This window comes from Agelaius phoeniceus, chromosome 1, assembly GCF_051311805.1.
Source record: "Agelaius phoeniceus isolate bAgePho1 chromosome 1, bAgePho1.hap1, whole genome shotgun sequence".
Taxonomy (NCBI): domain Eukaryota; kingdom Metazoa; phylum Chordata; class Aves; order Passeriformes; family Icteridae; genus Agelaius; species Agelaius phoeniceus.
The window spans coordinates 124,051,156-124,123,244 of record NC_135265.1 but is presented as its reverse complement, the minus strand read 5'-3'; the positions used below and the strand labels follow the sequence as shown (position 1 = coordinate 124,123,244).

The following is a 72,089-nucleotide window of genomic DNA, read 5'->3' as shown; positions in this document are numbered from 1 at the left end:
TTTAAGATAAGGAAAAATAGCTTTTTCTTCCTTTTCTCATAAATTTCCAAATTGTCCTACAGAATACTAGAATAATCAGAATAATAACTTTTTCTAATTTCCAACTTTTTTAATGAAAAACAAATTGTTTGCAGGGAATAATTTTTCTTTGCCATCTCAAACTCCATAGTGTGGAGTGGAGGGAGTAAATTACTGTCTTATCTTTAAAAGTTACTCTTTTTGGCATTAAAATTATGTTGTACTCATTAAGAGTTCTGACTTATATTTCTCTCATATTTAGCAACAAAATCTTACAGAATATTCAAATAGTTCTCTATCTTATCAGATTTCCAATTTACAAGCCTGTTTTTAATGTCAGCTTAAAATCCTGGTGAGAAACAGTTCTTGAGAAATGAGCATACTGTCTACATGAATTCAGACAATCTATTTGCCACACAATACACAACGTATTTTGCTACATGTGAGACTGTGAAGAAGAAAGCTCAAGCTCATCAGGAGAACTGGAGAAACAGCTACTGATCTTCAATCTCATAACTATTGGCAGGATTTAAGTGACATTAATGTGAGTCAGGGGAGGTTTAAGTTCAATATCAGGAAATTGTTTTTCATCCAGAGGGTTTTTCAGCACTGGAACCGTCTCCCTGGGGAAGTGGTCACTGCACCCAGCCAGACAACGCTCAATAAACATTTGGACAATGCTCTCAGAAACATGATGTGATTCTTGGGGTGCCCTGCATAGGGCCAGGAGTTGGTCTTGATTGTTCTGATGGGTCTCTTCCAACTCAGTTTATTCTATGATTCTCTGATTCTATGCTAAGTGTTGGATCAGTATTTATTTGCCTGCACGTATCAATTCTAAATGTTTCTCCCTGGCAGAACCATAGCCCATGTGAAATTGCAATGTCTAAATTAATGAATACCAGGGTATGATTTTTGTGGATAATGTGCATCAAAGTGCATGCCCAATGAACAGTAGGGACAAGACTGTAACAGGTTATGTCTCCTTCACCCCATGTGTTTTTCCAGTAATATCCTGCAGGCACTGAACACTTCAGAACTCCAGAAGTCACACTCTCAGTGGCGAAGCATAAAGGATTGTTTTCTTCATACTCCAAACCACCATTCTGATGGCTTGAAATCCAGTCCCCATGATTTCTGACATACTACGGGCATACACATAAATATGTACAATTCCCACAATGAATAAAAGGTTAGTTTGATTGTAGAACTACAAGCACTTAACAAGAAGTTTAAGACCTGCAGTCTAATACTTGATGTGGACCTATCCAGATCATGCCATTGAGCTCTTAGCCAGAGACTGATAGTTGATAAAGGAAGACCAACAGATGCCATCTATCTGGACTTCTGCAAGGCCTTCAATGGTCCCATATTACATCCTTGTCTTCAAATTTGAGAGTCATGGATTTAGTGGATGAGGAATTAGCTGAATGGACATAGACAAAGACCAGTGGTCAAAGGCCCCATGTCTAGGTGGAGGCCTAGACATGATGAGTAGAGTCCCTCAGGACTCTGTTTGGAGACCTGTGCTCATCAATATCTTCATCAACGACACACACAGAGGGATCAAGAACACCCTCAGCAAGTTTGCAGATGACACAAGGCTCAGGAGTACAGGTGGCACAAGAGAAGGACAAGATGCCATGCAGAGGAATCTAGACAAACATGAGAAGTGGCCCTCATGAGCCTTATGAAGTTCAACAAGTCCAAGTTCAAGGTGCTGCACCTGGTTCAGAACAATCTCAGATATGAATAGAGGCTGGGAGAAGAATTCATTGAGGGTGCCCTGTCCAGAAAGACTTGGGGGCTCTTGTGGATGAAGAACTGGAAATGAGCTACCATGAGTTCACAGCTCAGAAGGCCAAAAACACACCCTGGGCTGCATCAAAAGAAGCCTGTCCAGAAGGTCAAGAGAGGTGATCCTGCCTCTCTACTCTGCCCTTGTGAAAATCTACCTGGAGCACTGCACACAGCTGTGGGGTTCTCAGCACAAGCAAGACATGGACCTGTTAGAGGGGGTCCAGAGCAGTGCCACAAAGATGATGAGAGGGCTGGAGCATATCTTCTATGATGATAGATTGAGAGAACTGGGCTTGTTCAGCACAGAAAAGAAAGCTTTGGGGAGACCCTCGTTGTGGTCTTACAGTACTTATAGAGGACTGATAAAAATTGAGGGAGAGGGGCTTTTTATACATGCAGATAGTGACAGGACAAAGGACAATGGATTTAAACTGAAAGAGGGCAAGTTTAAGTTAGATGTTAGTGAGAAAGTCTTTACTCAGAGAGTGGTGAAACACTAGAACAGGCTGTGCAGGCAGGGTGCAGAATCCCCATCCCTTGAAATGCTCAAGGCCAGGCCGGGTGGAGCTCTGAACTACCTGGTCTAGTGAAAGGTGTCCCTGATCATTGCAGGGAGATTAAAACTAGAGGATCTTTAGGACTCCTTCCAACCTAAAGCATTCTATGCTTCTATGATTCTCTGCTTCTCTGTAACTAATATTTGTCCCTCATATTTTGGTGCATAGACATAATGATGTCTCTTTCATCTCTTCTGCTACAAAGCGCAACGTCTAGTAGGATGGGAGGAAGAACAGCTACCTGTTGTAATGCCTTCAGTCCCTACTATTTATCTAACACAGTACATCTGTTGGAGCCATCAGGTAAATGTTCTTTTCTCTATCATATAAAGGAATGTACCTTTGACAGAGATAGCCATTATTTCCTCAAAAATTATAATTTTTTTCTGTCTTGGTATATATTTGAATTTTAAAAAATACCAATATCTACCCATAATCTTAAAATCATAATAAAGTCCAGAAAAAGCAAAATTATTAGAAGTTTTTTTGTTAATATATCTGTTTACACATCTCACTAAAAAAAAAAGTAATTTCCTTTATGCGATTTACAAAGTTCATTAAAAAAATGAAAATTTTTATATTTTGACAGCAGTTGCCTCTTACTGGTGACTTTTTAAAGGTGCTTCTGTCAGTGCAGCACTTTCTTTGGATCTAAATGTTTAGGAGTCTTACTTATCCAGACCATTTTAAAGTATTTTTTCCTCTTTGCAATCTCTCCTCTATTAAGCATGTGTTGTTATGAGCAAATATCTGACCACCATCAACGGAATTATTTTCAAAATTTTTGGAAGTCAGTCTCTGCCCTAGGAAAGCAAAATCAGTCAAGTTCTATCTTCAGGTCTTCTTTCAAGACCTTTTAAATTTATTGTGAATCTTTTCTACATCTAATCTAGCCGTGCAGGAGGACATTAAACTTTACATAACTGTTGTTTTCAGGCTCTTGGCAAACTATGCTATGCATCCCTGTCTTGGTTTCACCAAATTCATGTTTGTCAGATTTACCTTGGAATCATCAGAGCCAAATACTTAATTAAATTAATGAAAAACAGAAACTGAAGGACATTGTATAAGCCTGTCTGTTCCCTGAATATTCCTTCTGTGCTGTCCCAAGAGTTTTACTCATAAATACTGAGAAGCAGTAAATAACATTTACATTCTCTATTTTTTTTGAAAAAATAATTGCATTAGAGACTGGAATTTATATGCAGCTCAGGAATAATACTTTGTGCATTAGTTGAGGCAAAATGAAACCTATTCTATAGATACCTTTCCTTTTCCTTTTTTTTTTTTTTTTATTTGATTGATGCCAGAATAGTAACCATCAATGCATTGTTCAACAAAGATTTTTGAATTCAGCTGAAGTTACTTTTTGGAAAGATATATTCAAAGAAGATAAGCATTAACCAGAGAGTAATGAGAGTAATGTGAGGTTAATTCTTCTAGATTATCATAATTTTGAAGCTCGTTGGGAGTATGGATGTGGATGGAACATTTGAGGAGACATGAACAAGACAAAAAATCCTTCAGGGAAGAGAGAGGCTTTAATTCCTGTAAGAATTTATGTCTCTATTTTTAGAAAAAATTATTTGAATGTGAGTAAAAATGGATTCAGATTGGTTTTATATAGATTCAATAGTAGTAACTGCACAAAACTGATGGCACACATCTGGATTTTCTCTGTAGAACAAAAAGCAGCCCAGAGTGTAACACAATTCGAAGGCTCAAAAGAATCTGAAAACTGGAGAGTTTAAGGTCATGGACAGTTCATTATAGCTGCAGTCATTGCTCTCTTTTCTGCGCTTTTTTTTGCCTTCTAACTTCTAATCCTTTTGCTGATCTTCCTTCCTCTTACTGTGTACTTTCCAGAAGTACTCATTACTGCTGTTTAATGTGTTAACAAATATTAATAGGTATCTCAATGGTAAACTACAAGGCAGGATATAGCACAGTCAAGTAAGATTTATGAACCTCATTTTAAGAAAAATATAATAGATAAGTGTAATAAAATTAATGAGTAGTGGTTGATTTTTCTGCCAGTGTGTAGCTGAGTAATCATGCCACTCATGGGATCAAAAAGGTATCTTGATTGTGAAATAATGCCTTCAGCCTTTGACTTTCTATTGCAATATATAATAATGTGTCCTTAGAGCACAGTACACAGTTTTCTCGGATCATGTAGTACCCATTTTGTGCTAATCAGGTCACAGTAAGGATCCTTTTGGTCTGCAGAGATTATGATGACTTGGGGAGTATCTGCATCAGGTATAGTGGGGGAGAAAGGAAGTTAGATTTTCCTTTGGCAGACACAATGTGATGGACAGAGAAGGGAATTGCCAAATGTGTGTATTTGTACAACAGTTAGATGGTGTGGAACTTCACTTAAAATATTGTCTGTCACAAAATATAGAAGAAAACAGGAAAGGTTAGGACTGTGCACACTGATGGTAACCTGGCATGCATCAAATGAGTTTTCAGGTTAAAGAGGGTAAGAGTGGAGAATGGTACAAGATGGAAAAGTTTAGAGATGTCTTTTAATACCAGCCTTGATTGCATAGGGATTATATATTGTGTCTCATCATTGCATATTTTTCCCAAAGGACATCTTTTATGTTGACAGTTTAGTTTCATAAGCATTCATACTTATGGTCGCCAGTCATCTGGGAACATCTGGACCAAAGAGTGATAGCAAATGACTAAGGACATTTTTCTCAAATATGAAATAGTGTCTGGCTCCCCAGAACTCAGTGCCATTCTGCTTCAAAGTGCTGTGGTTAAATACTGAGAAATGTTTCTTCCTTCCTGGAATGCTACTATATGTACAAAAAATGCCACTGCTTGCTGTGGGCAGGGATATTATCATTTAGCTGAGTCTCCATGATGATTCCTACCCAACCTGTTTTCTCTCATAAGTAACACAATTAGCCTTTCGTGATCAGAAGGGTCCGGAGGCTCTCTGAAGGCAAGTAAAAAGGCTTCTAAATGTCTTAAAAAATTATGTCTTTTGCACACAGTTTTTTAGCAGGAGTGTAATTTTTCACTTGTCACAGCTTTCAGAAAATCTTAGTGATCTCAGAGCACATAGAAACTAGGTGGATATGACAGGAATATCTGTTCTCAGAAAAGTAAGTACTAATCTGGCTATTTCCAAAAGAAAGTAAATAGGACACCAGGGTTACTATGCACATTGGGAGGAGTCATAAAACTTCAGTCCCCATAGCTCTAGGATGATCTCTTTTTCTTCATGCTTATGAACTTATAAAAACAGTGCTTCACTTTCTTCCAGCAAATGTAGAAAACCCCATACTTTATAAAACCTGGTCACTGTTGCTCATTTCTGTTTTCCATGTTTGTTTGGTTTTTGTTTTTGTGGGTTTTTTTAGTTTTTTTGTATCTTTGCTCATTGCAGGTAATTTGAAGTTTCTTTTATACAATGGTGATGTCTAATATGAAAAGGCCTCTTTACTTCCATAGTGTGGAAAGGTGCAGGTCCTTTTTTAAGTATGCTTTTTTCCTCCATAAAAATTATGTATCGGGAAAAAGATAGCATATTTCAATCTTTTCATAGACTCATAGAATTGATCATCTTGGAAAAGACCTTTAATATTGTTGAGTTCAAGCATTAATCCAGAACTGCCCAGTTCACTGTTAAACCGTGTCCCCAAGCGCCACATCTACACATCTTTTTAATACCTCCACACATGGTGATTGCACCACTTCTCTGGGCAGGTTGTTCCAGTCTTTGACCACCCTTTTGGTGAAGAAACTTTTCCTTATATCCAATCTAACCCCCACCTGGTGCAACTTGAGGCCATTTTCTCTTGAAAAAAGATAAAAAAAGATAGTCCTTTTTTGTTACTTGGGAGAAGAGGCTGATCCCCAGCTGGCTACAACCTTTTTTTCTGGTACTTGTAGAGAGAGCAATAATGTCCCCGTTAGCCTCTTTTTCTCCAGGCTAAACAACCATAGCTCCCTCAGCTGCTCCATGTAGGACTTATGCTCTAGACCCTTCCCCAGCTTTGCTGCCCTTCTCTGGACACCCTCTGGTGCCTCTATATCTCTCTTGTACTGAAAGGCCCAGAACTGAACACTGGATCTGAGATGTGGCCTCACCAGTGCTGAGTACAGGGGGACAATCCCTGCCCTGGTCCTGCTGGGCACACTAATGCTGATACAGGCCAGGATGCCATTGGCCTTCTTGGCTGCCTGGGCACCCTGTTGGCATCCTGCTCAGCTACTGTTGACCAGCACCCTCTGGGTGAAAGCTCTGGGCAGATTTCCAGCCTCTTTGTTCCACACTTGTAGCGCTACAGGGGATTGTTATGACCCAAGTGCAAGATCCGTCCTTTGTCTTATTGAACCTCATACAACTGGCCTCAGCCCACCAATTCAGCCTGCCCAAAAGCCTCTGCAGAGCCTTCTTGCAGCCAGAAGATCAACACACCTAACTTGCTGTCACCTGCAAACTGACTGGGGGTGGGGGAGGGCTCAATCCCCTCATCAATTTCAATTATAAGTCAATTGTTTTGAATACCCAAAGCTGTTACTGTAGTTGCACTTTTTGCAATGTTCTACCTCTCCCTCACTCTCCTCCCTGCCAGTATTCTTAAAACCATTTTCTTCCTGTACCTTTTCCTCCCTCTTTGTTGTAGAAATGGAAACTCTATCTGTTTCACTGGAATTTTCCTGGACTTTACAGTATTTGCCTACCAATGGATTTCCTCAGAAACAGAGGATGTCACCCTTTTCAGTGCCATTAAGTTCCTCAGAGAAGTTCAAATCTTGGGCCAATCTGAGAAATTGAGGCACACTTTTTTTTTTTTTTCAGTTGTGAGAATAATCCTTAGAAAATCTGAAGTTGCACCCCTCATTACAAATATAAGTACATTAAACATAAACTCTAACATTTAAAACAGCAAGATTGCACTTACATTGTATAATCGCTACACAAAGGGCCAATAATCACTTTGTTCAAAAGAGATAATGCAGCATAATATAAGTAGTAGTTTAAGCAATTATCTGGTAGAACAGTTAATCATCACCCTCAGTTCACAGCCTTTTGTTTCTCAGGAATACACATGTCAGATTGTAATTAAATGCATTCACAGTATTCAGTGCTGTGCAGGCTGCCTGGGTGAACAGTGGAACCAAGCTGGAAAACACAATACAGACAAGTTTAGACACAGATTTTACGGCTATGTCTGCCTGGCATGGGGTCCTTGCTTACAAATTTTTTATGTAAGGGTGAAACCACATGACAGCAGATTATTTATTAAAGAACACATTTTCTGGTAAAAATGATAGCTACAGAGAGTTTATTTTCACCATCTTTCTTATACTTTCAAAACATTTTGTTACAGCATGGATTATCTGTCTGGAGTGAATATTCTTACTCTGAAATTAAAAGTGGACTGCTTTTGAAAACAGGGAGATTAATTAAAATCTGTCCTTGAAAAAGAGTTGCAGCTTCAAGGGACATGCGCCCACACTCAGAAAAGAAAAAAGCACAACAACCCAAAACCAACAAGAAACAACAACAATAATTTCCTAAAGGCAGACATGTTTTCCAAATACAGTTGCAGTTTTACAGTAGTCTGTGGCTGGTTGAGAGAAGGGCAGATAGAAACAATTTGCATTGTTCACAGTGATCTGTGAGAGACAAGAAGGGGAGGAGGGGGGAGGCAGTTTGCAGTTTTCTTGTTCTGCAGTGTGGTTATTCCAAGGCTTTCCTGAGACACAATTCCAACCTCTAATGAAGACAGCTGAGACATCTGTAACACAGCACAGTCCTCACCATTGGATGATTGTTATTATGATTTCAAGAGATGGCAACAACTGATTCCCACAGACAGACAGAAGTGTTCCAGCCTTGCTGTGAGACAGCTGTGCTGTAGCTGTGTGCTCTGGCACAGACCTTTGCGATTTTCCAGCCTGCAGATTCAAAGCTGTCTTATAGAGAGATGAGTACCAAACTTGAGCTTTTGCCTAGCCCACATTTCAGTTCCAAACTGTGTTAAATCTGATAGCTGTAAATTACCTGTATGTACAATAGATCACTTGGTAGCAGTAAAGACAACAACCTAATTGTTCTTCTTGTGGATAACCAAAATAAAACTCTACTTGCACAGCTTTAGTTGAGAGTTGTGTATATTTTAATGTCATGTATAAATTGATTTTACCAGCCTTGGACTGATACTATTGATGTTCTATTTCCTGCCAAATTTCAGACAATGTTGGTTATAGCTTTGAAATCCAGCTAATAATTTAGTTATATCTAATTTAGTAGTATTTTGTAACAAAATGAAATCATAAATGTAAAAGTACAGGTGAAAAAAACCCAACCCCTTAAACTCCTCTCTATATTCAGTCAAAATATCTAAACATCTGATTTTTTATTTTTTTTTTTCAGTCTGTTCAGGCATATTCAATGTATATGTATATCTGTGGGAGTTTCCTCTGTTTCATAAAGCTCTTCCTCCAATCTCCTCTCTTCCCCATCCTCAACAAAAATATGCCATGAATGGCCATAGAGGTAGATGCTCAGGAGCATAGACTTTACATAGTCTATGGCAGTCTCATGATCAGGTAGACAAGCCAACAAACCAAAAAAGCTCTTACAGGTACACAGCAAGGTATTAATGTAGGTACCAAACTCAACCACTTTGTCTGTATTGCAGATATCATAGTGCAGTCAGACTGTACAGGCATTTGATGGCATTTATAAAAAGCTGTGAAAGTCATGATAACCTCACCATTCCCTGGCATAAAGTAGTGCTTAAGGAAAACATTACTTAACAGTATTTTTGTTTGATTTTTTTTAACTTGAGAACAAGATAGTCTGTGAATTAAATGACTTTTAATCTGGAATTAATTATTTCAGCAAATAGCAGAATTTAATTTTAGAAATTTGGAAAAAGTAAAATAAAATGCAAATTAATAACTGATGATGAAACAAGGATGACAAGCTACTTGGCAGACAATTGTGATGAAACTGCAAAGGAGCAAAGCCTGCAAATATGCCTTGTTATATATTATATTATGTTATACACACTGAACTTCTGTAGTCTATTTAAATATTAACCCTTCATATGTTTGCAAGTTTCCCAGGGGTCCAATCATCCTGAAGACTCATAGGTTTTGCTGGTCCATTAAACAACTTATGTTTAACATCTTAGACATTGGCTCAGCTTGTCTCACTTCTCATTTCTGACTTCTGCTTACCTTGGAATGAAGGAAGAGAGTATGAGGAGGAAGGAATGCAGTGGGTGGCTCAATGTGCTGTGATGGAATATTGATGGAACAGGATGCATGAAGATGGATTCCTAAAACAGATATGGTAATTAAAATTAAACCAGTTGGAAAACTTAAATTTTTTTCCTTTAAAAAATTGGCTTTACTTAGAAAGAAAATTGTCAAAGGTTTACTGGGTTGTTGCTTTTGCAGCCTGAGGGGCAAATGCAGCATTTTCCAATGTATCAGTCACTGCTTTGATATAGGGAGGTTGCCATATTTATATGTCCACTTCCCATAAAAGGGAAGTTCATTCAGGCCTCCTAACAGCTAATCCCATGGCCACTAAAAATAGAATCGTCCCACTAAATTTGAAGTTATACCAAAACCTCATAACTGTAATTTTCTTGCATTTTGAATCCAAAACACAACATTGTACCAGCTACTAAGAAGAGAATTAACTCTATCCCTCAATCAAAACCAGGAAAATCCTCAATATAAAACCTCACATAGCCTGAAATTTTATGTGGTTTGTATACATTTTCAAAAGAAACATTTGCAATATATATTTTCCAGGAAAGAAAATGCCCAAAGCAAGAGAGTATGGGGGCTACCTTCTTCTCAGAAATAAAATCAACCCTGTACCTCAGAGCTCAAGGGATTAATTATACAGGAATATAAACTTTCCTGTACACGGATATTGAACAACTTCCTTCCTGAAAATAGATCAGATTCTGGAAAGTGCTGAATGACTTTATCTCTTCAAAGGACTGCATACTGTGGACTGAACATTTTATTCAAAAACAGCAGTAGTCCAGTATGAGCGAAATGTCCTTAGACCTAAAACATAAGAATTGGCAAATGTATGCCAGAAGTTGTTAATTTTTTTTTTTACTTTGTCATAATTCTTCCTTCAATATTTTATTCTTAATATTCAACTTATTTAAATAAATAAAGAAATGTGGCCATGTATACACCTATAACAGTCAAACTTTTGAAGTCCAATTCCTTGAGAAGATTGCTTCACTGCCTCTATTTAAAAAAGGTTGAATATAAAAAGTGGTCCTGCCAGCTGATATCTTAAAAGATTTTTCAGTGCATCTATCAACATTATCTCTTATATTGCCAATGACAAAGAGGGCTGCACGTACCCTCATAAATTCACAGATCTTGTATAACCCAGGCCTCATCAAGTTGCTCACACACATAGGCATACTCATTAAGCAAAACCAGGTTTTTGGAACTACTACACATAGCCATGTAATAGAAATATAATAACCCAACACAAATTTTTACTTCTTTCTTGATCTAACATATGCCTTATTAAATATCTGTTGCTTTTATAAATTACTCATGTATAAGTTTCTCCCTTCTCCCCTAACATATGCATTAGTAGGGCTCACATGTACATGACAGACTGTTGAACTGAATGATATACATTCTATTTATGAAACTTCAAGATCAAAAGTTGGCCTTAATGAGGCAAACAAGCTATGCTTGCTTTTCTATTCTTATTAGAGTTAACACTTGTATAAATTGTTTTCTTCAATCATTTTAGAGAAGTTGTTTAAAGTATCATGCTAATAATGTAGCCCTAGGTGATTGGGACATTTGAACACTTTAAAATGTTGGTTAAATTAGTAAGGGGGAAAAAGAATTTTTAAGAATATGAGCTCACATTCATTACACTAAAGATTATTAAAAGATTGGGAACTCACTAAGGTAAAAATCATTATCTTTGTACAGCAAATTTCATTCATAATAAACAATCTCTCAATCATTAATTCTCTCCACTGTATTTGATTTTCTGCATTGTTCAAACTGAATATACTCTGTAATAAAGCCCTCTGGAAAAAGAAAGTAAAAAGGATTTTAATTTTTTTTTCTATTCATTTCACCATGTATTCAATAGATAACTGGATAGTTTCAGCAGGAAATAAAAGCAAAAATACTGAGCAAGCAATGTCTTAGGAAAAGCTTTTCTACTAAGAAACAGCAGAAGACACAGATGACAGTGATGAGGGGAGGGTGTTATTGCTATTCTCACTGTTTTGATGTCATTACCATGTTATTTCCATTGTTCTGACATAATCACTTGTTTGTTCTAATTGCATCAATCTCAACAGGATGATATTTGTGTCATTCATCAGCATGAATAAATAACTTATGTTTCACTGTGTAATTCATACATGTCAAACATACATACAGTAAAGCTTTTACACGTTATAGCATTAAATGTATGCATCATCCTATTGCACATAATATTTTTTTTAATGTATTTGACAGATAGATACACTGAAGTGTAGATAATTAGGTATACATGAAAATAGTGGGCATTGCCAGTCATGGAATGAACCTTTTCTTATGCATGGACTATGTTATTCTACTTTTGTAAAGGTTTTAACACACTTTTTTCAGGCTGAAGCATTACTTCTTCTCATTTTCTGTGGATCCTCAAGAGCAGCAGACCAGAGGAAAGTGTAGGGAGGGGGTGAGCATATGTGTAAAATTGTTTTTTTATACAAGTTCTTTTTCATGGAAGACCTTTCTTGTTGCTGTTATTCAAGCTATGCATTTAGGGGTGCTGTGCTGTCAGTTGAGCAGCTTGTTGGTCTGCTTAGATATATGCATGATCAGTTGGTGCCCTGAATTAAAAGGTTTGCATTTCTCTAGAATTGCTGGCATAAAGTATAAACCCAAAACCTAAAATAGAGAGGAATATTTTTCACATAATCTTCTCTGTAAATTTTCTACTTCTGCCTGCCAGACACATTAACTAGTGGAAATAAAGTATCATGCATTATATCACAGCTATGTATCATTCTGAGCATTCATGTATGTATATACCTGCATTTTTTTATTCTCTCTGCCCATATATTCTCTGCATAGTTCATATACCTGAGCAACAGTCTCCTTCTTTCTGCATACATCAGAAAACAGGAATTCACATGCATCAGACCCATCATAAAATTTTATATTTCAATGATATTATTTCACCGATGGTCCTTCTACTAAAAATTTTGCTATAAAATAAGCAAAACCAAAAAAGACAGTGCAGGATAAAATTTCAACTAAAGAAATCTCCAGCAATGAGGCGAGAAATGCAGTTTGAGTTTACAGTGGTCTTTTTAGTAGATGCATACTAGCAATTAATTTGATCTATAGTCTAAGAGGCATTTTATAATTAATTTCTCAGCATTTACCATATACAAGCCATCACTTTAGAGTGCTATGTCATTAACAAAATCCCATTTTTTCATAGAGAATAGGCATACTGATCTACATTTTCCCATGCCGCCTAGCCAGAATGGACTCGAGGGATATTATCTTATTCAGAAAGAACCTTTCAAGGTTGAATAAAAGAAATGGTGCAGGGTCCCTGGGAGAGGGAAGTGATCATCATTTTCACCTTCAACTCTTCTTTGATGTGGCAGAGTCAATTTTTAATCAGCAGCCATCAGACTGGGCTTCATTTCGCCTTACAAAGTCCTATTACTCTGCCACTTTCTGGAAGGAGGTGATAAGGACAATGCTCTTCTTTTTCTCTTCATAGAGCCCCGCATATGATGAGTCCCTTTGGAGAGGTTTGATAAAAAAAAAAAAAAAGAGTGAGTACGTAGGGATAAAGGTCACCTCTCTGCCAGAATTAACTCTTCAAGACAACAAACTTTTGATTCCAGGGTATTTGTTTTTAGCAATTCTTCTGTATTCTTCTGTATGTAGTTTTTGTGGTCAGCAGTAACAAGACAAGGGTTAATCCCCATGAAGCTTTTGATCTAAATGCTACTTCAGATTATTGGCCTCCACAGATAAAAAAAAAAAAATTAAAATGCAAAAAAACTTCACAAATAAACACACACACCCCTCCCCCACAAAATACATACCACAGACACTCAATTTCTCCAGTACTAAATGGATATTTTGAAATGATCAGCACAAAGAAATTATTAAAAACTAAAATACACGTATTTTGTCAAAGCATCTCAAAGTTATCCTTTATTGCAAGAATACACCATGGATCCTTACAGATAAATGACGGAAGAGATATTTCCTACAATTATTGAAATTGAAAAAAAAATCCCCCCTCTGGAGGTGTTTTTTATGTTAAATAAACCTAAATTATTTTTTAAACTATGCATTCATGCAGAAAAAAACCCCTCCATAATCTCTTAGTATCATTTATTGTAGTCAGCAGTCTTAATTGCCTCCCTGAAATGGATCAGAGTTCTGGGAATTACACACGAAAATGATGTTACCGCTCTCCAGTCTTCACATTCCTTGATATAATCTCATTAAAAATATCAAGCCTCTAGGTGAGGGAATACATATGGATGCTAAATGCATTTTAAGCAGGAGCACCTAAACTGATGACCTAGTTATTACAGAACAAAGCAGCTGAAGATGAATTTTAATGCTGAAATAAAGCAGTTTTCTTTTTTTGGTTATTACTACAATTATTAACATGTTTTTGGGCTGAATTTCTTATTATCCTGGAAAAAAATTATGATTCTGAACCAATCAAAACAGTGAAATGGGATTTTTGGCATAACACAAACTCTTATTTTGCAATAGACCACACAAGTCAAAAAAAAAAAACAAAACAAGGGAAAAAGAACTTGGTAGTACTTAACAGTTTCATTAGCTATAATTACCATAAATAGATGGAAAAAGAGGTATACCAAATTTCAATTTTTGGCTTTTTTCCTGAAAAATGTTAACTCTGTTAAAAAAAACCAGAAAAACACACTAGTGGAAGCAGACTCATCTCCCAGCCAAATAAATGGCAAAAAGGGGAAAAGTTATGCTAGATTCCACATATGAAATAAATCAATTTTAGAGAATTGGATTTCCTTTTATAAACTTAAAAGAATAATTCAGTAAGAACTGTGTATAAAGCCTGGAATATCGTATGTGCTCTGTGATCTGATGTGTTGTAAAAAAGAATAATTTTGACTTTGGTGCAGATTAACAGAGGCATTATATGGACTGGGTTTCAAAACAAGTAGCTTAAAAATGTCTGATATATTTCATTATTTTCAATATCAGACTTATCAGGTCAACTATGTGTGAGTCCTGTGGATTACACCCAAGACACAGAACAATATAAATTAATTTAATGAAAGAATGATTGCTATGTGATGCTGTGCTTTAGAAACAAATGGTCATAAACACTTTCATAGTAATTGAAATAGATTAAAAAAAAAAACCAAACAAACAAAACAGTAACCTTCCTGCATGTGAGGTAGTAGTGTTATTTTGCTTATGATAAACTCAGATTTCAGAGGTTTATAAGCCAAGTACTGAAATTTGTTTTTCAGGAAAAACCCACACAAATAATAATAAAGAACCTTTTCTCCCCCTTCTTTAGTAGTGTCATTAGTCTGTAGTCAGAAATGGCCTGCTTGGGGGATTGGTGACACAAGATAGTGAATTTCATGTCATGGCTGCCAGTTCAGATCTGTCATGTGTACATGAGAATAATTATCCTCTGACGGCTGTTGAGTGACTTGTGTTATAAGTAGCAGTATCACAAGGAGTGATTGTGGGCACAGTAGTGGAAGTCTTGGCAGAGAAGGCTAAGGATTACATGAGAAAGAACACTGAATTTTCTTTTTGCTTTCAGGAGCTGTTCCTCCCAGATAGGCTGTTAGTTTGCAGAAGCTTCCAGACTTACATCTTGGAGAGGATCTTTTAGTGTTATAGCACTATAACAGAAGTCATCCCTCACCTCAGAACTTTTAATAGTCTTTCACTTCATCTAAAAAAAGGGTCAAACTTGACCTGAATTGAATGGATCAGAAATTATTATTCTGCCTAGACCTAATTAATATTTTGCTGCATCTGCACATACACAGATCTCTTCCTGTGCTTGGATAAATCACATGGGAGGTTAGGGAGGACTTCAGAGTGAGCCACCTGAGAAGGATTAGTTATGGCAGTCATAGGAGTTGAGACGATAATTTCTCCCTAACACTTGGCTGTGTTCACATTTTTTCAACTTTTAAGGTTTATTTGTGTCCTATTATTTAAGCTTTAGTTTAAAATTCTAAGGACTACAAAGATGGAATATTGATAAAAAGTCTTCTTAAAGAACAAGTTCACCAGACTTACCAAAAGGCAGACTTTTGACATCACGTTCCTTATATATAACTTCATGATTTTGAGCTTCTGTCATGGTTTCCTCTCAAAAGTGTAGGCAAGTATACCTCAGTGGGATCTGATACTCAGGACAAGATTCAAGTATTTGGTAGGTGACATACGGAATTCAGAATAAACTAATAACTAAGATAATTGCAATATTTCTGGTCCTTAAGACACCTTCTGCTCATGAGCCTCAATATGGTGCAGATTGTCTGTAATACATGCCTGATTCTTGAGGCTTGTTGCCTTCTGCTGTGTCTGAAGATTGGATCTGCCCATTAGGTCTGCAGACACAACCATCTAATGCAGTCCTTGCATACTTGAAAGACGTTGACCAGAGGTAGGAGACAGAGGCAAATGCAATGGTCACTCAGCTGCTCTTCAGATTCTAGCTTTCTCACTAAATGTAAATTATTTTAAAGCCCTACATAGACACAGTCTGAGGAAGTCTAAATCCAGTTTAATTTGTAGTCCAAGACTCCAGGCACAATCTTTCTGCTGCTGCTGCATCATTGGAAAAGGCGCTGCTCTGGAATGCTGTCAGACTAGACCATCTTCATAGGTGCTCACACATTTCCTTCACATATTCATGTCACAATTCAGCTGGTAAATTCTTCTAAATTAATTACTTAATCTAGACCATTTTGATTTAGGTAGATGAGAAAGCTATTATAAGAGCAATGGAGCTGGAAAAAATGTTCGGTAAGGTAGAGTGAAGTCATAAATACTTAATAAATTATAACCTTTCTCACATGGCACAGATGCAACAATAATTGTATATTTATCCACTGTGGAAAAGACTTGAAGGTCTGTCAGAAGAAAAGCAAGAACAACTGAGGTACCCAGTATTCTCAGGAAATAGATAAACTTCTAAATTACATATAAGGCTGTCATTTAAAACTCCTGTAATGTAAAGTGATAACCTTTGAATGTTAAAAAAGCATGAATGGTGATTTCAGAATATGCAGTGAAGTGTCTATTAGGCAAATTTGAAACTAACAATCTTTTCAAATAAAATTTATGTGAAAGTCAAGGCTTATGTTAAAAGAATGTTGTTCAGGTTGAAAAATACCCAAAATTTAGAAAATTTAGGTAACTTGTGCATATGTGGAATAGCATGCAAACCCAAATGACAGGATCACATATTTAAACCACTCTCAGTGGCCTCATTTTATCTGTGTCCAAGACAATCCCTGACAATGAGCCTCTTCAACATTTTTATTCTCACTGCTATTTATTGGCAGCAGACCTTACTGAATGTGCACTGCCCACATTCTGTTCTGTGGTCACAAAGGCTGACTTCCACAAAGATTTTTCTGTGGCCACTCACTAATGTTCAATACACCTAATTCAAAATGTTAGCCAATATGTTTCCTCTGATCATAAGTCGTGAGAATTTCACTACTGAGTAACTTCATCTCTTTTGGTAAAAAATAAGTATACCAAATTATCTGAAAATCTGGGGAAAAGAAATTAAAGCCAGAAATACATAGTAATTTTAGAAGGCCAGCTTAAGACCTCAGAACCTGATTTTTGAGGCATTTCACCATTGCATTGCACTCTATAAATATGGTACACAGACCCACCATTTAATCAGTACTGTAGATTACATACTAAGGTTTTTCTCCTCATTGAAATGAGGGATACCTAACTTTGGATAACCTGAAAACTTGTTTTTTTTAATTTGGCTAACACTACATAGCAACTTGAAGGCGTTTCTTTTTGTCCATAGCATCTTTGTGAGAGAAACAGGGCAAACACCAAATTCATGGCAGGTTTCAGTTACTGTTGCCATGGGGGAACACTTCCTTTCTTACTGGAGTTACTGGGGTTTACTTAAGTACCAAATTGATTAGAGCTGTTATACCTTTTTGTTAATCTTAGACACTTGATAATGCACTCTGGCTCAATTATAATCCCAAGGTCTTGACTTCCCATCCTCACAGAGGATGCTGATTGTGTCAGTTTGTGCTCTGAAGCTTCTCACCATTCCAATCTTAGATGTTACCAATAAAGATCTTTTGGTGTCCCATGACATCCATCTGCATGCATCTCTCTGAAATACAGGATCTTACTCAATTCCATTAATTTTTCTCCTGCCTTTTCATGTTCCAGTCTCCCTTCTTGTTTGCTGCAACCAGTTCTTCCTTTCCTGAGACCATCTTTTTAACCCCTAGGCCTTGAGTTTTCTGGACTAAATAGTCTACATGCAGATGTGCAATGCATGATCAGTCTTCTAACAGACAACTATGCCTCATGTCTCTGTATTAATTGGAAAATTTAGGACATGGTTTTTTTCTTCACCTTGCAAGATGCACTGTTTTCAAAGTTTAAAATCATTGCCTACCAGTGGCAGCTAATGAATGACAAGCTTCTGCAAAAGTGCCAAGGTTCATTTTGGGGAATTACCTGCCTCCTCCCTGTTCCCATATATATTTTTCACCCGTGACACAGTGCGTGCTAATTTTTTGGGGGTTTGTAAATTTTTGAAATTTGGAAAGATTTTTCTAGAGACAGTAATATCTAAATCCATAGTTTTGGTAAAAATAGCTAACTTCTGTAGTTTTAAAATATTAGTGGATATTTATTTTTCTTCCTGTCAGGATCACCTCCCTAAGTAGCCCAGCCCTATGTGAGTAAAGAGTCAGTGGTAGAGACAAGCTCTCAGAGGCAGACCTTTGATTTTTACCTGATTGCTAATTCCAACTTTCCCAGACACAAAGGAAAGTGTTAATATGGTGAATTTTTTTTAATAAAAAGGAAAATAAATTCTTAATATTTGTTTATCACCAGCGGACATTGAATGGAATCCATATTTAGACAACTTGCCTTTTAGTACTTTTGATGACAATACCTAGGTTTGAGATATTCCAGAGCTTAATTATAGCAGTTTCACACAGTATAGGGCTAGCTGCTTTTCACTATTTGAAATATCTTAGACTAACCTCAGATTTACAGTATCTTCAGTTCCCTGTGAAAATATCTCCCAATATTGCACCAGAACATGTCTTATTAAAACTGTAATTTTCTAATCATACACATAATTTTACTCGTACTTTACCTTTTTTTTCTTCCCTGTTTTCATATTTTCTTAAAGATTCCTTAGGATAGAATTTTTTTTGACGTATTTTGAAATCTTCCAATTCATGGCAGTGTTCAGGGCTAGGCTAGATGGGGCCCTGAGGAATGTTATCTAATGGGTGACATCCTTGCCTTTGGTAGGAGTTCTGGAGCTAGATGAGCTTTATAGTGCCTTTCAACCCAAACCATTATATGATTTAAGATTTATTTCTCCAAAATATTTTGCTAATTAAAATTTGGTGTCTGTTTTTGTGCTAATTACTTATCAAAATTTTTTCTAACACTCTTCTCTGAACTACCAAATATAAATTGATTTCAGCACACTCATTAGATACTAATTTAATTAGAATGATGGTGCCCCTTCTGTTTTTACAATTTAAGTTATTAATGTATCAAAATGATCTTAAACTTGAAAACTCATTATTAAACAGATCTAAATGCAGAAATGGTGCTTTATTTGCATCAGTCTCATATTGTGGATTGATTCTTTGATGAAAATGGGTCATTTTATAATGACAGAATTTGTATATCTCAAAGGTTAGTCATGAAAAGACACTAGTAACTCAATCTGAATCTCACAAAAATATTGTCTGTACTTTAATGACTTTGTAATTGCTACAACTCTCTTATGCTACTAGTATTTGTTACTTGCAGACCTGAAGGAATATTTTCACCTACCAACCCACCTTTCCCTTAGGAAGAAGTGTGGGATATAGGTCAAGAGTTCAATAGTTTTCTACACAGTAAAAAAATATCAGTACTCAAGTCTCTTCCAACTCCTGACTAGGCATAAACAACAGTAAAAGAAACTGAACCATACCCTTCTGTACATTCAGAAGACAGCTCTTAAGTGTGTGAAAAGGAGGCAGAGTAATGAACATTCAAACAGGATGCTACCCTCAGAGGACTAGAAAGTTAACAGTCAGGCTGCCCTCCTGCCATGTATAAACTATGGAATAAGTCAGTCCTTAGCTGCATAAGGAGTTAATATTTATTTGAAAAGTACTTTATAGAACAAAAATGGTGGGTTTAGTTTATTGTTATGTTAAATATTTTAGGTTAAGATATCCCATTCCAATGCAAATATATGTAAATATATGTAATTCCTGTACAATAGCTTTTGCAAAGGCAACTGATAGAGCCAAATAAGGTTCTCTAACTTGGTTTTGATGAAGACAGTCAGTCAGTCAGTCAACTTCTGCCTCTAGAATACAGTATGGATGTCAGGTAGAGACTTAGGTCATCTGGTGGCCTCCATGCTACTGAGTAAAAGTCAACAGCTGCAAGCAAGGATGATGGACACTTACCACTTGTAAGGATGATGGACATTGATTAAACCCTACTGGGAAACTAGAAGCCAAAAGGGCTAGTGGAGCAACAGACTACCCTTGCCTCAGAAAACATTTAGAAAACTAGCTTGGTAGATGTGCTGTTCACTCACGTATATACATGTATATATATATATGGTACAATTTGCATCGTTACAATTTTTAATTAAATATTATCCTATAATCTATTAAAGTGTTAAGAGCAAGCAGATGCCTGGTGAAATTTAGGAAAGAAGTGTACAATAAATGTAATGGTGTGAGTATATGCGTTGCCATATAATCTCCAAATCACTCTGTCGTCCCAAAATAGTTCTATAAATGCATATCTGTGTTGTTTGAGTGTTGACTGACAAAAACTCAAGGCAGGATGTAATCAAGAATATTGCAGAGCTCTGGATGAAACAGAATGGCTTAATCATTTCTGAGACCTGGCAATTTTGGAGCAGTTCTATTGCTACAAAAACTGAAGTTTTACTTAGATTTAAATAAGATCTGTAGTCACATTACATTGTGAAAGATGGACAGAGAAACAAAAAGGTCAGTACTGGGGGCTGTGTGAGGTATTGCTTTTTTTTTTCTTAATCCAACTAATATAGGTTTCTTGTGCTATGATAAGAATGTTTGATCAGTGAAAGCATGTTTTAATGCCTTGAGGTGTAAAAGATGTTTTCTAGACAGACACAAGACAACGAGGATGATAATTTGGACAAGATGTTTCTAAAGGACCAACTACCAGCAAAGTAATCAGCTTCTGGGCAAAGAAAACACTAGGGGAGGAATGACACAAAATAAAGTGACAATATCAACAGAAGACAACGGAGCTGGAGGAAATCTGTATTACATTGTGCCATCCTGCTAGTGTAGACAATGATATAATCATACTACAATTTGATAAAAAGCAAAATAATCTTATTGCACTTACTTGAATGCTTAAGGCAATTATGGCTGATTACAGTAACTTATTAATATGCCTGTACTAGTAAACTCTTAATTGACATTTGACTGTCAATTTAAGGCCAAAACTCAGACTGTAACAAATAAACCTAAAGTAAATAAATGTAATACAAAGTTTATTAAAACCAGCCTCTATCAGTTTATAAATTACTTAATTCATACTGTGAACACAGCGCACTAAAATATTTGCAGAAGTATGGTACATACATGAAAAAATATATAATTGAATATTAAATTTAAATTCATATGCAGCTACATATTTCAATAATAAAATCAAAACTTGAATAGAAAAATACCAAAAGGAGTTTAGTCTTTGTTTTAAAACCATTGTAATTCAAACATCTCTATCAACAATAGTACTATATATGCATGATGTCTAATTTTTAATGAAAATGACATGATCTGCATGCATGGTCAACATAAAAGACAATTTAGCCCTTTATGTTTATAAGAACACAGAATCACTGGCTGTGGGTGACAGCTAATTTCCTCTAGACTCTTTATGCCCTGCAGCTATTAATGCACACTGATCTTCAAGAATTATTGGAAAAAATTAAACACAAACATAAAAAGAACAAAAAGAAAGCCATCAATTTAAGGCTAATTTCAACAAAATAATTTGAAATGCACTACTACTTTTAAAGAATATACAATATAATGCTGGACTAACAATTTTGTATGAAAAACAGCCAAGTATCACACACACAAAACTATTATAAAGTACAGATGTTCTCTTAGATTGGGAAAAAAAGCTCTCTTTTGGTATATTTAAACAAACCATATGGGATTCATTTTAGTTATTTCAAAGCTTTTTTAGATACTTCTTGTACAAATACTTCAGGCGAATGATATGGGATGTGAAAAAACTCCCTAACATACTTTTATTCCTTGGTATTAAAAAGGTACAAGGCAATAATTTAAGAACTTAATACCAAATGGATTAACTAGAAACCAAAAACCAGTAAAATAAGAAAAATAAAGAAGCAGAGTAAAATTTTCTTCTGGGTTTTACTGCCTTTGCCAAATCATTTCCTATTTTTTGTTTAAGTTAAATTACTGCGGTATATTTCACATCTAAATTCATTCGCTTTTACTTTCCGGTAATCTGTGCTTTCCTCTAGCTGTGCAGAAAGTTGTCCAACATTTTATCCAGTCTGATTTATTTGTTTATCCTTGGTTGTTCAGCATTCCTTCTCAATAGAAATTCCATTTTGCCCTTTGAGGAAACTTTTTGGTTATTTGATTGCAGGATGTGTGTGACAAAGTTGTGATTAGAAGAAAAAGTCTCAAGCAAGTTGATATCATTCTGCCCTTGCTTCTCTTTGTATTGAGCTCCAAGACATATATCCTGATTACAACTAGCTACCTGCAGTTCAGATTGCTGACACTGATTTCAGGTTTGAAATTGTGGTTTTGCCTGTGCAAGTTATTCATTTTCTCAAGATGTACACTGAAAATAAACATGAATTATCTATATTGGATATAGCTAATATATCTAATATAGGACGTGTTGTTGTTGCAGCTTATTTCTATGGAAGAATACGAAAAAGAATGCAATTCTCTTAGGTGGTCTTCAGGGTTCAAGTTTTGTTCCTTAACCCCAGCTGAATGAGCCAGGATTGGTAGCCTGGAGAAGAGGTGATTCAGTGGGATCTTATCACTGTCTACAGCTACCTGAAAGGAGCTTGTAGTGATGTGTTGGTCATTGGTTTCTTCTCCCTAGAAAAAAGTGATGGGATGAGAGGAAATGGCATCAATTTGCACAAGGAAGGATTTAGATGGAATATTAGGGAAAACATCTTCACTGAAAGGTTAGTCAGGCCTTCAAACAGGCTGCCCAAGAGAAGTAGTGGAATCACCAGTCCTGGAAGCATACAAAAAGATTTGTGGATGTGGCCCATGGGAATATGATTTAGAGGTGAGCACAGTGGTGCTGGGTTAAAAGTTGGACTCAAGGATTTTGGAAGTCTTTTTCAACCTTAATGATTCCATGGTTCTACTATTCCATTGCAGTTTCCAATCTTTTCTGTGAAACTCCAGTAAACATCACAATCACTGAATGAAGTGACTTTACTAGATGGATATGTTTAGTCAAGGGTGTCATACATAAGCTCTGTAGCCAATTTGAAAATGGTCTAAAGTCCAATATGTAGATTTTGGGGTGAAATAACATAGTGATCTTTTCCACATCAAAGGCAAAATAAATGCAGCATTTTATTGAAGAAACTACAGAAGAAAGGAATTGTTTGGTTTTAAAGATTGGTAGCAGGAGGTAAGAGCTCATGCTTCCAAACCAATTGCACACAATCTTTTTTTCATGTCAAATGGTTATCTGAGATCTACATACAATTAGTGCTGGTTTTGGCATATTTTCTAGTGAAGAGTTGACCTCGTCTCACAGTCCATAATTATGAAACAGTTACTATCTGTCATTCCATCCAAGCAGGATCTCATGATTAAATGACTCAGCAAACTCAAGCTGCCTTAACAAAAGATGTTTGGTCATTTGCTAGTGGCATGAAAGACAATGAAAACCTTGTTTAGTATACTTAGCAGAATGGCAGTTGAATCATATATGATTGGTATATGACTGGTAAGCATTTGCATTCTATTCAGACTGAATATTAACATAGGTGAATAATTGGAAATTATCTGAAAGAGCATGGCTTCCAAAAAGGAAGTAACAACATGGTGATGTGCTTAAATTCTGAGGATGAGAATGCTTGGAGATTCAGATTTTATATGAATTGGGACACTCAGTGTTTCACAGAATATATTCTGAACTCTTACAATGGCAATATTGCATGTTGAGGAATTAAATTTTTAAATTTTCTTTTCTTAAGACTTAATGACACTTTTTTTCTGGTTCAATTTAATGTGAAACTTTGCTTGTTTGATCATATTCTAGATCAGCCTAGTATATATAATCTTTAATAGGTAATGGTATAGATTTCTGTGGATTGGATACTTTCTATTAGCAGTCACTCAAATTGCTAGATTTAACATTGTCATTAGTGATAATTATGATTCATTTTGCTACATGAGAAAACTGAAATAGAATATGATGAATCACACCTTTGCAATGTCATGACATAATCTGTTGGCAAAAAATATAGCATATAGTTTAAACTAGTTTAATTTTTATTCGTTGTGCTAATCCTCAACATTTCAATCAACTTAATAACAATAATTTTTAGCTCAGCCCACGTATTTCCAAAAATAAATACTTATATTAAAGCTATGTAATCCCATTTCCAGAAACATTTATAGAATGTCCATGTAACCATGCTGGTCAGAAAAGGGCAGTTACTTCTCTCATTTCACTTAACACATTTTACTTGCAAATAAACATTGAAAATATGTCCTTTTTAACACCTCTATACATTTTTGTATCCTGGCTGTGTTGTCTTGACTGCTGAGATTTTTTAAAGGAAAGAAAAAAAATTAAGTCGCAGTACCATGGCCCCATACCAAAAACATATTGCTGTGCATTCAATTGCAATATTTCTCCTGAGGCCAAAACACTATTTTCACCAAGAATAATGGTATGCAAAATAACAGGAAACATACTGTGAATAATGTCTTACATATGGAACCCTTGGTACTGTTAGTAAAACATTGGTTATGTGCATGCAAAATTAAATGGCTATGAAGAAGAGACAACATAATAGTTTGTGGATTTATGATGTATTAGCTAATCGCTATTTTATTTTATTTTAAACACTAATATTTATACTTTAAAAATATTTCTAAAATTATTGCATATACCCCTACTGTTACACAAGGCAAAATGAAGTTAAAAGTACATTTAAAAAAAACTCCAATACTTGCAAAGTGAATATAAGGAAGGTACAGATGAGCAAATACCATTTTGACAGCGATGCTGGACTTCACCTTGAGTTCTTCCAAAAACTAGATAGGTCAAAATGATCAAGCTTTTTATTAAGCTATCATAATGGATTATTAGTTTGGTTTTACTACTGCTCCTATATCTGACACACCTTTCTGTTGAAGTGGTTTCAGTAAGGTCACTGCCAAAATGTGAGGAATCCTGCTCTCTGAATTCCCCTCCCTCTCAAATTCTGGCTGAGGTATCATCAAATAATATAATCAAATTTTTGGATACCATAACTCACCCTAAACACTAAGTCTTTATATGTAAATAGAACAATGACTTCTGAAAACATTGGTGCTTCCAAGGTTCATCATTGCTTCAATGCCTTTTGGACAGAAATAACATAGCTCCAGGGAATCCACAAGTCTCTTTATCAAAGACTGAACTGTCTGGTTGCATATCACATAAAAACAACCACAGTCTCAGATTTCCAGGAGAATTTTTGAAAATTTTCTGGCAATTGAATAACCTAAGAGGCATGGGTTTATAAAATCAGGCAATCATAGAATGGGGTGAGAGGGAACCTTAAAGATATCTGACTAGTCCAATCCCTCTGCTGTAGGAAGGGACATCTTTCACTAGATCAGGTTGCTCAGACTCCTAACGCTCCTGATTTTAATGCATTGATAAATTCTTTTGTCAGGAGAACCTGTTCTAGTTTTGCCTTACCTCATCAGAAAAACCTTTTTGCTTATGTCCAACTAAACCTGACCTCTTTCAGTATAAAATCATGGCTCCTTGTTCCGTCACTACAGGCCCTAGTATAAAATCTCCCTCTGGCTTACTTATAAGCCCTCTTTACAAATTGGAAGGTCACAATAAGGTGTCCCTGGAGCCTTCTGTTCTCCAGGTTAAACAACCCCAACTCTCTCAGCCTGTCTTCACAGCAGAGGTGTTTCAGTCCCCTGATCATTTTCATCAACTCCATCAGGACCCCCTCTAACAGATCCACGCCTTTCTTTCATTGCAGGCCCCAGACTTTGATGCAATACTCCAGGTGGGGTCTCATGAGAGATGGAAGAATCACCTCTATCAGCCTGCTGGCCACGGCTTCTTTTTGGTGCAGCCCAGAATATGTTTGGTTTTCTGGGTGGCAAGAGCACATCATCAGCTTAGGTCCAATTTTTCACCCACCAGTATCATCGAGTACATCTCTGCAGGACTACTCACTATGAATTCAGTCTCCAGACTGTATTTATATTCACTTACAGAAATCCAGATAGACAGCATCTGCAGCTCTTCCCATCATCATCTTCCCAGAGATGAACTCACTCCATATTAGAAGGCCACCAGATTATTGTGGCACATAGTGCCCATGGTGCAGCAGTGTTGTCTGTCTCTATGCATCTCTCTTTCACATATATTTTGACATAACTTTCAGGAGGGCTTCATGAACTTCCCAGCTGTAGAGCTAAGACAGACTTATTGCTCAGCCAGGGTGAACTTTTTTTAAAAATAGGTGTGACCTTTCCCTTTTCTCCAGCCACTTGGGTCTTTCTCTGACTGCCACTTTTTTTTCTGTATGATCAAGAGTGGTTTGGCAACCACAGCACCACTTAAGCAACACTATCTGACCATTATCACAGATATCTTCACACTTTTTAGACACATACCTTTCTGGTATATGAGCTACAGATGCATGTGATTACCTTTCAGTAAGGATTTTAGTATGAATAGCTAAACTATATCTAGAAAAAAATATAATCAGAAAGCTATACTGTGTTGACTGTCATATCAGACTGATACTTGCTATTTTTCCTAGATTCTTTTCTCACCAGTCACACTAAAATGATTGCACAAAGTCACAGGTTTGTGCTTTATTGCTAAAATCAAAACAGTTATTTTCTTGAGATTTCTTAACACTTTCTTGCAAAAACAGTGCCATCTCTTCTGGAAATATCACTCTGAAAAACCTCACAGGTCTGCTTCCCTAAGGATGCACTTTATACATTTTACACCTTCTACACATTCTTTAACTATATTGGTCAATGCCTTGGGCATGATTGTTACTGGCTGCAGAAATAACTTCTGACAGTCTTACATCAGAATTTACCATAATATCAGCACAGTTACACTGTTATCACCATTTACTACACATTCATTACAAAGAAGAATTTTTGACAAATAATCCAAATGTTCTAATTTAAGGAATATTCTATCTTTCTTTTTTCTTTTCCTCTTTACACAAGCAAGTAAGATCACAATAACCTTTTAGTACCAAGGGTAACTTCTATATTTAAGCACATGAATAATGCCATCTACTTTTGTCAAGAAAACTTAGGCATAAATTATCCTTTCTTGTATGTCTGTAGAGCCCACACCTTGAGAAATTAAATAACTGAATTAGAAATAAATTCATTCTAGACAGATTCTGGAAGTGTGCTATCTTGTGTGTCATTTCATTGTAATTCACATGCTGTTTCCTGGTACTGTGAAGCCTCAAATATATGAAACTACTCATCAAAGAAGAGGTCATTCTTAAAGAGGAAAGAAAGCATCAAATGCACAGTCACATTACACACAAAAAATTACTCACAAAAAATTACTCACAAAAATACACAAAGCAATCAAGAGAACACAGTCAGAAGACATAAGAAGATGCTTATTCTTCAGTTTGCTGTTATCATTATGGTATTTTATCATAAAGTCAGATTGTGAAGAACTGAACCAAAAAGAGATTTTATTCACTCTGGGTCTGTATGAAATGGCTAGGACCCTAGGAACATTTGCAGAAGAATAGTTAATTTTAAAGATAGAGTACTCAATTTTCAAATAGGTTTCAAACTAGACTTCTCCCTTTCTAGGTATGTGAAAGACCACAATAAATGCTCAATTTTATGTAAAGACAAAATTATTATGTTTATTATTAAAATTTTATTATTATTTCATTTAAATTATTAACTTGTTCTTGTCTCAATGAATGAGATTTATCTTTTCTTTACAATCTTCCTCTCCACAGGGGGATATTTGGGGGGAGCAGTGAGAGAGAGGCTATATGGTGCTTAGCTGCTGGTTGGGGTTAAAGCACAACAGGGAATTTGGCTGTGAAACAGAGGCTATATTAGCTCTTGGGCATCAAGGAGGTGGAGCTGCAAAGACTGACCATTTTACTTAATGCTTTAGTCATGAAAAAAAAACTAGCTGTGATATAGGATTCTGGCTTGTCTTTTTGACAAATCTGATCCCAGGTCAATGCTGCAGTCATGAGGACATGGCGTATAAGAAAGGGTAGATATCTACCTCTTCTTTGTTTCACTAAGTACTTTAAATATAGGCCTAAATCACCACTCTTCTGTCTGTCCAAATGACTAGTTTAATATGATTAAAAAAGCCAACAATGTAATAAGAGGCCTAACTGGGACTCTTAACCAATCTGGCTAAGAGGCTGCCCCACATCTGCTTTCTTACTCCTCCTCTCAGAGGAATGGATAGGAGAAAATAGGGAAAAAAATAATAATAAAGCTCATGAAAAGGAACAAAGACAGGGAGATAACTTGCCAAATATTGTTACGGGCAACCAAACGATCTGAGGAAAACTAATTTGTTGCCAATTTAAATAAATTTGTGTAGTGAGAATCATAAGCAATAACCAAACATGAAAACCATATCTTTTCTTCCACTTTCACAGCCTCAGCTTCTCTAGACTCCTTATCTTACACTAAGTGGCACAAGAGAAGTGGGAAATAGGGAGTTGCAGTCAGTCCATAACATCTCTGCTGCTTCTTTGCTTTCACTGTTCCTGTACTCTATCATGGGATCTCTATCAGGATCAATTGTTCAGTAATGAACACCTCTTCTGGCATTGGGTCCTCCACAGTCTGTAGTGTAGATATCTGTTCCCCTATTAAATTCCATTTTCTCCTCCTCCTTTTCTCACTTTGGTTTTACCTCTTCTGTTTCTTACTCTTTTTCTTCCCCCTTTTGTGTACCTTTGTGGGGTTTTTGCTCTTCCTTAAATATGTGTTCTCACAGGTACTGCCATCTCAGCTGAGGGGTTCGGCTGTGCTCTGTGGTGGGTTAATTGGAGCTGGCTGAAAATCCAGCACAGAACAAACCCTGAGTTCCTACCACAGAGGCCATCCCTGAACCCCTCTGCTGCAAACACCTGACTGCTATACCCAACACAAATGTCAACTCAAATCTCTGCTTACAGGATAGGACTGCATACTCTAAGAAACAAATGAACAAAATGGAGAAAAGAAAATGTTCAAAGGGGAGGAAGTTCAAGGCTGTGAATTTCAATTGAGAAAAGATTTTCCTAGAGCTACAAAGAGGTTAGACACCATATACTCTCTTTTGTGTGTCCTGTCTGCATATACATATTTTTTCTTATGCACTCTGAGCATGCTAGATCCACATAGATCACATGAACCTTAAAGTGCATATGATCCTGACACTGGAAAGAGATTTATAAGGCAACATGACAGTAGAAATTGCAAGCATACTTGATTAAAACTATATGACTGGAGAATTTTTAAGATTCTTTGGGGCACTTCTCATTTCTGTCAGGCTGCATTTCTGCCCCTGTACATTTCTGAATGAGCGCCTCAGTATTTGCTGCAGAAGATATCACATCCTGAAGATATCACATCCTGAATGACATTTCACTAGTGATGCTCATGCAGCAGGGTGACGTGAGACTGACAGCATTGCCTGCCCATGCAGGTTTAGTCTTTGCCCTCTCTCACATTATGACCTCTCCCTCTGCTTTGTTCAAGGTGGGATCTCATTCCTTGCTCTTAGAAGTCTAGTCCTCCAAGTTCACCCAGCAGGGATGTGACTGCAGCAGCACAACTCTGCTTCCACACCAGGGCTTTGGTGACCTTGAAACCTTCTCTCTTTTCCATACTGTTAATGTATTTTCTTTCCTGAGATCTCAAGAAGAAAATCAAAGCATATCTTTTCCCTGTCAGAGTTAGGAGGAACCTGTTCTGCTTTGAATTCATATATTCTTTCAAATTTAGCAGGTCACTATAATTTCAAGCTTCATGCCATATTTTATGGATGATGTATTTTAAAAATATTCCATGCATGAATATCTCAACTAACTTGAAAACAATATCCTGGTTTTCCTTCTTCAGAGAGACTAAACATGATAATAAAAATACACAACAGATATGACATTCTTTGTCAGCATTACCACTTCCTTTGCTATCTTTCTGAATATTAGAATGTTTTTATTGTACAAACGTACACAGGTGCTTACAGTCCAACTTGTATTTTAACACGTTAATTATGATTGTTGATCACAATGTAGCTTTCACCATAGATTTCACATGGCTTTCTCTAGAAAATTGGAGGTTACATTCTAAGCTTTTTAAGAGTACGTTGTCTTTTAAATAAGAGCAGTTTGGAGAAGTGGGTGTGTCTTCTGCGCTGTGACTAAAAGAGCTGTTTACTTACTCAAGCAAGATTGTTTCTGAAAGAAGACATGACTTTTTTTAATGGTAAAATACTGTAGTGAAAAGATCAATGTATGTTAACAGCAAATGCACCCTTAATTACAAAATGGTGCAACCTAGCCAAGATTATACATATTGTATGAATGAGTACTTTTCTAGATTCTAGAAAAATAGTATCTAGCATTAGGATTCACAGGATTGAATGTCACTTGTCTAAAGGAACAGACATGCCTGGCAATAACACCATGAATCAAATCAATGGCAACAAGTTTCAGTAAAGGCCAAGGTAGGTTGGCCTCTTACTCAAAATGCCATATGTCATAAAGAAGTCAGTCCTAAAATTAAATCTGCCTATGGCCAGTTTAAGTGATATAAGAGTGCAACTTACATAATAATAAAAGCTTTAGAAAATAAAAAAGGGATAATATATCCATTGACACTTGATAGTAGAATAAAACAAATATTAGGGAGTAATTGCACTAATTACACTTGTAACTATCCCTGAGTGGCCCTCCACGTATGTGGGAAATCATTTATAACATAACTTGAACTTCTTAGTCTTAGGGGACTCATGAGTATCATTCCCATGTTGGCTGTGATGACTGACAATGATAGGCACCCTTGTGAGGGACTCAATTTGATGACCTACTACCTACTTACATCTCAGGCTTTGGAGGACTGGTCTCCCAGATAAGGATGGATTCCAGCCAATGTCATTACTGGGTTCATGAAACATGTCACAGAGATGAGAAAGAGTTTTCTGTGTATTCACAGAACAGTGACATGATGGGCAACTGCAACCTCTAAACACAATGCAATGCTGCCTTGAAGTGACTGTCTCTGGGGACAAGAAGCTGTCTCTCCCTTCCTGTCTATTCAGGAATGGTTTTGGCATTGCTGCTTTTACCATAGTAAATCAACACCTTCCAAGGAGCTGGTTTTTGAAATAAAGTGTTTGTCTAAAAATGTGCACTGTCAATAATTGCAGTTACCTCTTTGGTTTTTGTTTTGTTTTTTTTTTTTTTTTTTTAACTTTTATTCTAGATATTTAAGTGCATTCTTAGAACTTTTTATAGTTCTTGAGACATTGCATGCTATTCAAAGTGCTTTTCACAGTCAAATGATGAACAGCTGAAAAAAGATTTCTAAAGGAAATACTTGCACATCCTTAAATCTAATAGCAGTGCCAGCTACAGATATTGTACTCAAGAGAAAGGAATCTTCTGTTCTTGTAGATACTAATTAAGCTGTAGTGTTCATGGGATAGTAAATATCAGTGACCTCTTTTTGTCTTTTTTTTGTTTAAGTCTTAACATGCAGATTATGACAGGGTAGTTTAGTTCTCACTCTTATGGCCATTTTCTTATCGTTATTATGCAATATAATAAGATATTTCATTATTATTTAGTCTGAAACTTTTGCTAAGAAGTTGCTGAAATTACCTCAAAATTTATACTTGAGTTACTGGACTCATTATTTCAAACATCTTGGTCTGAATCAATATCAGTAATGATTCATTCTTTTGATTAAGAAGTGACTCCATCTGTAGATGTCAGATAATTACTGAGATGACCTATAATGAGAACATTTCACAACTCTGACTTAAATTTCTTATTCCCTCAACAGCATAATGACTTCCTCCTAGATCTTTTTATAGTGTGTCTATGCTCCTGGGGTTTCTTTTCATGATCAGTCACTATCAGTGGTTGCTTCTATCATCTTTTTTTTAGTCAAAGAAAAATAGTGGCTCCATATAAAAAAAAAGTGTTTTTACTAGGATTATATTTTATATTTTTTCTTTTCCTGTGTATTACCAAATTTTGTTCTAAAAGCTCTGTTATATTACTGAATGTTTAAAGCTGACATGGACTGCAATGGTAAGAGATGATAGAAGATACTCTTTGTTATTCATTTAAGTAGTCTAAGGGGAATCAATGTGTTTTTAAATATAAAATATTAAGATTAGAAATGCAAGATATTCTTTTGATCCCAACAGCTGGGAATATGGTATTTAAAAGTTTGTAAGAAGAAATGATAACTTTCACTGTGGGGCTTGCTGCAGTACTTGAAATTCATTGCTATGGCAAAATACAAAGAGTACTTTGTAGTTAAGTCATACATTCTTTGTTATTTCTTTTGATTCTTTTGTGAACCATTTCCAGGGAATAGAAAAATTACATCAACATCAGACTCTGCCTTTTGACTCAAAACATACCATTTTTTACTCATATATATTCACAAATATTTAATATTTTTCTAATATAGTCATGTAAATAGATTGTGACTATCTGCTTTTACTAACAGACTCTCTGGTCTCTGCTCTCCTTCTCAGTATTTTTTGTGTTGATTTAACAAATGCATTGATTCAATATTGGCCTTTAATTTGGTTAGTATGTCATCCATGGCTGCCAGCTTCTCTGCCAAGAGATTCTCCAGTGCATTCCTAATGCCAAAAAAAAAGCTACTTTTTTTGAGTTCATACTGAAAACCAATAGGTCAAATATATGTTAAATATTTAAAATACAACTATTCAGACAAGCAGTGTAAGGGAATATAGTCCCTACTGATGACTGCATTTTTTTCTGAGTGAAAGAAACTTCAAGCTCATTAATTACTACCACTTCATTCTTTTCCTAGGATTTACATTCCTGTTATGTGACTGGACTTGCTTAAGCAGTTGGAAATAATGAAGGCCAAAATGACAGGCTTATTTCCCAGCTTCCTTTTATAGTAAAGAGAAAGAAATTTTGTCTAACAATAGACCTTGAGTACAGCAGGTCAAAAGCTTCAAATATACTTCTATCACAAAATATCTTTAACTGTACATTTACTGCATCAATAGACATGTGCTGTATTAGTATCAAAAAATGGAATCATTATCCCTTCCTGATGTACATATCAATTTTAGACTTTACATTAAAAATACATGCATGAATAAGACCAGCAAGAACACTAATGGATGAAACCCATCTAACTTAGTAGACCTGGTCTCACTGAACTGGGAAAGAAATCCTAACTGATGACTACCCCTTTTGTAATGGGTTTTGTGTGTGTGTGCGTGTGTGTGTGTGCATGTGCTTTTGATGACAGGAAAAAGAAATAGAACAATGATGAGCAAGGAGGAACAACCCAGATAGAATTCAGTGATTGTTTGAAATGGTAAAAATCATCAAATATTCACAATAAGAATTGGAGCTTCTTGCAATGAAGTCACAGTCTGGTGGGTCCTCAACTACTGGGTTCTATACTTCTGCTGTTCTGCTCCATATCAGAAATCACTTGCACATTGTGTATTGTCTAAGCTGCCAACAGCTTCATAACTGTGAGAATATCAGAAGTGCAAAGAAATCAGATGTTTAAGTAGATGGATGAGGCAAAATTTGATCTCTAGAACAACAAGGTCTTAATAAAATAAATCTAATATAATACTAAATCTTAAATTTTCTAGAGCGCATTTCACTTTTTTTAATCGGGATAATGGGATAAATTATTTCATTTTGTGTGAAAATGAACATCCAATAAAGTAAATTGTTGGTTTTGATTAATTCCTTTCCATTGCAAAGAAATTACCAGTACCTTTCACAAGTATCCCCCTGTGTGTTTGTTGGTATCTTACAGAGAAAAAATTCTCAACTTCCAAGACAGAATCATTTTTAAGGAGATTCTCATATATGTCAATTATTACAGAGTACACTAATTGTTACCAACGTTAATTGGTTCATTTCTCTTAAGATTTGCTTATTTGAAATTGACCTAGATTTTGTTGAGAGATCAGCATTAAGAATTTTTACCACAAGATATTTTGCAGATCTGGCAAATTACACTGGTGATTTGAACTCTCAGAAACAGATAAGTATTTCTCAGTATCATAATGGAAACTCTGTTTAAAATGAGAACATGAACTTCACTAGTTTTCTCCCATGAAAGAGTGTCTATAAGAACACAGTAAACTTCCATTTATGTTTTTAATTTATCATCTTGCACTATGGACCTTCAGATTTTACGCCATTATTGCATCCTGCATAGTGTGTGTCTCTAAAAGCTGAAGGTTCTATCTTATGGAAAGAGTTTAGACTGCACTATCACACATGCTGATGTGGTTTGGCCTTCCTTATAAACACATACTTCCATGTTTGCCTCATACAAAAGACAAAACGTTCACTCCTTCCTTCTGTTTTGAAATAACCAAGTCAGGCAATTTCATGCAATTCAGGAATGTCAGGCAACTTCTTTGCATTTATGCACCTTGATATTTAATGTAACTACCTAAAAAAAAAAAAAAAATCCCAGTGCATGTATGTAAGATGTTCATGAAATAGTTGTTTTAGAAAGAATAATTCAGCTTTCCTGGAAGAAATGCATGAATGAAATTCCAGCCAAATTCTGTGCTTCTGTGACCCACTGCTGAGAAAATTATGCTCTTCAGATAGGTATGACTAATTTTTAGAGTTCAGAAGATTCTTTTGTTTTTCAATTTTAATCCCAGAGAAATTTATGCATCAATTTTTTACAAACAAGAAATACTTTTAGAATGAGAACAAAATGTGCTTCTTTTTCAGTCAGAAAATAAAATAAAATAAATAAATAAATTGAGCCTTAAAATTCTTTCTACAATTTGACCACTAATTTATTAGGTGCTCTCCATTTGTCTTGATACAATAAATACCCAATTTTCTCTTGATGCAATAAGTGTAAGGTTTTCAAGTAACTTTCTCATGCACTTTTGAACAGCTCACCTCGCTTCCCACCCATTTATTCATTTTTTGCAGCTACTTACTGTTTAAAATTTAAGATCAAAATAAATGATGTTGAAAAGATGATAACAACTTGACACTGAAATATTTCCTCCTCTCTGCAAGTGAGTCATTTCTCCTTTCATTAAATCTCAGGTAGGTAAGAGTCACTCTCAAAACAGCTACAACATTCTCTTTAAATAACAATGAATAATTTAAAGCTTAAAACTTCAGGGCTTGAAGGTTTTGATATAGAAATTTAGTAACTCAAGAAGAATATCACAGCTTCCCAATGAAACCTACTATATCTTGCCACAATTTCCAAAGTCAAACATATCAGGCCGAGCTGAGTGTTTCTGTGGTTCTTTTGGAAGTTTGTATATTCAAACAACATAAAAAGAAATGCAAGAAATAGTCTTGATAGATTTTCAGTAATTTTCTCTGCATCTGTTTACAAAGTAGTTGTCAAACATAAAATGTCTAACTCGTTTTAATGTTCCATTCACAAAACAAATTCTTTCCATTTTAACAAAAGAATTGTAAGATTAGAAATATCAAATTAGGTGGTCCAAATTATAATCTCTTAATAAGAAACTTTGTCATAGTATCTAAGAGCTTTTAAGAAAAAATCACCATGTTCTGAACAGCTTTCAAAATAGAGAATAAAGGCTTTTTCCATCACCTTATCCCAGTCCCTGTACCATGCTTTGTGAGGTCAGATGACTAGCAGGGACTATTTTTGAAACAATCTCATGTTTTCAGAAGGAATTCAGATCCTTCCATTGAATCTCATATAAAAATGATCTGGTCTTCTAAATCTTCCTGTTAAATCATAATCTGCTTAATTGTTTGCCACTTTCTATCCTCTCTCTCTCTCTCTCTTTTGCCCTTTATTTTCATTTGCTGATGAAAAGATTTTAGCCTTTTAAAAACATATAATGCATGGATTGCTCTCTTTGCAGTTTTTAGGCACTACTGGGCAAAGCCATTATCAGTGTAAAGCCCAGTGGGAGTTAAAGTGAACAAAATAGAGGAAATATGTACTGCTTTTTTGACAATGAACCAAAGAAAATTTCAGAATTACTTTATAATGATTTTTTCAATTGCGATAGATAATTGCAAAGACAAAGGTAAATGATGAAACAAGCAGGTGTAAGCAAGTTTTTCTCATATAGATTCTGATGAAATAGAAAGTAATGATGTTTTGTTGAAATATGTTCTATTATCAGCTATCAACAGAGAATTGTTTCAATGCTCTCTATGTCATGGCATGCAACTGGAACAGCACTTTATCACTACCATGGTACCCAAGAGTTAAAAGTTAAAAGTTAAATACAGAAACTTAAATTATTTGGGCAGATTAGCTACAGTGAGACTGTTCAGTTTATGGAATTGTGACAGCAGTGCCCTGAGAAGGTTGACAATTAATGAGATGATTAAGTTTAAAAAGTAAAACTAAAGAAAAATACATGTCTAAGAAGTTTTCTTTTTCTCAGCCTTTGGTATCTATCTATAGATACTTGTGTAAGCTATATGGATAAACTTCATGACCTTCAGCACTAGTTTTTCTCTTTTCAGACTAGTACTGTTTCTGTCTTCAAATTAAGCCAAAAATAAGGTTTTGCCTTCCTCTTGCATACTAATACAGGGTCTAGATTGTTGACCAAAGGAGGTAGCAGAGATGAGTTCTAATTTTTCTTCATTCTGAGGGGTTTCAAATGATACCTTAAAGTTATGCAGATGCATATGCTAAACACCAAAATAAATTTAGTTCTGGACTGTGCTACACTGCTTGACTCTTCTGTTTCAGTCAATGTGTAAATGATGTAAGATTCAGACAGAAGGTGTGCTAGCCAGAAGCAGCACGAGCACTGCACCTGCAAGAGAACCTTGCCTGAGTGGGGGGAATCCAGGCCTTGCCCTCACTACTACAGAAGAATTTTGCATTAGCAAGTCATTGGCTTGAACACTCTCATTCTACATTAGGCACATGGTGAGCAAATCTACATGACTAGAGACTAGGCACAGGCAAACTTGTTCACAAATCCTTCATAGTCTTATCTGGAAATCAGGATTTGAATCATCTTGCTCAGTAGCATGGTAAAGTCTTTGAACATGTTACAGAGATACAGATCTCAGAACCTAAGCATGTTTTAAAATTGAAATTTAAAGGGATCAGTCTACTTAAATGCTTGCCAGAGTGTTTGTGACAATGTTAAGTGTTGGAATTTGAGTACAAGTAAATTTTAGGAGCCTGCATCACACTGGGACTAAAATGCAAAATTGAGAATTTAAGAAATTCAAATCAAAGATGTTTTTGAGAAGGTAATGTCTGAATTTACTGAATTCACAACTTTAATGAATCTCTAAGAAGTATTAAGTATGTTTAGTCTACAGTCTCACATGTAAATAAACACTGTACAATAGCTTGAACTTTGATTAGGTATTAGTTTGGGAACTTTGCTGGCCAATATAGCAAAAAGTATCAGGTTCTCTGAAGCTATCCAATTTTAGCTATATGGATCTGCCAAAGAGAAAGGAAAATAGAATATCTTGTATATCGGTGAGGAAAAAACATCTTTATGAATAACATTTGAAGAAACACAGCATGCACAGCACTATACATGTTCAGCTATGTTGATATGCACACACCAGGCACCTGCAGATAAATACCTACATAATGCCCATTGACACAAGAAAAACTACTAATGTGTATATATAAACATATTTATGACTGATTTTATTCACAAATTAATTAAAATGAAAAAATCTATGGAAAACCAAATATGAAATTAAGAGAAAGTGTCTTCTGAGGGGACAAAGAACCATCATAGGTGAAGAAAGACAAATTTCATACTCTGTATTAAATGCCCAGCTTGTCAAGAAGGGAGTTGTTACTCCAGTCCATGTATTTCTGTGATTAGTAGATTGAAATAAACAAAATTAAAACCACACATTAAAATTAATATTAATTAAAATATTGGAATTTTTAATAGATATTATATTATTATTAATTAAAATTAAATTGGTATTTTTAATAGAAATATATTATTTATCTTTTTAAATAAAGTAAATTATAAAACATTTTCTTTTACATTCCTTTCTCCCCCTGCAGACTTGTTCATATTTTCTGCAGGGACAAAAGATAGAACTAACCACATTAAAGACCTTAAAGTAATTATGAGTCACTACAGTGAATGCTATATTTAGCATAAGGAAAGCAATGCATTTAAGTGTGTGAGGAACTTCTGTAATTGTAAGTGCAGGGTCTAAAAAACCCCTGTGAAATTCTATAGGTGACTAGCAAAATGGTGTATCTAGTCTTTTGTAAAAATTTCAAATATATCAATACATAGCTGCATAGATTTATACTCTAGGGATGAAATCCATTTTACCAAGTGCTGTATGATGCACACTCTAATTTAATTGCTTGACAAAGATAAACTTGTAAAAAAAAAAAAGCCCAAACTTTTAGATAAGTTAAATAACACCACCAACCAGATCCTCTGCCATCTGTCTTCCCCATGATGTGTTTAAAACATTCATCTTCAGGAATGTGGGCATGTGAAGAGTGAGTGCAATTACTCCACTTGGTGAAGCATCACATAATCCAGTGATGTTGCTGGAGAAACTCTGTTCATGCTCCTTTTCTTTTTTCTAATCAGTGTCTGCTATCATCTTTATTTTTAAAATTTGATTGAAGGCTCAACACCAACGCACCCAAGACAGCTGGTCACCACCATTACAGATGAATGCAGCCAAGAAATCATGTGCTAAAAATACCAAATATTTCTTACCAGTATGTCACTGTTGCAAAGGCATCTATTACACTCATTTAGCAAGCAGCCACCCTCTAGCTAGGTAGAATTGCACTCATTGTTTCTTCAAGGAATGAAGTTTGGGTAGCCTATCGCTAAGGAAATCTTAATTTCATATTAATATTTTTTCAAAGAGATTAAATATTTTATCCATGCATTCCAGATTCAGTGAATATGAAAAATTTTGAGCTTAGGACTGGGTGTTTAGGAGGGATCTTAAAGAGGATCTAATAGCTCAGTTTTGTGTTTTTAAAAATGGTTGACACTCAGTCCAGTTAAGGGCCTTTGAAATTTATTGCAATGTAATAGCTGTTTAGAAATGCAGAAGAAATTAATTAATAGCCTAACAGGAAACCTGATTTTTAATAAACACAGACAACCTTTCTACTATTGCATTTTTTTGCCTGTTTAATCAGAAACTTGTATAAATAATAGCTGAGAATGTTCCCTGGATGTGTCTCTTAGTGGAGATGATGCCTTTTGTTGTTGGTTTGTGAGGACACTAGAGGTGTTCCATATCCTTTTCTTCATATTATTCTGGGGTTAAAATATGAAACATCTCAAGCGTTGATTTGCTACCATTAATCAGAGTTAAATGTTCTCAGGAGTTTGGTAGATATGCAAAGTCAGGTTAAAGAGCTGTGATTGGAAGCAATTCTTGAAAATTTTGCTATAATAGCAAAGGATTAATCTCAATGAAATTTTGAATTGCTGAAGTGCATAAAATTCCCCAGATAGCAATGGTTTCAAGAGCTGGAATATGGCTTGAGAAATGCTTGTTTTGTACAACAGTGTTGGGATAATGCTCTTTCCTTACATTTGATGACCTTTGGTTATTAAACAGGGTAATATGTGAACACAGTGTGGAAAAAAACAGCGACCTGAAAAACCCCTTGCCAGGCTCCATCACTAAGTAAGTGGTGGAGGATTATATTTACACATACGTGATTTGCTTCATTTATGGACAAGGACATGTGAAGTATGGTTCCCATTAGAAGCCTTTGGGAAACCAGTGAAATGAAGACTGCAAAACAGTCCTTTACACACAGCATGTCTTGACACTGTTCAAACTTGGTAGGAGGACAAGACTTTTTGCAATGAGGTTGCTGAAAGAGTGGAACAGGTTCCTTGGAAAGATGATCTATGTCCCATTCCTGGAAATGGTCAAATCAGATTGGATGGGGTTCTGAGCAATCTGATCTAGTTGAAGATGTTGCTACTCATGGATGAGAGGTTGGAGTTGATAAACTTTAGGTGTCCCTTCCAAACCAAACTATTCCATGATTCTATGAGTCTATGACTCTGTATAATGCCTGAAGTTTAGAGTTATTATAAATTTTACTGGAAATGCTGATTAATCATTGACATCTGAATGCTTTTGTAAACTGCTGTCCTTTTGTTTTCCTCACTTTAATGACAGAAGTGTTCAACATCATAGAACCAAGTCCTAAACTAACAGAAACTAAGAACCATCAATGATTGTCAATGTCAGCACATGACTAGGGAAACAAATACTACTCTGCCAATAAACCTACAGTTTTTGTCCTATAATTTCAAATAAATATTCAGTGTCTTTGAATAATATATTTTTTATGTTATGTATAGAAATGCCAAACACTGTCATCACTAAAAAAAATTCAACTCATTTCCTTAGTGTAAAAGATAATATTGTTTATCATATTTCTCTGATTTTCTTTGGTAATGAGTACTGAAGCACTGGGATTTCAGATTTCACTGTGTGTGGGAGAACAAAACCCTTCCTGATTTATTTGTGGTATGAAGCACTGGAAGTGCTGGAAAAAAACAAAATAATCTGGTTTTAGAGTGTGCTTTGTCTTTCCCTGTATAAACAAGCTGAGAATTCTTTTTAAGTGTAGGATTTTCATACCTGGATGCAATTTCTAACCAAGGAAAGAAAAGAAAAGAAAAGAAAAGAAAAGAAAAGAAAAGAAAAGAAAAGAAAAGAAAAGAAAAGAAAAGAAAAGAAAAGAAAAGAAAAGAAAAAAGAATGTCAAAAGGAAAAGAAAAAGAATGTGAAAAGGAAAGAAAGATTCCCCTAGCCTCTGCTTCTAGAAAACCTTAAAGTTATATAGTTAAGAATCTGTGTTAGGAAATGGCAAGGAAGCCTCCACAAGTAATCTTAACTCTGCCTCTTTACAGGGATTTGTTACAATACTGATTAATTCTCATTAATGACTAATTAATATTCATTAATGATCACATAGTATTTTTCCAATAATAGAATATAATTTAGTTTTATGTGACCTTAGATGCATCTACTTAGCATCTTGGAATCTATTTATTTTTTTTCAGTGTATTTTTTACTGTCATAATGAAACACTCATGTTTATTAACTATGACTTTGATTTAATAACAACATATAATTCTTTCCTAGGCTATGACCACTTTGGGACTCTGAGGCAAAATTTAAACAGCTACCTTCTCTGTCTTCAATCTAGCTAGTTTGGTCTCTAATTGCTCAGAAGAGATGGCATGACTCAGTCCCTTAAGGAAATATAAACAGATTTCTTGTGGACTTTTACCTTCACGTGTTGAAGTCCATGCTTTTGCTATTGATATTTGCAGTACCTAGTGTAAAGCTAACTCAGGTGTATCACTGTGTTGTTGCAATCACCAAATCCTCCAGCTGCTGTGCAGACAGACCAAAGATATGAAATTTCATGATCTGGGATACTTAGAGTATGAAACACATGGCAGATTGCTGTTTCATGTAGAGCTGGAGTTCTTTCAGACAGATCTAAAATTATGGAGCAGAAGTTTGGGTCATCAATTGTAATTTATATAGTTCATGAAGAAAAAAAGCATAGCATTACCTTACCACACTTAGTTACAGTTGGATCATGCATTCTCAGCTCTGACAGGAAAATCCTGTAGATCCAGAGAATGAAGCTGAATTGAAGTGATCTGAAAAGAGATGATGGGAAAGATGCTTGAGGCCAGAGCTGAGGAAGGGATGTGATGGAGGAAGGAATAAAGGAGCTCAGGAAATCAGTGTTTGGATAGAGCCAGGTTTAAGGCTTGAAAAAGGACAAGGTTAAGCAAAACAACAGTAAGCAGAAATGTGAGAATCAGAGGAAAGCATAAATTACAAAATGGAGCAAAAGAAGCCTTCAAAATGTTTACCTTCATCCCACAGAACAATTGAAGTAGGTGGTTCTTAATACTCCAAAAATAGATTTTCTATAAGAAGGTTTAAAAAGGGATCATTAAAGCTGAAATGAACCTGAAAAATGAAACATAGGTTAAGGTAACAGGCGGTCATCTAGTCTGGAGAAAAGTTATGAAAAGATCCAAGAAATTAATTTCCAGTTCTTTCAGGCAGTTTGTAGGGTTTTTTTTTTCATTTCACATAATTATTTTCCTTTAGAATATTTCTCTTTCTAGATGATCTTGCAAGTTCTTGTTGATTTCATGCAGACTTTGAATCATGTACATTTGACTATGCTCCTCACCATAAAATTCTGGTACAATAACAGAGGATATTTGCTGGCAGTTTTCAAACACTTCCAGTACTGCTGCAGAATCAGATTAATGTTTTTCATCCATTGGTTTGTAATTGATCTGAGAGCTTTTTAAATTAATTAGGTATATTTGCTCCATTAAAAATTGAGAAATAAATTGACTACCTAGTGCAGAATTTCCCTAACTGCAGTTCATATGAATAGAAAATGCAAAGAGCTGAGCAGTAGTACAGAGGGAAAGCAGTGAGTATGGAGAGGAAGTATAGAAGTGTCCTGCTTTGGTTAGGCTAATGGTGATGACAAAAACAGTGCCCTGCTTCTTGGAAATCCAAAGAAGTGGTCTGGATTAGTGTGTGCAGTTAATCTAGCAGACTCACCATCCAGAATTTTATTGCATGCAGGAACTCATGGGGATTGCCACATTACCAGAGTATAACAAGCTGTTGGAGTGATCTCGTGATTTCTTTAGTAACATTGACCACAAAGTGACTGTTGAAAAAGGATCCTCTCATTTGGAGTGCTAAAGATATGCTTTCCTTCAGGAAAATAAAGGTGTTTTATTGGCTTCTTGACCAAAGTAAGCTTTGGGGCTTTTAAAGTTTAACATTAATTGCTCTTTTAAATTTTAACTGGGGTTATTTTTTGATGGGTAGTGTTACTATTATTATTGTTGTTGTTGTTGTTGTTGTTGTTACCACTATTACTATTTTTGTGGAGGGAGATGGATTCAGTGTGAGGTTATAATGAACAAAATGTTCAAAACCTGATTCAGTCCCATGCACCAAAAGCAAACTCTCTGAATGAGATATGTGGAATTCAGGGGAAAGGATAGATAACTCCTTTTTCTGCAACACATCTGTTTTACCATTTCACCAGACAGTATGACTTGTTAAAGGTGTAAGGTATTTTGTCCAGGTGGAGGGTATTTTCTTTGAGATTGGGTTTTTTTTTGTGGGTGGGTAGCGTTTATATGCATTTTGGTGAGAAATTGTATAACAGACAATGGTAGCTACATTACCTGCTTAAAATTAATTAATTAATGTGCAAATGGATGTTAATACTTTCCTTAAAATCACAGAGACAAATTCTTCAAGTTAGTCCGATATTTAGTTTTCCAATGTGTCATTTTATCTTCATTGCAAAGTGACTGACCTGCACTCAGATTGAGTAGGAAAAAATTACTGAGCATTGAAGAAAGTTGTGGAGTCACACACCTTCCTTAGCTACCTCTTCTGGAAGAATGTGTCTGCCTTCACAGTAGAGGAAAATTGACAAGGAAAGCCACAGATGGAGGGAACCTCGTTGTTCATGAAAGCCATTCCCTTATCATTTTCAAGAAAAAATACAGAAGTGTACAGACTTCTTTCCAAAATGCCTCGTTAATTTTTTTCATCCTGCTTTTGCTAACATCGTGCTCCTTGATGCTCTAAGGAACACTCCCAGCTGCTCCCCTGTGATATGGTCTCCTTGGCTTGACTTGAAATGAGACATGGGTTTTGCTGTGCCCTAGGGTCTGTAGTTCAAATACTCTCCTGTACGTTGTTAATGGGGGCAGACAATTCCCTCTGTAAAATATAATGCTTGTTCTCTCTTGATTCATGTGCTTCACAGAGACACAAGGTGAGGATACCCTTCTAAATATGAATCAGTGACACAGAGGTAAAACATTAGTCTGAATTAGCACTGTAACTACAAGTCACAGAAAATATGAAAGGGATCTTGGAAGGTAGCAAAAACATATTACTGAAATGACATATACAATGAGGTTTGTGCTGCTCTGGATGTTTGTTCAAAAGGAAAAAAATAGTGAAGCTCCCTGAAGCAGGATTTTCTGAGATACCACTGTGGTAGCTAAGCAACATTATGTTAAGTAACATAATAAAATTAACTAAAACATTCATTCTTTCAAGTATGAGCTGGTTCCCTGTTCTCCAGGATATGACAATTATATAAGACAGTCTGAAAGGAATTCTATCATCACTATTTTGGAATTTAATTCCTGTCTTTCACCCTCGATTAAATCAATGAGAGCTAGACACCAGGGTGTTTTCAAAAACCTATTAGGTGTGCCTTTTTTACATAGAGGTCATGAGCTAACGTTAAAAATCTGGTGTTTAGGACATATGGCTACTTCAGAAGTATACATTAAAAAGAGTTGTGTGGCTTTAACTGCTATTCTGCATTTTGACATATCCTGGAGTAAGAAATTGGTAATTTAAAGCTCATCTTGAACACAAGCTGATCTATGTATTATAATTACCAAATATATACACTTTTTTTTTAAGACTCTAATGGCACGCCTCTTGACTACTATTGGCTGCATAGGACAGCCTGATGACACCGTGCTCTTGACCACGGTAGGGACTGTAGGCAGGATGTCACCCATGTTACTCACGTCATGTACAGCTCTCCCAAAACTCACTGCCATTGGTGGAACCAAGGGATGGTGGAACCAAGGGGTGCTGCAACTCTTACTCAGATTCCAAAGATATTTTTGTGGTTGGTTGTTGTGGCCAAGTGTCCCTGGCACTCCAGCATGGACTAGGAATCAGTTATGATCCTGTGTTTGCTAGCGGGGATTGTGAAAGTTACCTGATGAGCATGTTGTTGCTTGTCTTTTCTACTGTCCCAATGAAGCTTTATTTTACAATGCGTTGTCAGACTCCGGTACTGTTCAAATTGCAAAGCCTTAGAACTTCTATGCTGATTATAATTCAGATAGCTGGGTTGGAGAAAAAATCATTGTGATTTCCTTGGAGTCAGTGCAGCTTGATAGGTAACTATTGTGGGACACTCACCCTGTAGAATTTCAGGTGTATTTATATTGTATACTTGAAATATTTTGCCAGAGGATTTTGTTTAGCAGTCATGAGTTTACCTTCTTACCTTCATCAACGGGATAAAATATTGAAGCTGTTACACAAATTTTCTAGTAAGAATACATTTTTGAAGGTACATATAATTTTCAAATATTCACATATAATCAGATTTAAAATGTGTTCATTTTTTCTCTATCACAGGGCTTCATCCCACCCCAGATGCAATATAATGAAATCCTTTGCTGGATAAGTAATTATGAATTCTAGGAGGAATGATTCACTTAGCTTTGGATTTGACTCTTTGTGATATTCTCTAAACAACAATGAGAATATTTCTTTCCATGGTATGGAATGACAGTTGATGCAGGTTCTTCTAAATCCACCACCTGCTCTGTAATTTGCCTTTACGTAGATAAAACATTTTTCATAAGGAGATGTCACGCTTCTATTTGATAATGTATTTTATTAAATGCAAAACAGTGAAGTTAAAGGTCTGGATTAAACCAACAAAAGCAAATTTACTACTTCATTCTTAACTTACTCCATATGACTAGTTAATGCAACAGATAATAAGAAATTTGGCCACTGCACTAAAACCATTGCCTTATCATTGAAACCAATTAAATAGCTTATAAGCTATACTAAAGTGTTGAAGCATTCCCTTCATTATTGTCTACTTATGTCATTCTCATAATTAGTTTCGTTGTTGGGTTTTGTTGCTGCTGTCATTTTGACTTTTTGTCATTTTTTTCACTAACTTATGTACACACTGGTTGCTATCAGAGCATGCAAAAAATTACCATTCCAATACTTTTCATGTCTTAAAAAAAAAAAAAATTAAGTCAAATCCCATGTACTAAATCTGATTGGGAAAAAAGTGTGAAATTTCAACAGGAACATGAAACAAAACCAAACTTACCTCTACCACTTTTCCTGTTTTCCATCTTCCATTCATTCTTTGATTTATAGTTTCTCAAGGTTTTCCAAACATCTCTGGAGTTTTAGATTAACATTCTATGATTATTTCCCCTTAAGAACTATAGAATGCTTTTTATTTCCAGTTTAGCCTCTTTTCTGCTATATTTTATACCTTATTTCATGTTTTTTTTTCCATCTTCCTTAATACTTAATTATTTTAGTTCCCTTTTATATTACCTTTCTTCACACATTTTTAATCATTTTCAGTTTAAATATCATTCTTCAATTTCTGATTATTTATTGGCAGCCTTTAAATCAGCTTACTTTCACCCGCTAAGAATTTTGCATCTTTTTACTTATCATGATTCTCTCTCTGATGGGTGAGACATGGAAATCTCAAGATGGCCAATGAAGACCCTCCTGTGCATTGCCTGCTGAGTGAAACTACCTGATCCTACTGCTGATTTCCAGCAAGTTGAATGTGAATAAACAGGTCCTAATTTACCAAAGGTAACATTGAAAGTCAAACCCATTTTTCCATAGCTGTTTCTGAAGTCACCGTCCAGTGTGACTCTACCTGGTATTCTACTCTCTATCAATTAAAACCTATTTACAGTAGCCACTGGGACTGAGACCATGTGAAGCAAGTCCCAAGTCCTTGCTATCTGTGTTAATGTACTGTGACAGTGTTCACAGGGGTTCTTGCATGAGGCAAGAGATGAGAATGTTGACTCCATGTTCAGAAGGCTTGATTTTTTATTTTATGAGATATATATATATATATATATATTACATTATAACTATACTAAAAAGAAATAGAAGAAGAGGTTTCCTCAGAAGGCTAGCTAAGAATAGAATAGAAAAGAATGATAACAAAGGCAGCTGGCTCGGACAGAGAGTCCAAACTATCTGGTCTGTTGTTGGCCATTAATTGTAAACATTCAAAATGGCCCAATCACAGACACACCTGATGCATTCCACAGCAGCAGATAACCATTGTTTACATTTTGTTTCTGAGGCCTCAGCTTCTCAGAAGAGAGAAAATCCTAAGAAGAGATTTTCACAAAAAGATGTCTGCGACAATGTACCTAAAATCTAATGACAATACTTAAAAAACCTCTTCATAAATTTGGATAAATTAGTTTTCAAAGTCACATTTCTTCTAGCTTACCATGTTTTGCCTTGGTTTGGTTTGGTCTATTTTCTTTTCAACAACAACAACAAAAATCACCAATTGTCTCATCCTCCAAACAAGAAAAAAAGCTTTATTATAATCCTTGTTGAGGTAAGTAATTTCTTCCTTGAAAAATGGTTACTTGCTTCCAGAGCTATTTCCTGTGATAAACATCTAGGAAACAAAGAATAAAAAATATCACCAATTACCAATTAAAACATTTCTATTGTCAATTTTTTACTAAAAGATGAAATTGAAGGACAATTTATGTGCAAAGAATGCTGATACTTAGAGGACTGTATATGTGCATAACTGCAACAAGCTCCTTTAGGTATAATTCAAAAATTTACAAGGGAGGAAGGGCTTGTGTATTGGACATGTGTGTGTCAGTTGTAGATTTTTTGGTAGCAAAAATTGAATTGTGCTTCTCTGGATATGTAAGGAATGAAAAATAGAGATTTTTTTTTTAAGTCCCTCCTAAAGGCTTTCGTATTATGTCATTGAGAGGATGGTTGGATAACAAATGAAATAAAATGTTATTTTATACATGACATATTTTTGAAACCAGCAGTGATTTTAATTTTAATTTTAATTTTAATTTTAATTTTAATTTTAATTTTAATTTTTATTTTAATTTTTTTGTTTGAAACCCCCTTTTTTCTGATAACTACATATATTTCTAGAAACTCATTTTCTTTCTTAATGATTTTTGCCCTTTCTAATAGGCATAATATTCATGCACTAAGCAATAACTACTTTTTATGTGTGAATTCTTGTTCTTATGATTACTCCTACTGAAAAGAATCTGGTTTATTTTTCAAAAGCTCATTTATATTTTCAATATTTCCTTATATTATTTTTTGTAATTGTATGCAGTTTCATAATGATCTCTGAAGACAGATCTTAGTCTTTTTGTAAATGAAAAAACAAACTAATGTTTTCCAAAATTTATGGACGAAATAATGGCCCTTTCAGCATTTAAAAGGTTTTTTTAATATGGGAAAAATGTTTGATGTATAAGTAATCTACACAGAATATTTTTTGCAGATATTTAGGTATGATCTGAATGATATTTACAAAACCAACATTGTGTCAGTGTTTAGATAAGAAGTTATATGCTAAACTATATATCACTACTAGCATTTTGGAAAAAAAAAATAGGAGACCAGATTGTCATGCAGTCAGGGTAGAAAACATAAATGCAGTAGTTCAGAATTATTTTCATAGATTTGCGACAGCCAAGAACTCTTGTAATCTCAGCTGTATAAAGCAGTCAGGACAAAATTTGCTTGCCTGATCAGGCAAGTTAAAAATTTGTTGAAGAAGGGTAAAGCCTTCTGCAGATTCTGTGTGTCATGTGACAGCTACATGCAGATGACTTGGAGACTTTTGGACTTGTTAATGGCACCAGGAACTTGTGTTTAAGCCACTGAATCCCCATGAAAAGTTTGATTCAGTTCCAGATGATGCCTGCACTTAAGTATCTCCATATGGGTTAGATATCAGTACTTTTGTTACAGTTTATAGACATCTACTGAGAATAGCAGGTGTAATAGAGAAATATTAATCTGACAATAAAATCTCCAAGAAAAAATGATAATATTCACCATTGTGAAATCATGTGAGGTATTTTAGCCGTGATGAGTTGTTCTTTATTTTGATACTGAGGTCTCCTTGGAGAAAAACATTCCTGCTGGGGAAACTTCTGGTAATACTTTACTGACTTCCTCTCAGCTATTCCATCTTGGCAGAAGCTTGAAACAGTTTCTGTTTGAATGACACTTCTTGAATCAATGAAAAGGTGTCATAATCATGTTTACAGAATGTACTCTTGTCCATGGTATCAAGCATATGGCGTGATAAATATTGTACCTACCATATGGAGGTTGAATATTACAGGAAGTGTAACTCATTAGCCATGTCTGTACTGGTGATTAGATTTAGTATGCACATACGTTCTGCATATTACTGTGGTTGTAACTAAAAGTAGGACACTTAGAGTCTGTACTTATTTACTCCACAATGTCCTCCAAGAAAATTCCCTCCTTCCAGCTGGGCCAGTAGAAGTTCCAATAACTTTGTCTCAGCTGGAAATTGCTCTATGCAATAAATCATGGTCATTTCATGCTTTGATGAACCATACTGAAATGTGTCAAAAAAACCCCCCTAACAACTTATACAAAGCAAATTCTTTCTATAATCAGCATAGCATATTTTTGCTCTAATAACTAAGAAAAAAAATCAACAATTGCGAACAGTGATATAAATAAGAGTTTGTACAAAACTCCTTATATGGCATTGAGCTGTGCTTTGTACAGGCTAAAGTGCTAAAGGCTTTTTCTATGTGTTTGAATGTTGCTTTGGCTATGTCAGCAGACAAGGGTATGACATAATTGTTCAGTCATATGTACTCAATAGTCTTAAAATGAGGGGTATTTCAAATAATGTGTTCATCCTAGGGGCATCCAGAAATTTTTTACTTTTTAATGTTTTCCTTGATAGTAGATTCCCTAAAGGATAGCAAGTCTGATTATTACTGCAATTGTATAAATACTGTGTTGTAAATTAAAATAATTGTCAAATATATTTGCAAAAGTATTAGAATTACGGAATAGTTCCAAAGAAATGTGAGGACAAAGAACCCTGTGTAGAAGTAATAGTCTATATTTTCTCAGTGGTAAATATGAGCTTTGGCTTAAAGATGGCAGTCACTGCCAGCTGTTTTGAATTATCATCCTCTACATCCCTGTGGTCGTGACAGATTCTATCCCCTTTTGACACACTAGTTTCAATTTTCTAGACAAATGGAACTAGACTGCACCCATTGGTGACAAGGAAAGTCTTACCAATTTCTTGTCCACCAGGAAAGGATAACTGTAAGAGAAAAAGAGAAACATGATATTCAACAGAACATAGATAGGTAGATAGATAGATAGATAGAATCAATCAAAATATCTGATTTTCTCAATGTGACAGTAGCACCTTTCTGCTTCCATTGTTTATTTTTTTTCTTAATTATTTAATATGTTACAGCAGAAGCAGATTCATTTCATGTTATACATTCCTTTTGGATTGTTTGAAATAATTGGTATGGTATTTTCCACAACAGCTTAATTACTATACACGCAATAAACACACTCAGTTCACATTGCAAGTGCAGGCATATTCTGGAATTATGAGAAATTCTTTTGATCTATCTTTCCTTGATGAATTACAGACAGCACAATATATGTCTTTAGTAAGTGTCACTGTTATATAAGTGTAATCAAATTCTTAGAATATTAAATAGTTGGGGAAATGTGCTTTTAGTGTAGTGGGAATACCTCAGAAAAAAATGTAAATGCTGAAGTGTTTGAATGGCAATTTACTGAAATGTCTGAAATCCCAGAATCATAGGATGGTTGTTGTTGGAAAGGACCTCTAGGAGTGTTCTTGTCCCAAATCCCTGCTCAAGCAAGATTACCTAGAACACACTACCAAAGAACACATCCATGTGATTTTTGAATATCATCAAGAATAGACACTACAAGCTCTCTGAGTGACCAGTGACACCTGAATGTGACAGTGCTTGGTCACTGTCATGGAAAACCAATGTTTTCTGATTTTCAAATGAAGCTTCCTGTCTCAGTTTTTGACCACTGGCTCTGGTCCTTGTTCTGCCCTCTTTGCCATTGCCCCTCATCACACCTGTAGGTATTTATACACATTTGATGAGATCTCTTCTGTGTACTCTCTTTTCCAAACTGAACAGGCTCAGCTCTCTCAGGTTTACCTCTGAGGGATTCTCTAGTGCCTGGATCATTTTTGCGGTCCTTTGTTGGGCTCTCTTTGGTATATCCATATCTCTCTTGATCTGAGAACCCCAGAACTAGGCTCAGCAGTACATGTGTGGTCTCACCACAGCTTAGTAGCGGGAAAGGATTTTGACCTGCTGGCAACATTGAAGAAAGCAGGAGGAAAATGGGAATAAAAAGACAGAAATAAGGAAAAATACAGTTATGTGCAATTTTGTTCTTATTTTCTTTGTCTTAAGAGTCAGGAGAGGACATATTTTCAGCCATGCAAGTGTTTATTATGAAGGTACAAAATAGTTAGAAATTAGGCAGATCAGTACCTACAATCTCATAGTAATCTAGATGCTGAGCATTTTTTCATAACTTTATAAGTTATTTATATTACAAATAATGACTATGCACTCAACAATACTCATTTATGCCTTGTGGAAGTATATGCTTCCAAAGTACCTTATGAAACTTGACATTATTTAGGTGGAGAAAATTATGCAAAAAAATGTTAAGTGGTTTGTCAAGAGTTTCAAAGTAAGCCAGTAGCAGGCTTAAAATAGAACTGAGGTCTATAGGGACCCTTCTGATATCCTCTCTATAGGAATACATTTTGCGTTGGACATTGGTTAGAACAATTCCATTTTTCATTTCAATTATAAGTTAAAACTAGCATAATTAATATTAATTGGATCTCTTATATTTTCCAGCTTGCTGATTAATCTAAAAATATGCAGAAATATTTTTTGCGGATAAAGATATGACATAATGAAGGTTAAATTGAAATATATTTTATTTTTATGTCCATTTGTTGGATTTCAGCATCCCTTAAAAAAAAGACCCAAACCAAACAAATCACAACACTACAAAACACAAGAAGTCAGCTTTTTTTCCATTAATTGCACTTTATATTAATGGCAGATTTCTGCTTTCAAAGATAATTCCCAATAAATTCCCTTAGGGAAGGAAGTTCATCTCAACTTATAAATTCTAACTTCAAAGAGAATTAGCTTCAATGTGTTGCAAACAATTTTCAGGTGCCTGCAAATTCAAGTCTTTTGCAAATTTTACTTAAAGCTTTTAGATTACATTATTTATGACCTTTTAATGGCAAAGAAAGGCTACAAAAACTGTAAACTGAAAGAATACTTTTATTATTGTTCCTTAGTCCCCTGTATTCCAGAACTGTTATACCACCAACATGGTATATATGCTGCAAACATCACTGTCAGGCCAACATATAACTCTCTATGGAGGTGAATATTTATTTTCCAATTCACAGTTAGCTTACAGTTGCATAAGTAGACTGTAATTAGACAGAGGCATTTCATACTTTCTGAACAAAAGTGCTTCTGAAAAATGGATGTTGGATATTCTTAAATCCAGAAATTTAATAAAGAATATATCTGTGTTTAAAAGGATATAATCCCTCTCTGATCAAATAAATATTAGGATAATTCAAGAATCCTAATGAGCAAAGTAGTGACGAAAGAATTCTTTTAGACAACTGGTAGCATAACTATATCATGTAGATAATTTTTGTTATGTTTTGTCAAAGAATCTTAAATTTTTCCCTATCTTAACTTCTACAAATACAAATGACAGATCTCTTTCCATATTCTCTTCAATGACATTTGCAGTAAATTTAATTTATAATATTGTACCAAGTATCCACTGCTACACTGTCATTGAGATTATTGAAATGATAGTTCTGCTAGATAATCTATCAATCCAAACTGCAGGACTTGGGCCAATCTCGTCTATATTAAAATTACCTTCCCTGTAAGAAGGACATAATTCTTCTCCTTTCTTTCACAACTTTGCCTTCTGTTTTGAGTTTTATGAATAATTGCTTTCTACTGATCAAAACCAAATTCTAATATACTGCACAGATGGTCATTGATCACTATAAGCACTAATGTATAAATAAAAATATGTTTATGTTTCAAACTAAAACTGACATCTCTATAATAAGACCTCATACAGGCAAGCTAGTACATTACTATACCATACCCAGAGAGGCTGATTGCTCAGCTTCTGTGAGAGATTTTCCAGCTGAAATATGGATCCTATATTAATGAAATATAGAAATATTAGTATATATTTTCTGTGCAAAAAACCCTCTATGTATTTGATTGTTAAATTAACTGAACCCTAGGATTCTCCATTAATTAAGATAGTACTGCAGGTATATATTTTAACCAAAGTACATTTACAACTTTGTCTTGGTATACCACTATAAACCTGTTTTCTAATTCTGTTTTAGATGAAAAGTTGTCTGATATTCCTTTCCCAATCTCTAGTGGATAATTACCCATGCCACATGATCACCATGCAATTTATGTACAATTGCTCATCTGTTGTTGATAAAGGTCATAAATAAATATATGGCAAGTCAGAACTGCGATGCACTAGAAATGCTTTGAGGGCTATTTGCCCTTGAAAAACTTAAGTAAATATGAGTAAAGGGAGAGGAGAGGAGAGGAGAGGAGAGGAGAGGAGAGGAGAGGAGAGGAGAGGAGAGGAGAGGAGAGGAGAGGAGAGGAGAATTTAGTTCAGTTTTTAAAAATTACCTGAGCATGATTTTTTATTTCTCATGCACCATGTAATCTATATTAGGTTTGACAAGTGTAGACCAACAGTTTAGAAATAAATGAAAACAGGTGTCTACCCTGAAATTCTCCATACGTTCTCTGTAGAGAATTTTTCCTTGCTGATTGTAAGAGGGGCTGCTAAGTGTAAAATCCAAACCAGGACCCCAAACCTATTAAAAAAAACCAACAAAACAACAAAAAACTAAAAAAATAACTAATCAAAGCTTGTTACAGAAAGGTCTAAATTGAAAATAACTTATGGCTTTGGTAAGATTTGAATATTTTGTATTTCTTTAAATACATGACTTTAGTTCATCCATTAACTAAGGTCTTCTTCCCAAAGTTACTGTGCTATATAATGTGCTTCTAAGATTAGGCTGCCTTCACTGAATTCTGAAAGTAGCTCAAGTGTTGTAAGCATTGTCTGCTCTCCTTTTCCACACAGAAGCAAAGAAACTCATAGAAAGTAATAAAAATCTCAGTGGTTTGAATCTAACCTTGACAATGGTATAGGAAGAGCATTTTTCTTTCTTGGGATATTGTCTGCTGTCTTCTTATTGGACTTGAAAGGTTCTATTAAGTAGGTCGGGATAGTTCTCAATTCTTCTGCTCTTAGGTGACATAGAAAAAGGATCTTAGAATTTAATTATAACTTCCCACTCTGGAAATTTCCTAAGAAAGTTCTTTGGTTTTTTCCTCTATCCATAAAGAGAATTTTTTGGTCACTTTGGCAAATAATGCACTTCATTACTGCAATAGGAAAAGTGTTATTATTGAGCAGTATTTTAAAGGAAGATTATAAAAAGAAAAAATCAGAAAATACAATTTTTTATCCTTTTTTTATCTTTTTTTCTGTCCACTTTCTATTTTTTCTCTTCAAATGCTACTTCCCTTTTCTAAACCTCACTAATCAAAGCACCTTCTCTTTTCTTTAGGTGTCTCAAAGAGAAATGAAGCTCATGATTCATGCCACTTAAAAATGATGCCTTCCCAGTGCTACTGCTGAGAAAAAAAAGAGAGAGTTTTGTCTACAGATTGTTGGCCAAAATAAGGTATGTAAGGATGAACAGAAGAAACACTCTAGAGTGAAGAAAGAAATAGAAATTTGCAGATGAACATGGTGTCTGACTGGCAACTACTTACCTGTGCAAGGTACAAAAGGTATTGTAAGAAAAGGAAACTCAGTCCCCACCTTTTGGGGTATATATGGCAGAAAAAGGTATATAGACACTGGAATATATAAAAGACAAAAAAATAAAAGTCTAACACTTGCCACCGTTTGAAGAGTGTGTAAGCCATTACAACTGATAAAAACCCCTTCTTGATTATCCTGCATAGATGTGAATCTATGACTGAATCTTATCTAATTTCTCCATAAGAGCACAGTTTGGTAATATTTTCTGTTTAGTGTTATTATGCTATTTTTTATTATAGTGCTTTCCAAAGTAATATCTAGGTTTTTAATGGGCAAGTTGTGGGCCAAGTCAATTCCTATTGCTTTCTATTCTTTCAGCAACACAGGTCTTCCTAACAGATCTCTTGGAGTGCTCCAATCATGTCAGTGAGACACAAAGTCAAAAGCATTTGAGTTCCTGGAACCAAAAATCTCAAAATGGAAAAGCAAACCCACAAGCTTTGCATGGTGAAACAATGAGAGGTCTCCTCCTGAGTTCTGCCCGGATCAAATTCCTCTATTACTGTAAGAGTGATATATTGCCCTCATAACTGATGCTCAATGGCTATAAATATTGATGTCTGCCCCCTTCCAATTATGACTAAACCCAAATTGCATAAGAGAAGTTTACTTTAAAACACAGTTAATATGCAGAACAGATTTCTTTCCCCTGTTAAGAAAGCCATGTGTTGTTATGGCTTGCCTTTCATTCAGGTTTTGAACTAGTTGCTAAATAACCATCATTGTTATGAAGACTTATTGTATGCTCCTAGTTTCCCACTTCCCTTCCACAGAGGCAAGGCAACTGTCACTTTTACATTCCATCTTACTGGATACCTTAGATCTCTCAAATGACACTAGAAGTCTGTGTGGAGAACCAACTCTGTGACCAGCAAAGAGCACTATTCTTACTCTAAAATATATATTGCATTAGATGTCAAATCTGTGTTTGAATCTTGCTTTAAAAATACTTAACATAATGAAGAACTCAGGATAGTTGAATTGCTAAGAGGCTTTGTGTCAAATATATCAACATAATTTTATAAGTAAGAATCTTTAAAACATTAAATTCCAAAATCCACGTACATTCAAGCTGTACTCCATTTTATTTTCCAAAATATAAGCATATGGTCCATTTAAAATTAATTAGTTGCCTACCATGGCATTTTTATTACTGAGTATGTGCACTATTTATCTTAAATATATTCCAATCATTATCATATACTAAAATCCAATAAATTTTAAATATAACACAAAATAAATATTTTACTCTGTTCCTAAATGCAGCCTGGTTACAGAATAATTACCGTTTGATAACAAATGTTTAATTTAGTATTTAGGTGTATTATAGGCCAAAGTAAAGGCATACATGGGACATGGGGCCACATTCCATGACAGAAAGGTTCCAGAGAAATGTTTGATCATTCTTTGTGATGCATAAAATATGTCACAGCTGTACTATAAAAGATATCAGCCATCAGGTAAGGCTGTCATTTGCCCTTGCTGGATTGTATTGGAAAAACACAGTGTTTCTGCCTTGTACTTGTGTGGGATTACTGCTGGAGAAAACACAACCTATTTAGTCTACATACATATTACCATTACCTTGCTCTATTTCAAAAGAAAGTAGTCATAAAATAAACATGGTGAGGAGAATAGATCTGGTTGATATTTTGTTTCAACATACACCCATTTCATAAGTTGTGAATATGCTAAGTACTGGTCTACATTAAAGCTAGGTTCTACAAAAGGATTGCATATTTCTCTGGGGACTAGTTCCTTTCATTTGATTTCTGTTATGCACACATCTTATTTTAGTTCAAAATCTAAGCCTATGTCACAAATAATATGTATAACAAAAGAACAATGGCAGTAAAAAAAGACCAAAATTTATAAACATTTACTACATTTTCTGTTAACTCACCGATTTTTTTAAAATGTATTTATTAAAGCATCCATACTATTAACCTACTCATCAAAATACATAGAAATTATAACTGCTAGAATTTTAGTAGAATTTAAAGATTTTGTGCGCCCTATGTTTGCCCATCAGGAAACACCTTTATCAAAAATTAATACCTCATTATTTATTGGGTAGAGAGGAAATTTGATACTCTACCATAGCAAAAATTGCCTGTTACAATAACCTTGGAGACTGGCCTTTGTGAACATTTATTAAATGTAGTATGGTCATATAAAATATAATATTTTAATATGGGAGATGTAGGAAGCACACCAAACTGTGCTGGGTAGACCAGTAGTTAAAGTTTATAACAGCTATTGCATCAAACAGTATCTTTACTGAGATGTAGAGATAGATGCTATTCTCTTCTTCTAGTTTAATGTATTTACAGTTTGAAGTAATGAGTTTAGTGTTGATGATTTGAGAATTTTCTCTGGGGTCTTTTGGTGTTCAAAATTACTTTAATTTACAGAATGAAACACTATCATTAGTTTAAAAAAAAGCCACAAGAAAAACAGAAATGCAAGCTAAGGAATATTATCATAAAGGTAAATTTATTCAGATTCGCATGAAATGATACACAAGCTGATGAATAACAATCACAGCTTTCAAGACCATTAGAATCAATTTTACCTGTTGTGTAAATATCTTGGGGCTTTCAAAAACTTTTCAAACTTAAACAGACGTATCTAAATCACAGTTTTAACATTAGTTGCTCAGTAAGAAAATGAAAGTCATTATTTTTTTAATTGAGTTTGAAGAAACACTTTTCAGAGAGAATTAACATACGGCACAACAGACAAAATCGATTAAGGCCCGCCATCTGGCAGAAGTCTAGAAAAGTTGCTGCCATATGTTTTGACCAAGACTGCAAAATAAACTGTTTTATACTGTCAGCACCTCCAGTTCTGTTTTATAAATTACATTTGGTTTTATTATATATATGAAAAAGATTAGGAAAGGTTTCATCTAAGACTGGCTGCTTAATTGGAAAACAGACGCTGTATAAAATTTTAAAACAGGCACAGGGTGATTTGAGCTCAGTTTGAAAGCTGTTTGACAGCTGTAAGTAACAAAAGTGCAAGGATTGCTATAAATTGTTTATTAGGCAGATCTTTAATTCTTAATAGGTTATATTTAAATCATTCTTCAAGATTCAACAATTGTAGCTTTTCTTTGACAATTACAGAAGAAAGTGTAATACAAAATTCCTAGGCAGAGGGAAAGAATGTTCATGAAATTCATAGGTAACATCAAGAAGTGGTGAAATGAAAAAAAAATGAACAAAACACTTTTTTTCTTAAAAGGATGTAGTTTCATAAAGAATAGATTTTAAAAATCAGTATATATGTATGTTTCTGTTGGAGAAATAGCATCTCAGGTTCAAATGAAATTTAGGAATGTTAATCTCTTTTGCAGCTGCTATTTTTGTTTTATGGTATTTTTACAGCTGTTTTTAATTTCTTTTAAGAAATACTAAACCTTTCAGAGTATTCCCAAGTGAAACACCATGGTACAGATAATTGGTTTCATTGCAATTCAGATTATGAACATCATTTTTCAGTTGTTACTTTCAAACTATATACACAGCTAAATCTGTAAGCCATTTTCTTTATTTCAGCTACTATCAAAAAAGGAGAAAATAGCATAAAGTATCACAAAACCTTAATGCCTTGTGAGGATTTGTGATGTTTGAAAGTGTTTACTCTCTAATGAGAAATGTTCATAGTAAATGCAAAACTATCTTCTAAGATATTTTTATATATATATATATATATATATATATATGTAAACAGATCAATTAGTCCTGGCATAAGGCATTATAAATTGACCTCTGTATGCATCACAAAATCCCTGAATCCCTGTATTCTGAAGAGGTCCATTCTGAAGAGAATATGGGTAAAGAAGAATTTTAATTCAGTTTTGAAAGAGTTTCATGACAACTGTAACTGAAGAGTTGTTAGTAAAATCTACAACATAGCCTCTGTCCTGTGCTTTGCGCACACCACATACTAGTTTGCTGTCAAAACTCTTGTAGAAAAAAAAACTACTTTTTCTCCCACCCTTTCCCTCCCCTGAGCCTCTGGAAGTACAGAGGACAAAGGGCTAAGAAACACCTGGATATTTCTTTTCATCCTTATGTTGAACATGTGGCTCCACATTGTATTTACGACATATCCTCTAAGCCCTGAAGCAAATAAGCTTTTATTTTTCTTCATGGGCTTCTATCTATGTCATTGCTGTAATATCACTGTGCTTCATAAGGAGTAATGAATTTATTCTCAGAACACTCTTATGAGATCAGGAAATACTTGAATGAATATTTACTATGACAGAACAGAGAGAGCCACTGAGAGGTATAGTGACATTTCAAGCAAAGCAGAAGCCCAGAGTACTCAATTTTAACCCATGGCATCTTTCACAAGACAACTCTCAACTTTTCCAGAGGATCTTAGCTCACTCAGGTTGATCAAAACTTGCTTTATTGTTGCCCAATGGAGATCTAACTCATACAGATCTGAACTTGTACAGTTTGATTTTGACCTGAAATTAAATGGAGAACAAAAGTCAAATACTTATGTGATCAAATAATAAAGGACCTTATCAAAACATGTGCACGCAAGGAAGTCAAGTTCATGCTGCATGTGTAACCTCAACTTTGTCATTTCCATACACCAAGTGTTTCTCTTTTTTTGCACATTTCATTTAACACTAGAGGTAGGAGGCAGTGTCGACATTAAAATATTTGTAAAGAGCACTTGACAAATGCAGACAATCAAAAATATTTTGTTGCTTGGCAAACCCACAGTGAAATTTTTACTCAATATATCCTTTATCCATACTTTTTTTTAATATCCTTATATATATTTACAAATGGTGAGACAGACAGGCTCATTCCATATATATCTATAATATAATTATATATATATATGTCTTTGAAGTCTTGCTTTCATATGCATCTTCACTTAATTAAAACAAAAGAACAAGAAGGACATTTTTAAGTTCTGCTTTACTCCCTATGGACTGTCACTCGTTTTGGAATTTCTGTGAGCTAGACACGTGCAGAGAACCACAAAGAATATAAAGCAGACATTTATGACAACAGTTACAGATTTCACCATTAATTCATGTAAACCCTTAGCCTGCTTCACACATCAACACCAATTTCACTGCAGCACTAAGAGACACAGTAAGACTGATCCCCAGGCCAAATTTCATTTCTTTAGGCAAATACTCATTGTCATCTTGGTGCCTTAGGAACCCCTCTTTTTAAAAATGGAATATACAGGAGTACATTTATCTAATCTTAACTTATAGACAGTTGAGACTTAGGACTTATTAAAAGAGGAGAAAGTGATTAGAAGAACAATTAAAAAATATATCACGCAGGAATTTCTATTTTGTAGCTAGCTATTAGGACCTTGCTTGTTTGCTTCCAGCTCAGGTCTTCATTCAAAAATAAGTTTTGCAATTGAAATTGGTAAAATAATAATTCTTCATGAGCATTCTTCATCAAATTTCTCAGGAAACCATGTTCTAAGGTAAAGTGTTGTTTTTACTGACAGCTACTTTGTATTTTTATTGATAATCTGAAAAAACATTAAATTTTTACTGGCAAAGCTTTCAGGCCATGTAAGAATTGATGAAGAAGAAAGTTATTATGAGGACACGTTAGTATTAGCAAGTGATACATATTTCTTGTGTAACTGATCTCAGACCAACAGCATACACCTTATGGCAGACACATGGACAGTTGTACATCTGGCAACAGAACTGGATGATTATACTTTGGAAATTAGTCTTAATTAGTATTAATATCTGTATTAGATATTAATATGTGTGTTAGTATTAATATCTGTGACTACCAGCACTGTTTGGTCACTATGGTGGACCTGGTCCCTGGTTATATAGACAAGGAAATAATGAGGATAATATTCAACCTTGTAGAGTCAGATATTGAAGAAGTCCTCAATTTATTAAGGTGATGAAGGTCCTGGGAGTCACCAGTTCCTAAAATAAAAGAATTGTATAAACAAGAAGGTTTTCTTACACATTCTGGGCATCTTTGACCATAATAAATTTGTAGAGCCAAAGCATTTATATAGAAAATAGAATGAGAGAAATATGGAAATTAATGTATATTTTATGAAAGAATTCATTGCATTATGTGCAAAATTAGAATAGAAAATGTGGATTTTTTGGCCAATATTTTAATACTGAAAAAAAAGTAAAAATATATTTTATTATATGGTTCAGTATTTATAGCAATTACTTCTGGATCAAAATGCTCTTTGGATATACTAAAAGTATCAGTTATAAATAGCCAAGTTGTTTTCAGGTAGAAGTTTGGTTTGTTTTTTTTCTTTCTTAAAGACAGACTCAATTTATAACTCACATTTTATAAGAAAAAAACCCCATATCCATCATTGTTATTTATAACACATACTTAATATATCTAAAGATTACAGAATGGAGACATTGTGGGCATTTGTATTTTTTCTATCTTTTCACTTTTTGCTACTAACAGGATTTGGCATATGGTTTTTCATAATTTCTTTCACACAAGCAATCAGGTGGTGTTTCTTTTGTTTTATGAATGTTTGCCAGGGGAATAAGAGACTGAACTTTACTCTCACCCCCCCAAAAAATACGAACATATAAAAGAAATGATATGAAAACCACAAAAGCTTACAGAATAACTCAAGGGGAAATCTCCTGTCTGACTGTTTTCCAATAACCTGGATTCAAAGGCATAATGTCCTTAGAACACTAAAGACTGCTCCATTCCTGAAATGACTGAATGGAAATTTATCAGGCAATATAATTATAACATAAACAAAAAACAAACAGAGCAACAGTAAGAGTAATATGAGAGAGAGAAAGAGAGAGAGACACACACACAGACAGAGAGGGAGAGATTTGGTAAATTAAATGTCAAGGTAAATGGAAGCAAGATTCAACGGAAAGTTAATTGCTGAAAGCAAATAAGATTTAGAACTTCACAATAAGATACTCAAGTGAAAGATATACATGGAAAGGGACAGGTTTCAAAGCATCACTTTCCAGATTTATTCATTTTAACTGAAGTAGGGAATGACTACTTCTCAGAGCTCATCTGTTCTATCAGGTACAATGGAAAATGTAAAGATGAAATGTAGAGAACCACCTAAGATGAGGTTTGTTCACTTCAACCCATTTTTTACTGTTCTCAAGCCACAGCTAATGAGGGACCATGACAGGGCTTCTGAGGGTTACATGTTCTTATTCACTGCTTCTTCAATTTTGTACTTCCTTACTTCCTCCACAGCCTTTACAAGAAAATAATATATTCTCCCTTACCGTATGATAATACTTAGAGTCAGTAGTACTAAGCCAGAAGAGGGTTTTTTTTTTGTTTTGTTTTGTTTTTTGTTTTGTTTGTGTTTTTTTTTTTTACAGATTCCAGCTGAAAAATTTTAAGGAAGGAAGAATACTTCAATTTAACAAACCTAGTAGGTTATCCAGCCTTACTCAGGGTCTTAAAGGGCATGGATGAGTACAGACATGCCTAACATGTCTAAACTCCTCTTCTGATAACCCTAGTTGTTTCACAGGAAATCTGCTTTAACTTAAAAATCACACAGCTTGTTCATTTTTCTGTCTAAACTTGAAGGAATTGTTTGGCCTGATGGCTGTAAATTTATTGCCTTGCTCCTTCAGTGCTCTAGCAAAAGAGCATTTCCCCACATTGAGTTACTGTTGTTTGGTACAACTGTTTTAAACAGTGAGGTTCCTCTGAAAAGGGAAAATACTCCCTAATCCTGGATCCTGGACATCACTGTGATTGCAACAGAGGTGAAAATCCATTCCAGTCCTTAAACTGTCTGTTCTGCCAGAAACATGGCATCTTAGAAACATGGCATCTTAGAAACATGGCATCTTAGAAACATGCACATAGTTGAGAATGGAGTGGAAGCAATGCCTCTCTTCATTCTCAACCAGAATGCCAAGACTGCTGCAGAATGCCAGCAGAGGCTGAAGATAAGGGCCATGTGTCCCATCATGTTCAGGGAGGCCAGCATGCTTTGAGACACGGAGAGAGAGGCTTCAAGGAGGCATAGGTTATATATATCTATATGGCTATCTATTGGAATCTTACTGCAATTTAGCTATTAGAAAGGCTAACTTACAAAGCCATAAATGTGGAATATGTACATAAAAATGTATGTGTTTATAAAAAGCATTGTTGAAACCTGGTCACATGGAATAAAAGAACAGAACCAGATTAGGATCTGTAAATTTTCCTGAATTTTGAATTTTTTTTTTTTTTACATTTGTGGTACTTCTTTTGGTATGATGATTTTCACTGATACACATAAACAGACTAAAAGTGAGTAAAGATTCCTGCTGCAATCAAGAATTAAGTGTATTTAACAAATAAATGCTATTTTTACTGGAAAACAAATGTTATACTACTAAACTAATATAGAAAATGACACGCAAACAAAAAAAAGGTCTTTTTCACCTTAAAAAATAAAGTGGCACTTACCTTTCTTTTCAGTAAGACCAATGGGGAGTAGATTTTGCACTCTCATCTTCCTAGGTTTTTTATGCTAATATAAACACATAACAAGAATCTGTTTGGTAGCATATTATTCTTTTTATACTTGGAAATAGCTTATTACAACAAAGTTAGAGTAAATTATTTAATGTTTGTCCTAATTTTTCAAATCAGTACACCACAAGCTCACAGATAGCCTGCATTTCTTATAGTCCTTGCTCTTGATAAGGTATTAATACACACCAAGCATACATCTATTGCTCAGGCATCAAATACTTTATTATAATATATCCTAGAGATATTGCAATTTTGAGTCTATATTCAACTCTTTTGAATCTGAAATACTGTGTCATTTAGGAACATGAACACTTTCTGTCTCTGCCCTGAATTGTGAAGAGAGAAAAGTTGTTCCTAACTCAGGACTTAGTGACACGTTACCTTCCTCTGTAGAGCTCAGAGGGAAATGTATGCACAAACAGAATACCACCTTAAGGTCACCATTTTCCTCATGACACACTAAGCATAAAACATGTTATTCTGGCAGGGGCATTTTCTGTTTTTGTGAAGTTCACTTTTTAAAACCAGACATAGATATGCCCATGGCCATAATAGCATGTCAAGGGGGAAAAAAACCAGCACTTTCTTTCTTGTCTGTAAAACCACATACCCCCAGTAAAGCTAAATTGAACAAAACTACCCTCATGTTTTCAGGATTTTCAAAGAAATAATGTAACAGTAGCCTACAGGTGGTAACATTTTAAGAAAAGTGCATCTGAATGGAGACCAAAGATTCCAATGCCCGTTACAGGACAAAAAGCAGGACCTGAAGGAAGAGGAGGTGCATGCCTCTATTTAACATAAGTCCCAGTGTTGAGCTCTTCATCTACAGCGGGAGGTGGCCCCTCCTAAGGCTAAGTGCCTTAAATTGTACATGCACAGTTCAGAAGTGGGGGTCTCTGGGGAAAACTTCATGAGGAAGGAATAATGCTTTTTAAAAAAATTTATTTCCAAGTAAAGTAAAAAGTTTAATTCAATATACAGATGTGCTTTTTTTCCCCCCTCTTTGATCTCTGAAAAGCTCTGGGTAAACACATCTAACAGCTCTCAGCTGCATTTGTTTAGCTTAGGTAGCTGGAATTTTACAACAGGCAGTTGGAAGAACAATTGGATTTCTACTGCAATTGTTCTGAAAGAGACTGAGCAGTCTTTTCAAGCTATATAGGACTCCAGAAGAGAAATTTACCTGTTGTAAATTTAGATTAATTGCAATCGAGATAAACAGAACTACTGATGACTTATTCTCTGTAGCTGATTCCAAGTTTGATCTGTAAATCTCAAACAAAGATAGAAACTGTTACTATGCTCAAATTTTGAACCATGTATTTTTATCTTTAAAAGATCCAACACACAACAAAATGTATCCCTGGTAACATCTATAATTTTTTTCCTTGCTGGTCAATATCATATTCTTAAAAAATCTGCACAAGTAGCATTAGGTTGTAGGCTTTTACAGTTATTCCCCAGTTTTCTGGAGTGCATCTGATACCAATACACGAAAAAAATTGAGTCTTTCAGTCAGAAATATGTTCTGAAAAAGGAATCATAATTTTTAAAAGCGGTGGTGTTGTGGTAGTGATATGGTGCATTTGAGATGTGTATGCAGGCACATGCATACAGCAGATTGAAATATGTGATGTAGAAAGGCTCTTCTGGCAGCAGCCTGGAGTGCAAATGTAAATCATTTCCTCTTTTTAGCACTTAGGCAAGTGTACAAAATGTTGTCTTACCATCATCTGTAGACCAAATACAGAGCATTTTATGTATACCTATGCATACCGATACACACACACACACGCACATGCAAATAGTGAAATATAAAATGCTTATAAATAAATCCACATTACAAAATTGTGTTTATATGAATTTACTTTGCCACATAACCATAAGTACACCCATACAAACATATGAATACAAATGTATATTTTCCATCAAAATAGAAGTAATTTATTTTGCATGTATGCGTCCTTACTTCTTGTAAAGTATATTAAAATACCTTTGATCTCTTTATGTAGTTTGGCTAAAAATCTATAAAACATTTTAGCAAATGCTGACAGTGAGTTTTCAGTTGTTGAATATCTCCTCAGCCTCACCTGATGTCATTAAAACTAAAGGACAGGGTGAACACCTCTATGTGAAAAAAAGAATGTGCCAGTGTGAATTATTCTGAGGTGGTAGATATGAGTCTTATCCCTTTCTTCTTTAAAATAAATGAAGTGATTTTAGCTTTTCTTAAACTCAAATGTACAGTAATGGATTTTTCCCTGAGTATCTGAGTTCCCTGTAATAGATCCTATTTTAAGGATAAAATGTTTGTACTACCAGAAACATAGACCGGATCTAACTTAGCACTAAAACAGCCAGACTGTCTTAATACCAGGTCCCTAGTCAAAGCACATGAAAACAATTAAAAAATAATTAGAAAAAAAAAAATTAGAAACCCTATAAAAACACAGACCTACATCTAAGTTATATCATTAACTGTTAAATAAGTAAAATTAACTATATTGTTGCTGCTGAATAGAGTGGACAGAAATAACAAAGGGACAGCATAAACTGGTCACACCCTCACATGTGTTGATTTGATGTGTAAGATTCGGAGTCACATTTGTCTAAACTCAGTTTTGCTGCTTCTTAGTTTTTTAACAATAAAACTAAGCCAAAAAAATCTTAACTGAAAGATTTTTTTGGAAAATATGTGACAATGAACAGTACTGCTGAGAGAATGTGTTAATCCAAGCGAGAGTTTTTTATAAAAATGTAAACATTTTTTACACTGATTATCTTTAGCTGCCATAATGAAGCCATATTCTAAAACATATTTTTCTATTATGTTAGTCTTCCTACTAATAGCAATTTCAAAAAACATCTGTATATATTGAACTCCTAACTCCTTCAGGTACCTTACTTTCAGAGACAGACATGGCTCCCAGGGCAATTATCCCACTCATCAGTTCTGGTTTCATTAGCAATCACACCCTGATAGATGGAGATTCCCCTGCCTCAGTCTCTGGAACCCAAACACATGGACTCCCCTGACCCATGTCTCCAGCTGCTGGCACACCCCATACAGTCACACATACACATTCAACTCTTCACCCTCAAAAAGAAAAATGGAGTTAAATTGAGAAGACAGGACAGACTGCAGTGATGAGGCCACAGAGAGGCAAGTATTGACCAGGTAATTGTTCAAATAGGACTGGCCTTAATTATTCAATTAACCACCTATTTTCCTGCTTTACTGCTTTTCCTTCCCCAAACCTTAATCTCTCTTTCCCTGGCCTTGGTTATTTCTTTAAACAACCAATAATAAGGCCTCCCAAAATCCCAAATACTCTTCCCATCATGCATCCCTTAATATGTTCAATGCTGTAGGTAGTAACCCCCTTGATCTGTGAGGTGGCCCACAGAGCCCTATGTCTGACTGCTGGTGCTCTCTGTTCCATGGATATGCAGTCCTAAGAATGCCCTGCAACAGCCCTTGGAGAGGTCAGGCAGAGATTTTGTCTCTTTGACCTGGATATTGAGATTACACTGCCCAACCATGTACTCCTGAGCTCCTCTGGGCTTGGGGAAACAGGACTTTGAGGGCCTGATATCCCAGGAGATTATTATTTGGGTTACCCAACCTGCCATAGTCTCTCTGTGCTCCTTTGTACGTGTGCAGGGAGTTTCTGTTGCATAACCCGATAAAAGCCAATGCAATGCAAGTGTGTTATTTTTCCCATGACGCTTTACCTCAGGATTGTGTCCAGAGAGTTTCTGAATATTTCCAGCAAGGAGACTATACAGCCTCTGTGGGAAACCTTGGTCACCTCCACTGCAAAGTTCTTCCTCATGTTCAGATGGAACTTCATGTGTTTCAGTTTCTGCCCATTGCCTCCTGTCCCGTTGATTGGCACCACTGAGAAGAGCCTGGGTCCATCCTCTCGGCATCTTCCCTTTAGTTGCTTGTAAACCTTGATATGATCCCCTCTTAGTCTTCTTTCTTCATAAGTGAGGTGCTCCTCATCACCTTTGTAGTCCTCTGCTGGACTCACTTCAGGATCTCCATGTACCTCTTGAACTGGAGAGCCCACAACTAGACACAGCACTCCTTATGTGGCCTCATGAGGACTGAGCAGAGGGGCAACAGTCACTGTCCTTGGCCTGCTGGCAATATCCTTCCTAATCCTCTACAGGATACCATTGGCCTTCTTGGCCACAAGGTCACACTGCTGGCTCATGGACAACTTGTTATCCACCAGGATCCCCAGGTCCTTCTCTGCAGTGCTACTTAAAAACCTCAACAGTTCTGATTCCTTCAACTCTTGAAAAAACTTACTAAATTACTTATTTCATGGCTGGCACAAACTAGCAAGTCATTTAACAAAATGAATCTTAAAATCACACCTACTTCCAGAGAGAAGTTCTGCTTCTCAAGTCTTTGCTCATCTGGGATTGCAGTGTAAGATGTAGATCAATTTGTACTACTGGAAATTTCTGTCCAAGGTTGTGCTTTGTCATACAAGTTCTGAATTTATTTAATAGTAAACAGACTTGTATCGTAGATGCAAAAAGAGGTTGTTTGGAGCATTTGTTCAAGTACTTTGACTGCACTAAAATATTTATTGAAACCAATAGAAAACTAGTGCAACTCATACAAATGCAAACAAGTGTTATAAAAAAAATCATTGCCCACTTAGCAGATCACCAGCATCATCAGCATCATAGTATCCCAATTTAATATCTGTTATGAGTATAATCATGTTGAAGCAACCCGTTCTGTAGGTAAGACATATATACTATGACATGGAAGTTCATATCTGAAATAGAGAAATACAGTTTTAGTCAGAAAAAAAGCCTGATCTGTAATTGTGACCATTTAATTTAGGCCAGAGATTTGAGATGCTGTAGTTTCACAATAGTAGCAAAAAAATGATCAGATATCCCTTAGTCAAATGCATAAAATCCTTGTCTCTAAACTGGAGAGACATGGATTTGACAGATGGACCACTCAGTGGATAAATTTTCCAGATGGTCATGCTCAAAGATTTGCAGTCAACTCAATGTCGAAGTGGAGAGCAGTGGCACTTGATATTCCTCGGAAGCTGATATTGGAACTTGCACTTCTTAACATATTTATTGGGACTGTATGCACCCTCAGAAAGTCTGCTGATGATACCAAGTTGGGTGGCTAACATGCTAGAGGAAAGAGATGCCGTCCAGAGAGACCCTGACAGGTTTGAGTGGTGGTCCTGTGTGAACCCCATGAAGTTCAACAAGGCCAAGTGCAAGGTGCTGCACCTGGGTCTGGGCAATCCCAACAGAAATACAGGCTGGGCAGAAAATAGATTGAGACTACCTCTGGGGAGAAGGACTCGGGAGTGTTCATAGACAAGAAGCCCAATGTGACTTGGCAATGGGTGCTGGCAGCCCGGAAAGCCAAACACATCCTGGGCTGCATCAAAACTCATGTGAAAGCAGGTCAAGAGAGGTGATTCTTCCTCTCTACCCTGCCATGGTGAAAGCCCACCTGGAGCGCCACATTTTGGAGCTCCAACACAAGAAGGACATAGACCTGTTAGAGTGAGTCCAGAGCAGGACCATGAAGATGATCAGAGTTCTGGAGCACTTCTCCTCTGAAGGCAGGTTGAGAGAGTAGGAGTTGTTCAGCATGGAGAAGAAAAGGCTCCAGGGAGACTTTATATGAGTCTTCCTCATATAAAATCCTAAAGGGATTTGACAAGTAATCTGGAAAGGAAGCTTTTTCAAGGGCATCTAGTAATAGGATAAAGGGGGATGGCCCTAAGCTGAAAGAGGGCAAGTTTAGGCTAGATGTTAGAAAGAAATTCTTTACTGTGAAGGAGGCACGGGAACAGGTTGACCAGAGAAATTATGGATGGCCCATTCCTGGGAGTATTCAAGGCCAGGCTGGACAGAGCTTTGAGTATCCTGGTCTACTGGAGAGTTTGCTGTCCAAGGCAGAAGGTTTTGAGCTATGTGGGTGTGGTGGTTTTGCATGGGAGGCACTGCTGGGATTTGAACCCCGGTCTTTAAGGTCCCTTCCAGCTCTAATCATTCTATGACAAAAAAATTTATCAACACTGCTGTTCCTTCCTGTTGCATCCTCCAATATAGCAACATCACCTTCAGATTTATCAGCATATACTTTAACTAACTGGATTTCATTCTTTGCGAGACCTCCCACAGATAGTACTTTTGCAACCCTTACTACTACATAGATCAAGGAAGATACAGTTATAAAAAAGATCATCAATTTTCAGAAGTAAGATGGTCCTCCTTAACTTTACTTTGTATTATAATGGATATATTTTTACTGTATCAAATGTCATTAACTCCTGTCTCCAGCTACTACATCTGTTAAAAGCATGATTTTTGTCTGTGCTTTTTTGTTGTTTTTGGAATTCCCTCTACTGAAGGGAATTCTGAAATAATACATTAAATAAAGTACTGAAAGTATTGAAATAATACATTAAATAAATAGGAGGAAAACATGAAAAGGATCTGTCAACTTTTGTACAAAGTATTTGGTATTTTGTGATATATCCAAAAGGATTGCTAAAGAGCAATTTGCATCCATTTACTAGCCCATGAGACTGAAATATACTGATTTTTTTTTTTTTTTCTTTCAGAAGAAAAACTGAAGTTTCTTAGAATTCATAAAAAATTTCTTTCATGGGGTACAGATAGTTTAGGAAAAGACTGAGTAGATACATTATTCAAGGTTTTTGAAAACATAGTGGTAACATAAAGGTGCTTATCCTGATATCTTTGAGTGTGTCATAGGCAAGTATTCATGGCCTTACAAAAAATACTCCAGCTGGGGAGCCAGTGTATTTCTTGCTTCTGGGTTATCCCTTGGTGCTAATCCAAATGATTAATATCAAGAAGTTAATGCAGCACAGCCACATGCTATATAATGGTGCCAGATTAAAGGCATCAGGGTGATATAATTATCACAGTCATAAGAGAAAGATTTCAATTAAAGGTACCATAGCAGCATGCCACTAAAAACAGCACAGCAGCATGCTAATTAAACTGCAAAAATCCACGGCAAGCATTGTGGCTTATGCTACTTGAGGCAATGAAACAGCCAACAAAGCAGCATAATAGTATTCTAAAATCCAATAAAATAATGCTAATAAAATAATTATACAGTATTATAACAATAAAGGATAAGGTCAAAGGTTTTAAAGTTGTTGCTTGAATGCTATGGACATTCTTTGAACAATTTAATGAAAATGTAGTTTTGAGATATTTTTTACCTTATATAGTAAAACCAACCTGAAAGCATCCAAAATAACTTTGTTTTCCTGTTTGTGAGGTATTTTAACTCTTAGAGTAATATATTTCTTTTTCTCTACAATCAGAAGAAAGTAAGCATCAATCATATATCATAGTTCCAGAAAAACACAGCAGCTTTGACTGTTGGACTGAGTGAAACACCACTGAGAAAACAACTATGTGGGGCAATGTCATCTTATGGAAAACAATTGAAGACAGTGAGCTAAATAAAATGTATTGTCTTCAGAGAAGCAGTTTGGAAATTAATTTCAGTTGTCGAAGCTGTACATCACTTCAGCAAGAGGACTTCATCAAGAAGAACTTGAAAGCATGGCTTATAGAGAAACAGGAATTGTTCAATCAATTGTTCAATCTGATATTGTCTGAGTGCTGAGCAACTACATTTCATTAAATAATTTACAAAATAACATGAGCACTTCATACATAATGTCAACACTTTTGAGGTTCCCTTTCCTTACTATGCAGAAGCATAGAGTATCTCCAGCTCCTACCAGCAACACTGAGAAATGAAAACGGCCAGAAGAACCAAGGAATGTCCCATTCATCCCTGGTGATACACAGACTTGCAAATAACTTTCATATTTTTATGGGTTAAAAAAAGAGCCAAATTTCAAAGAGGTACTTGCTCAATTCTACCCCTCAGCAGGACAGGGGGAAAAATAGAGCAAGAAAGCTCTCATAGGTCAAGGTAAAAGACAGGACAACCACTTATCAATTACTGTCATGGACAAAACAGACTTAATTGGGGAAAAATTAACGTATTTCCAATGAAAATATATATGAATAGTGAGAAACAAATATTAAAGCAACATCTTTAATCCTTCATTGTTACAGGCTCAATTTGGTTCCTTCATTCCTGTTTCATCTACTCTCAATCCCCAAGCAGCTCAGTAAGATGAGAAATGAAGTTTAGGGTCAATCCATAACAGTTCCATCTATCCCTCCTTCCTCAGTATGCTTTTTCCCTGCTCCATTGCAGGGCTTCCCCATGGGCTTCAGTTCTTCAGAATAAACCTGCTTCAGCATGGGCTCTCCACAGGATCAGCTCCTTCAGGAAATATCTAACTGCTTCATGGGCAGCAGTAGGGATATCTGCTCTGGTGTGGTCTTCTCCATGGGCTGCAGGGGAATCTCATCTTGCAATGAATATAGATATATATATATATATATACTGGGCATTGTAAAATCAAAGACATTATTGTCTATTTTTTTGTGTACTTATGTACTTGTCAGTTTGCAAAAGCTATTAACATGGCAAAAAGTAATATGCATAGAAAGGTTATTAACAAAAAAATCTACTTAATCACAGAAATAAGACATTTC

General features: G+C 35.4%; 3 long non-coding RNA genes across 3 annotated transcripts; all 3 read right to left on the bottom strand.

Annotated features, from left to right (window-relative positions):
* Positions 1-13,139: 13,139 nt before the first annotated feature.
* On the bottom strand, positions 13,140-42,180 carry LOC143696125 (uncharacterized). The gene is made up of 3 exons (XR_013185534.1): positions 42,099-42,180; positions 41,789-41,879; positions 13,140-13,176 (listed from the first exon to the last, which is right to left on the bottom strand). It is a non-coding gene; the product is annotated as an uncharacterized LOC143696125 (long non-coding RNA).
* Positions 42,181-47,105: 4,925 nt separating this feature from the next.
* LOC129127223 (uncharacterized) lies at positions 47,106-53,895 on the bottom strand. Its single transcript, XR_008535168.2, has 5 exons — positions 53,818-53,895; positions 53,143-53,198; positions 51,120-51,278; positions 50,194-50,221; positions 47,106-47,521 (listed from the first exon to the last, which is right to left on the bottom strand). It is a non-coding gene; the product is annotated as an uncharacterized LOC129127223 (long non-coding RNA).
* Positions 53,896-58,677: 4,782 nt separating this feature from the next.
* Positions 58,678-61,750, bottom strand: LOC143696124 (uncharacterized). Its single transcript, XR_013185532.1, has 3 exons — positions 61,554-61,750; positions 60,802-60,871; positions 58,678-59,404 (listed from the first exon to the last, which is right to left on the bottom strand). It is a non-coding gene; the product is annotated as an uncharacterized LOC143696124 (long non-coding RNA).
* Between the last annotated feature and the right edge of the window lie 10,339 nt (positions 61,751-72,089).